At 32.1% G+C, this 71,552-nt stretch overlaps 6 protein-coding genes and 1 long non-coding RNA gene across 13 annotated transcripts in view; 5 read left to right on the forward strand and 2 right to left on the reverse strand.

The window, feature by feature from the left end:
• The window catches only part of LOC105636811 (vacuolar protein sorting-associated protein 2 homolog 2), a 5,355-nt gene extending 3,539 nt beyond the window's left edge, over nt 1-1,816 (forward strand). For all 3 annotated transcript variants that reach the window (XM_012220161.4, XM_012220162.4, XM_020680392.3), the window contains 5 exons: nt 334-405; nt 591-671; nt 761-796; nt 891-949; nt 1,545-1,816. In XM_012220161.4, the coding sequence (XP_012075551.1) occupies nt 334-405; nt 591-671; nt 761-796; nt 891-949; nt 1,545-1,605 (309 nt within the window). In that variant the 3' untranslated portion in view covers nt 1,606-1,816. The remainder of the gene's footprint in view (nt 1-333; nt 406-590; nt 672-760; nt 797-890; nt 950-1,544) is intronic.
• A 6,593-nt stretch (nt 1,817-8,409) lies between these two features.
• On the forward strand, nt 8,410-11,230 carry LOC149493077 (uncharacterized). Its single transcript, XR_016322910.1, has 2 exons — nt 8,410-9,142; nt 11,034-11,230. It is a non-coding gene; the product is annotated as an uncharacterized LOC149493077 (long non-coding RNA).
• Nucleotides 11,231-12,593: 1,363 nt separating this feature from the next.
• On the forward strand, nt 12,594-21,095 carry LSD1 (LSD1 zinc finger family protein). Of its 2 annotated transcripts, none has more exons than XM_012220160.4 (8): nt 12,594-12,956; nt 13,054-13,130; nt 14,511-14,624; nt 17,397-17,507; nt 18,240-18,346; nt 20,494-20,568; nt 20,659-20,730; nt 20,822-21,095. In XM_012220160.4, the coding sequence occupies exons 3-8, from the start codon at nt 14,513-14,515 to the stop codon at nt 20,861-20,863; spliced, it is 519 nt and encodes a 172-aa protein (XP_012075550.1). In that variant the 5' UTR covers nt 12,594-12,956; nt 13,054-13,130; nt 14,511-14,512; the 3' UTR covers nt 20,864-21,095. The 2 variants fall into 2 exon arrangements, with proteins under 2 accessions (XP_012075550.1, XP_012075549.1); XM_012220159.4 differs by having other exon boundaries at nt 12,600-12,956; nt 18,240-18,352.
• Nucleotides 21,096-23,059: 1,964 nt separating this feature from the next.
• Nucleotides 23,060-25,270, forward strand: LOC105636808 (CASP-like protein 1B2). The gene is made up of 3 exons (XM_012220158.4): nt 23,060-23,377; nt 24,113-24,236; nt 24,835-25,270. Exons 1-3 carry the CDS (start codon nt 23,142-23,144, stop codon nt 25,084-25,086), a joined length of 612 nt encoding a protein of 203 aa, XP_012075548.1. The 5' UTR covers nt 23,060-23,141; the 3' UTR covers nt 25,087-25,270.
• An 11,345-nt stretch (nt 25,271-36,615) lies between these two features.
• Nucleotides 36,616-45,239, forward strand: LOC105636807 (lysine-specific demethylase JMJ18). Of its 2 annotated transcripts, XM_012220156.4 has the most exons (12): nt 36,616-36,782; nt 37,349-37,438; nt 38,211-38,282; nt 38,850-38,927; nt 39,038-39,547; nt 39,652-39,882; nt 40,455-40,616; nt 41,207-41,575; nt 41,693-42,746; nt 42,840-42,943; nt 43,609-43,806; nt 44,574-45,239. In XM_012220156.4, the coding sequence occupies exons 2-12, from the start codon at nt 37,397-37,399 to the stop codon at nt 44,928-44,930; spliced, it is 3,177 nt and encodes a 1,058-aa protein (XP_012075546.1). In that variant the 5' UTR covers nt 36,616-36,782; nt 37,349-37,396; the 3' UTR covers nt 44,931-45,239. The 2 variants fall into 2 exon arrangements, with proteins under 2 accessions (XP_012075546.1, XP_089571673.1); XM_089715547.1 differs by lacking the exon at nt 36,616-36,782 and having other exon boundaries at nt 36,990-37,438.
• A 169-nt stretch (nt 45,240-45,408) lies between these two features.
• On the reverse strand, nt 45,409-46,931 carry LOC105636951 (uncharacterized). The gene has a single exon (XM_012220360.3). It carries the CDS (start codon nt 46,887-46,889, stop codon nt 45,759-45,761), a length of 1,131 nt encoding a protein of 376 aa, XP_012075750.1. The 5' UTR covers nt 46,890-46,931; the 3' UTR covers nt 45,409-45,758.
• A 9,794-nt stretch (nt 46,932-56,725) lies between these two features.
• GSNAP (gamma-soluble NSF attachment protein) lies at nt 56,726-64,727 on the reverse strand. Of its 3 annotated transcripts, none has more exons than XM_012220154.4 (9): nt 64,368-64,721; nt 63,576-63,643; nt 63,349-63,433; nt 63,101-63,259; nt 62,060-62,197; nt 60,593-60,671; nt 60,321-60,400; nt 59,101-59,230; nt 56,726-57,037 (listed from the first exon to the last, which is right to left on the reverse strand). In XM_012220154.4, the coding sequence occupies exons 1-9, from the start codon at nt 64,412-64,414 to the stop codon at nt 56,933-56,935; spliced, it is 891 nt and encodes a 296-aa protein (XP_012075544.1). In that variant the 5' UTR covers nt 64,415-64,721; the 3' UTR covers nt 56,726-56,932. The 3 variants fall into 3 exon arrangements, with proteins under 3 accessions (XP_012075544.1, XP_020536089.1, XP_012075545.1); XM_020680430.3 differs by lacking the exon at nt 56,726-57,037 and adding an exon at nt 58,088-58,351 and having other exon boundaries at nt 64,368-64,727; XM_012220155.4 differs by lacking the exon at nt 56,726-57,037 and adding an exon at nt 58,088-58,314 and having other exon boundaries at nt 64,368-64,725.
• Nucleotides 64,728-71,552: the final 6,825 nt, after the last annotated feature.

The raw sequence follows: 71,552 nt of genomic DNA on the forward strand, positions 1-71,552 counted from the left end.
TTTTCTCATTAACTATGCGTCCTGCTTGTTAGATAGACAGTCAATCAAATTCATAATGGTAGAATTTTGGTTGCCTGGTCCAGCACCTTGAAATTCATAAGGAGTGTTAGAAATGATATAGGAAAGTTGAAATTCTGTGTGTGTTATTAAAATCAAAATTTTGTGGAGCTGAGGTGTAAATTGGATTTTGTTGTGCGTCTGATGCAATGTATTCTTCACAATGGTAATGTCATTTACTGAACTCATTGTTTTTATTCTTCAAATGCCTAAAGTTTATTCAAGCATTATTTTACCATCAATCGAATTTTATCATTATCTAACCCATCTTTTCAGCAAATGGCTCCAACAAAACAAGCTAAAGTAATAAAAGAGTTCCAGAAGCAGTCAGCACAAATGGACATGACGGTAATAATCTCTGTATCCATTATATTTCCTTTCCTTAAAATCTCGCCTGCCTACATGGGCTGCTGTATATTTCAAGTTCCAATCACTACCCTATTAGTTAGTTGGAGTACTTGGATGCTACCTGTATTCTATATTGTATGTACTTGGCATATAACATAATATTCCATTCATTGTCCTTTTTGCAGATTGAGATGATGTCAGAATCCATTGATGAAACTTTAGACAAAGATGAGGCTGAAGAAGAAACAGAGGAGCTTACTAACCAGGTGAAAAATTGGTTGCCGCATGTTACTTATTATCTCTAGTTTACCCTAATGATCTTAAATATATCTCTAATTCACATGAAATTTTATAGGTGCTCGATGAAATTGGTGTAGGCATTGCATCTCAGGTATATTTCAATCAATATTTTACCATCTAACAAACTTAATTCTTAAATTCTCTTAATTTCCGGTACAAATCAATCTTGATATTTTTCTTAACAGTTATCTTCAGCTCCAAAGGGTCGAATTGCAGCGAAGAATGCTTCCAATGTAGTTAAAAGGTATCAGAAAATTTAACTAAGGTCTATATGATAGCATTGAGAAAGGTGCGACACTTGTACATAGGAGAAGATCATTATTAAAAAAATATCAAATAAAACATCACTTTAGGAAATCTGTTTTTTGGAATGGCTACTAAAATATTTTAGCTCTTTCTTGGTAAAAACATACCACATGTCATTAGTTATGACAAGAAACATTTCTTTTTCATCATATTTGCCAATGACCATGAAGTTCGGAGATGTGATCCGTGCTGAACATGTGCCAGGATTATTATGCTTGGACTTGAAAGTTTTAGTTAGCAACCATTAGATTTAATTTAACTTCATAATTTCCCCAGCAAAATATTCTAGATCCCTGAATGTTTAAATTCATAGAACAAGCTAGCATAACTAACGGAAGTTGTGCGAAGCTGGTCCCCATGGTGATGGTATTGGCAAACATTGAAATAGTCATCTGTAAAACTTATTGTTAATGAGTCAATATATTCACATTTCTTGATCGGAATATACATTTACTTCTCTTAATTGGTGGAGGATGAGGGTTTAAATATTGAAAAAACAATACAATGATGTGCTTCTTTTTATTTAAATGCAGTTCTGAATCTCCTGATGTTGAGGATCTAGAGAAAAGATTGGCATCCCTGCGACGCATCTGATATAGGAACAAGGTGGTCAGAACTGTTCAGCAGAGTCTCATTCCATGTAAATTTTCTCGCAGAAAGAATTATATGCATGCAAATCAGAATTGTGTATCACTAGGATTGCTGTTCTTATATATGTTCTATAAACTATAAATAACAAGATCTTCTATATCTATCTCCTATAAAAGAAATATTATAAATATATCCATTTCACACTTGGCACTCATAGTCTTGATGAATTTTAGTTTCTGTGTATTTGTGTTCTTGAAATAATCTTATATGTTTCAAAATGTAATCTTTACGGAGCTCCTTTTTCGGTTTGTAATGCACTACTTAGTTACCTAATGACTTGTTCTGATTAAAAGACATTCTGCAACATAAATGGGATTGGGAAAGCTACTTCCGCATTGAAAATTATTGTGGAGTCAATTCTAAGTCGGGATTGATTCCATGTGAACTTGCACATATTCATATCATATATCGACCGTTGGATTAGCATGTTTTGTGGGTCTGATAGTGAAATTATGCATGCATTTACAGTTGCATAGAATCATTTTTCCTTTTATATGGCATTTCGTTTATTTGATTTGAAAGTGCAAGTTGGAGCACAAGTGAGGAGACAAACAAGTTTTGTGTGGGACGAACAAAAGGCCTTTGTTTCTGTGTTTCTTTTTGGAATGGAAAACCCTCTTGGTGGAACGGAATTCAACAAAATTGATGTGAAAAGACATTCAATTTGTTGGATGCTACCAAAAAGTCTTCTTTGACACAAAGAAAAGAATAGAAGCCATATGTGACTTTAAATGCATTCAGATAGTGACCTGGTTCTGAGCTATTCCATAACAGGAGTTTTGCTTTGAGAAGGGACTATGGCGGGGATGAAGCTAGGATACTTATTTTGGAGTGTCAATTATAATGTTTTTAAGGGGGCCAAATATAATGTTTTTTATATTTTGAAGGATCAAAATATAATTTTTCATAAGGAATTTTTTCTGAAAAAAAAAACAAATTTGGAGTGCCCTGGGCGCCCTTCAGTCCCCAAAGGAGCTCCGCCCCCGGACCATTGGATTAGTAGTCCCAGTCTAATGGTGGAGTATCTACCCCTGTGATTTTCTGGTTAGGTACTAATATATTTGTTATCTTTTCTATTTTTCCTGTTTTTAATTTCTGATTCAATAAATTAAAAAATGAGGGGTTATATGGTAACAGTTTTTTTCTTTTGAAAAATATTACATCATCCGTTCCAAAAAGATAATTCTTTTTCTATTTTCACACAGATTAAAAAGTAGTAATTACTATGGTTAAAAGGATAATTTTGTTCATATAACTTTATATTATGTCCATCTTATGTAACACATGAGCAATTAATTATATTGGAATAATTAGTAAGAATTAATAAGAATTATTGAAAATAAAACAAAATTTAATAAGGTTATAATAGACAGTTTTATAATAAAAAAAAAACGGACCATATTTTGGAACAAATAAAAAGGAAAGATGGACTATCTTTTTGAAAAGGAAGAGTAATATTTTTCACTACTGATTAATTTTAAGTCATTTAACTTTATCATGTATTGCTTCTGAAACGACCCGAAAATTTAATTTCGTAGAATTTTCATTTAAAAACTAATTTTTTTTATTTCAACCAATGAAATCATACCAGCTAGTATTTTATTATTGCTAAACTGGACCCATAAACCAATTTGAAAACTCGAAAACCAAGCAAGTCGAGCCGAATCATTGAAATTAGACCAAACCGGTTCGAATCGAACCGGAAGGGTCTAGAAGCTCAAAGATTTTTTTTCTTTCTTTTCCTTTTTTTTTCTTTTTCTTCTTTTCTTTTCTTTTTTTTTTTCTTTTTTTTTTCCTTCTTCTTCCTTGCGCCAGCACCAGCGCGCGACCTCCTCTTCCTCCTCCTCTTCTTCCGACAATCGAAGACCAACGCCGCGCCTCCTCGCCATCGCCTCCACGTCGCAGCGGGTCCCGGCTTCCCTTCCCTTCTCTCTTTCGTCTCTGGTGTACGTAGGAGGTGCAGGAGAACCGCGACATCCTTCGATCGGAAGTTCGCGTCGAGCCTCCTCCTGCCTGATTTTCCAGCGGCGTCGATTCAGTATTGTCGAGGAAGAAGATTCGATCTCTCTTCTTCACTCTCTCCTTCCCGTTCCGGCTGGCGCAGCGAACCAAGAAACTGCGATCACAGCGTAGTGGGTAAAGTCGCATTCAAAACCTTGGTGAGCTCTATATGATCCCTTTTCCTTCAATTATTTAGCTTATTCAATAGCTCATTTGAAGAAAGGGTTGTTAGAATCATGAATGAGAAATGCTAGGTTCCTGAAACACTAGTCACACGACTGGAAGTTGGGAAAAATCTGATTTTTGACTATTAATTGACACTATAACTGCATTTTTCAAGGAAATGTGTAAGTTAGGGTGTGTATGGTAGGTCCTATGAAAGAACTTAGAATGATTGTGATAGGGTAGCAGCCAACCTAGCTATTTGCTTAAAAATTTCTGCTTGATATGAGGCATTTGACATGATAAGTTAAGTTTTGTTGGTAAATGAGTTAACTAGTGTTTATAATATGGATTTTGATCGAGAAACCTTGATTTGCTTAGGTTGGCAGCAGCTATCTTCAATTATTTCTATTGATTTTTTTTTTTTTTTTTTGGTTTGACATGGTACAATTAAGGTTGTAAATCTAATTCTTGCGTGGACTTAGTTAGTTGGTGTGATCCATGATTTTAAGATAGAAAAACTTAATTCCTTTGCGAATTGACAGCTGTTATGAAATTGATCCTTATAAATTTTGACTAATCAAAGCTAAGAATGAGGTTGTAAGTTCAATTTTTGCAAGGTGGGTTAGTTGTTGTGTAATCTATGATTTTAGTATAGAAGAGCTATGAATTTTTGTATTTTGGCAGCAATGACCTTAGTTCTTGCATTGTTTTAGAACAACAAAAATATATAAGTGAGTATATTTTCCAAGTTTCTGTATTGGTTGATATATAAATGCTTATTTTTATTTGATAGACGATTAAAATGGGTTTGTTAGCTATGATCATGTATGGTGAGGAAGATGATTCGTAGATCATTAAATTCAATTATGAGATCCTTGTTAATAATCAAGAAAATAAAAGAGTTTATGAATTATAATTGCATAAGATTATTAAAGGTATATGTATTTGGAATAAGAATTATATGAAATTAACTAACTTAACAGTATAAGATTTGCTTGTATATGTATGTATAAACGATTTCATTTATTCGGTATTTAGCTAAAGTGGCTAATTATATTGATGTGAAGCAGGAATGATTGAAATATGAATGGAACATGTTTGAATTATTAGTTGAATGTTGACATTGTTGTTTCTGAAGGAGGAAGGGAAATTAAATTATTTGATTGCCCGATGGATGGGCTGTGTGTGTAATGGTTGATGGATATAATATTGCTGATATTTAAGCAGGTAGATAATCCCACTTTTAGGGGAGATGCTGCCGAAATTTCGATAGAACTTAGATTAGTTTTAATTAACAATATAATTAATAAGTTTATTTAAATAAATTCTATAAATAAAGTACTCTGATTAATTATTTATTATCATTGTTATTCATTTAAGTATTCGAATATTTATTTATTCATTTTCATTGTTATTGTTTATCATTATTATTATTTGTTGATTTATTATTGTTTGTTGTTAACACTATTACTTATTTATTTGCATTTGATTTTGGATGCCTAATTGTGCATTGCGTTACGATGTTTAATTGATTAATATGTTTGCATTTAATTGCAATACTTGATTAATTGCGTTGTGATATGTTGTGCTTTGTTTGTGTGGAATTGGGATGAAGTGGACCACCATGGGTTTGTGAGGACGGTCTGTGATATGGATCCGGTTATGATATGATACTTGACCGTCGGCCGGGAAAATGGGAGATCGGCGCCCCCTTGTGCACCTGATGATATACATTATATGGAAATTCACAGGATGGCTTCTTGTAGTTGCGCACCTGATAATCTAGATTTGATTGTAGCCCGCAGGGTGGCCTCCTGTTGTGAGCACTTGATGATCTAGATTGGATGGAGACCACCGAGTTGCCTCCTGTTAATATGGAAAAGAGAAGAGAGAATGGAAAAATAATGAGAGGACTGGTCAGTGAGGATTAGACCAGTTGGCCGTATGGGGGATCGGCTCCCTGGTGCACATGTATGAGAGGGCGAGCCATGTGTGAGGACGGCTCGTTGGGGTTTCAGGTGGCGCCACTGACTAATTTCCACTTGCTTGTTTAATTGAAGGTGACATTACTTGTGAGTGCTGGTGATATGCCATTTGTGTGATTGGTCGCGTGAGCACATAACTAGTCGGATGACTAGATTGATATATTTATACATTTGTGTGAATGCATGTGTTGTGCAATAAGTATTACTTCTTAGAAAACTCACATGTCTTGTTTATTTTTCCAGGAAGTAAGTTTTTCTTTAATCCAGTTTAGGCTATGTTTCTTCGGCGCAGGGCAATAGGAAAATTTTCCTGGTTCTATAATTATTTCACTATGTAATTATGCGTATAAAAAGCTATGTATACCAAAGAAGTAGTGACTCCGCAGTTGTAGAATTTACATATATTTAGCTGTAAATTAACATAGACAAAATAATTCTGTAAGCCCATATTAGAATGTGATGTATTGTAAATTCGGCTCGAACTATAGAATGCTGTAGAAGATAAACTTGGGCCGAGAAATAATAAAATATTGAGGTTTATCTTTCATAATAATATGGGCTGAATGTTTAAAATTATATTGAGATAATAAATTTTTAGTGTTTCAGGCTTACTACGGGTCTCGGGGGCCTTAAGCTTACCTGGGCCCTAGTGCCGGTCCGGCCCATGGAATCGGGTCGTGACAGCTTCAAAATTCAACTGAAATTTAATTAAAATAATAGATAAAAAATTTTGTATAAACTTCACACTGAATTGTGATTCAGTAAATCGTTTGTTTAAAATGACCAATTTTCTTGGAATTTTTCAGGAAATATACTTCCAATAAAATTATTTCTTGGAAAGTATAATTTGAATATATTAGATGCACAAATCAATTTCCAAAGAGGTAAATTGTTTTCAAATTGCAAAATAAAATATAACTGTAAGTGTATTTAAATAATAAGATAAATCGATAAACTTATTACATTTTCGTTAGTCATCCCTAAGGACAAAGTATGTATTTTCCTTGTATAATGGAAATTGGACGATCTCTTGACATTTTTTGTAGGGAAAAGAAAAAAGAACATAACACGGGAACATAATTAGCTGATACGAAAACTTATGATTGACTTTAAATGAGTTCTACTATAAATGGATGATCCGTATATGATACGAATTTAAACATGCTATGGATTGACTTGCATAACTCATTTAACCTGTTTAATAAAAAATAAAATGTAAGTTATATATATATATATATATATATATATATATATATATATATATATATATATCAAACGAGTTATTCTGATTATTTATGTCAGGTTCTTGTAATCCCTATGTAACTCATTTAATTATGTTGATTGTATTTTTTTTTTTTTCCATGTACTATCCATTTAATTGGATAATTAAACAAGTTATGTATGTGATGTTCATACTCATATTGATTCTAATTATATCCCGTGTTAAGTGGATTCTTATTGAATCTAATACGCCAACTCATTTTGATATGACAAATTACTTGAGACATCAACTCATGCGGTTGGGGCAAGTTTAAATTTTCTCTTTCAGAAAAAGTATTTAAAATAAGTAAATTTCATAAAGTTTTATGAACCAAAGATTACTATTTGATTATTCATTTATATTATTATATATATTTAAAGGGGTAGGAAAAATATTGTTCTTGTAACAATGGTTTTATATTTCTGAAGCACTTAGATGTATAATAACTTTTAGATATTACTAGTATTTTTTATGATGTGAGTGTCACGTTGACAATACTCGTTATATTTTTATTTTTTATACTCTTTTAATTTTTTATCTATATAATATTAAAGCATAAGTTTTTGTTTAGATTAAAATAAATACAATCAGTTAATTTGTATTAGAATTTGCCGTATAAGCTACTTGCAATGTTATTTTTCATATACTTGATTCTATTTTTATATAATGAAATAGTATCAAAATAAAGTTCAATTCAATCTTTATGCCTAATCCTTCAATCCCTAATTTATAAATATAGATTCTTAAAATCCTGATAGGTGCTCAAAAAAGAAAATTAAGTTATCACTCAATCCTCAACCATTGCCCTCAATCCCAAATCAATATCTATATACAGCTATAATGAAAACAAATTAAAATTTTGTTTTTAGTGGTAGGTAAAAGAAAAGAAATGAGAAGATGATCTGAATTAATAATGGTAATCATTTTAGTTATAGTGACAGTATTACTTACCTAGTTGAAACACCCTGAATTTTTATTTTCAAAACTTTTAAATTTTTATTAAATCAAAAATCGCAAATTTTGGCCGCGTGGGTTGCAATTGTAACATAGTCCCAATTCGAGCCCAAATTTTCGAATTGGGCCTAAGCCCAAAACAATTCATTCGGGAATTTTCGATTTGAGGACAGTTAAAAATTTTCGAGAATAACGTGAAACACCAGGATTAATCTATTATATATATATATATATGAATTAATTATTCTAAATTAAAAATCATTACTATTAATACTTGTATTATTAAGTAAGTGGAGGAAAGGTTGCAAAACATAATAAAAATAATTAAAATAAATCAAACCGGACCTGGAAATTTAATCGATTTATCGAAAACCACACGAATAATAGGAAAAACTCGAAAACCGAACAAATGAGATCAGATCACTAATCGGACCGAACCGGTTCGAATCGAACCGGAATGGCCCAGCCCACTTTCCTTCCTTCCTTTTCTTTTTCCTTTCTTTTCTCTCCTTCTTTTTCCCTTCTTCTTCCTCGCGCGCGCGACAGTCTCTCCTCTCCCTCTCCTTCGCGTTTCCGGCCACCGCTCAACAAGATGAAGGCGGCGATCGGTTCTTCTGGCGATGCTGGTCACGTTTCCAACTTCCCCTCGCTCCGATTGGACCTCCAGCGGTGCGAATCGAGACCATCTCCTCCGACAGTCATACTCTTCGATCTCCGGCGACTTCTCGCCATTTCCGACGGGCTCAAGGTGAACTGAAGGTCTCGATTGACTCCTCTCCTCCACGTGAACAATTCCCCTCCATTGGTACGTGATTTTGCTTGAGTTTTGATGAACCACCATGGATGGCGGCTTGAAGGTGGCTGTGGAGGTCGATCCGGCCAAACGAGCCACTGCCTCATCAAACCGATGGTAGATTTGGACTCCTCGCGAAAATTGGAGTCAGGTGGTGGTGACCTTGCAATTTTCTGGGCGGTTTAGCTTTTCCGGCCACCGTGCACGGCGGCCGGCCGGCGGCGGTCCGGTGACCGGCCGACGGCACTCCGGCGAGGCCCCGAGAGACAGAATCCTCTTCCCTTCGCGCTGATCATGGAATCGTCGCCCGATTCCCAATGGGTACGTTCTAAAACTCAGTTCTCAATTTTTATATATAAAGAATTAATTGAATTATTTAATAGACTAAATTGAATAACAAGAGATTAACTTATTGGATTAACTTGAAAATATATGAACATTTATAGTCTTTTGTAAATAAATTCTCAACCTTTTCTAGTATATTTCATGAATTTTGTGATTTAGTGGGTGATTTGGTGTTATTGAGGTAATTTTTATTTATAGGCTAAGAATTGGATAGATGGCAACAACTTGTGATTAGAGAAATTGTAGTTTTCGGTTTAATTAAGTTCATATATATGAATTTTTAATTACTGTTGAGGCAGCAGCTAGTTTAGTTATTTTGGTTAAATTTTGCTTAATGAGTAGCAAAGGCTATAGTGTATTGAGTTACAAATTCAATTCGTGCTAAGACTTGATTAGCTAGAGTATACCTATTTAGTTATGCTTAATAGATAATTTAAATAGGACGTTTCCTATAATCTTGCTTGGTGAGGATAGTGATTCACGGATTATTAAGTTGTTACATAAGATTCTAGTTAATGTTGGTCAAAGAAATATGAATCATAACTTGTATGATTATTGAAGGTATATATGATTGGATAGTTTAAAGAAGTAGAATGTGGAGATTAAACAAATAACCATTTTCATTTAATTGCGTATTTATTTACTTATTTGTTTAATCTTAGTAAAGCTATGAATATTTTTGTATTAGTAGTAAACTAATTTGTATCGATGTTGAAACCATGGATTAAGTAAAGCTAAGGTTTTGTATAGATGGTTAAATAATTATTTTGTTACTTAGTTGGAGGAAGGGAGAATAAATTGATTGATTGCCCGACGGATGGGCTGTGTGCTTTAATTGATAAAGATATAATGATATTGTGATATGTGAGCAGGTAAATAGTCCAGTTTTTAGGGGAGGTGCTGCCGAAATTTTGACAGAAATTAAACTAAATTTTAATTAACAACATAATTAATAAGTTTATTTAGATTAGTTCTATAATTTGGTACATAATAAATATAGTGCTCTGGTTGTTTATAATCTTTATTATTCATTTAACTATTTACATATTCATTTATTTATTTTATTATTGTTGTTAATTGCTAATACTATTTATTTATTTGCATTGATTTTGGATGTTTAATTGTGCATTGCATTACGATGTCTAATTGAATAATATGTCTGAATTTGAATGCAATGTTTGATTTATTGTGTTGTGATATTGCTGTGCTTTGTTTGTGTGGAATTGGGATGAAGTGGGTCACCATGGGTTTGTGAGACTGTTTCTGTTATACGGATCCTGATTCTGATTTCTGTTATATGGATCCTGATTCTGTTTCTGTTAGCCGGGTAAATGGGAGATCGGCGCCCCCGTGTGCACCTACTGTTACCGTTACTGTTAACCACAGGTTGGCTTCTTTATTGGGCGCACCGGATAATCTAGATTTGATCGCAGCCCGCAGGGTGGCCTCCTGTTGTGAGCGCCTGATGATCTAGATTTGATGGAGACGACCGGGTTGCCTCCTGTTGGTATGGAAAAGAAAAGAGAGAATGGAAAGAAAAATGAGAGGGCTGGTCAAGTGAGGATTAGACCGGTCGGCCAGTATGGGGGATCGGCTCCCTGGTGCACATGTGAGAGGATGAGCCATGCGGGAGGACGGCTCATCGGGGGTTCGGTGACTCCACTGACTAATTTCCACGTGATGTGATTATATGAAGATGTTAATAATTGTGAGTGCTGGTGATATGCCATTTGTGTGACTGGCTGTGTGAGCATATACCTAGTCGGATGACTAGGTTGATATATTTATACAATGGTGTGAATGCTTGTGTTGTGCAATAATTATTATTCATTAATAAACTCACATCTCTTTTGTTTAAATCTTTCAGGAAGTAGCATTTTCTAAATCCCAGCTATAACTCTACTCTTCACTATAAAAAAAAAGAAATTCGCTAATTTTCGTATTGATCAATTAAATAGATAAATGTCCGAAGACTTATATGTATACATCCGTCAATGAACTCCGCAGTTATAGAATTTGTATACTTTTAAGTTGTGTATTATTATAGATGGAATAATTCTGTGAGCCTGTTTTATTAAATATAGTGAAATTTGTAAATGTTTAAAATTATATTGAGATAGCAAATTTGTAGTGTTTCAGGCTTACTACGGGCCTCGGAGGCCTTAAGCCTACCTGGGCCCTAGTGCCGGTCCGGCCCATGGAAATGGGTCGTGACACTAGTGCATTAGAGAAAGGAATATATGAACATATATAAAAATTCTTGAAACCGAAAAAGTGATCCAAAACAGTAATATATAATTATAGTTTTTTTCAATTTCATAAACACTTTTTCTTTCAAGTCAAATATATTTAGGATATAAAAGAAAAAATATCAAGAAAATTAAAAATACTTAATCAGGAGGCCATATATTTATTGCAAGGAGATACAAATTTTATTACTAAATTAAAGTGATAGTGGTTACAAATTAATTCAATAATGAAAAAAAAATAAAAAATAACAAATTTTTATTAAGAATAAAACTCTTTTAAAAATTCAACGTATAACAAGAAATAAATTATATTAAAAAATTATCGATTTGAATTTAAAAAATAACCTTGAAAATGCTATAATTTAATTAAATTTGATTTTGATGGACAAAAAAAAAGCCAAGTAAATAAATGAAAATTACAAAGCAAATCATGCTATGATCCAATATTAGCCCGTTAATGAGTTTATTCAAGTATTTTATTTTTTTATTGTTTGAAGTTGCAAATTTAAAGTAAATAAACAAGTTAATTAAGAAATAAAAAAAGATTGCATAAAAGAGACGTTATATTTTCTCCAAAGAAACTCACAATTTTTCTTACAACCATATAGAAAAAAGAAGATTATACTTTTTTCTTTTTTATTTTATATATATATATATATATATATATATATATATATATATATATATATATATATATATATATATATATATATATGGAAAATGGCTCGGGATACATGTGGTTAAGATGAAAAAAAAAAAAGAAAATTTATATTTTATTATTTGATTGTATATAATTTCTAAAAATTTTTTTTTATAAAATATGAGGATATGTTTTTAGTGAAACTAGAAATCTTAGCGATTTCAATTAAAATGATAAAATGTATGGTACAAATAAATAGAAATGATATTCTTAGACTTTGAGGCATATTTGATCGATTTACAAGCACAAAAAAGAATTTTATTTCTTAAAATCATTTTTATTTTGAATAAATTTAATTCTGGTAAAGATGCCATAATTATTTTTAATTTAACTAATGAAATTTATTTAATTATTTAAAAAGTAATTTAAAATAAAATTGTTCGAGAATGAAACAAAGCGGAGAAGACGAAAGACCAGTAATAATGAAAAATTGAAGCCCCAAATTGCAAAAATGAGTTTGGACTTGGCAACAGAAAAGGGGAACTTTCCGTTTATTTGTTGTTGACAGATTCCATTACCCAATTGCAATCCAAATCCCAAATCCCAAACTATTTTCAGAAACTATTTCAATTTTAATTTCAACTATTATAGCTGTAGAATCGGAATCCTCACATTCCATATATAACAATACGCATACATTATTTATAAACCTCTTCATTTCTCCTTTTCTCTTTGACCCAAAATCAGATAATCCATACAATTTCGGGTCCCAAACCTCCATCTGATCTTCTCGGTTTCGTCGATTCAGTTGATTGTTTCTTCTTGTTTCAGAATTTATTGTATTATATAATACAATTTCTAGTCGCTGTCCTTGCAGCTGTCTTCAGAGTTGAAGAATTGGGTATGCTTTTTTTTTTTTTTTTTTTTTTTTATGTGGATTTGTATTTGTGTAATTGTTGAGTTATTTTTATTTTGTTGATTTTCGTCTGGGTTTGTAGGAGTTTTGACTCTTCCTTTGCGATTTCGATTGTTCCTGTGAAGCTCGTGAGACGGTTCTTCTTTTGAAGCAATTCAGGTTTTTTTTTTTTTTTTCTGTATTGATTTTGCTTTCATTTTGGCTTCCAATTCTTTTTTTTTTTTTTTTTTTTGGTTTTCGATTTATTGTGGTTTATTTCGACTGTGTTTTGCTGAATATTGATGAAATAAATCTTTAGATTACGTTGTCAGTTTTTCTGTCTGGTGGATGTTTGCTTTCTTTGTAATTGTGGAGCTTTTTACTGTCAGGGACATAAGTATTGGGTCGATCATGAATTAGGCTTGGCCATATCTGATAATGGATATTTGTGTTGATGATGGGTTATAATATTTGGAATTATAATTGAGTTCCATTAGGATACACAGATAATTTAGAAAATTGGTAATTTGGCAGCTTCCTTGCATTAATTTTTCCACATTGCTAGCTCCATTATCTTTATGCATTCAAGCTTTCTGTGAATCAAATTCTGACAAGAACGCAGCTGGACATTTATCAGATATGATGGTTGACTCGGATCCCATATGTGCTCGCCATCTTCATTTTTAATGCAGATTGCAAGTTATGAAATTTGTGAAGAAATTTAGGGAATGCAGTGGGCAGCAAATGCATTTCCATTTTCTTCCTCTTTCTTGCAAAAGAAGTGGAAAAAAACCATGAATGTACATTCATGCAATTGGCACTGTTAAAAGTTAGTCTTGGAAGTTATTATGTTGTTCAACTTATGGATGCAGTCATGATGACATTTTGAGTTCTTACCTGAATATGTTACTTTATGCATTGGTGGTGGAGAATTATTTTGTTCTTAATTTATTTCAATAGGTTGAATACATGCCATTTGTTTTACTACCATGCTGATTGCTAATCTATTTTCTGTTTTACAATGCTTTCTCAGCAGTTACTAGATGATTCATTGCTGTTAGTTGACAAAATGTTATTCTCATAATTGCACCAGTCTGACAAAATGTTGATCTGTGTGGTTTTGCATTGCCCCATGCATGCATCTGTGTGTCAGCTAGAACATTTCTTTATTCTGTTTTCTCTGCTCCTGCCAGGCACCTATTAATACAATCATTATTCTTTTATTTGAGTTACATAAGCTTCTTGACCCTCATGGTAGGATTACAGAAGCTCGTTAATTATTCTATTCTAATAGTTCAGTGTTAGAAAATTAGTTTAACATTAACTATTATAAATATACTCATACATCCATCCACACACATGTTTTGAGATTTTGTGAATTGGCAAGTCCTTGACGCTCCTAGATGGATAGATTGATTGGATTAGACTGATTTGGTTTTACATGCATGTGGCTGCATTTCTATAAAATATTCAAAGTAGGGGATGGCTTAAATGTGGGTTCCTGTTTTTGATTAAACTTGTTGGATAAGTTGTAATGTGTAGATTGTTTTCAAATCACAGCTATGCAGAGCCAGCTTCAGTGTAGTGGGTGTAGGAGCATTCTTCTTTATCCAAGAGGTGCAGCAAATGTCTGTTGTGCATTATGTAATACGGTTACCTCTGTCCCTCCTATAGGTACGCTTGTTTCCCACTTCATTTTCATATGGAGCTATTTATGGTTATTTTATACTTAATTAAATTGATAATTCACTTTATAGTTTTCCAACATGCTTGCATTAAGCTTAAAACTTCTACTGAGTTCATTGACATCTCTGTATAAAGAGTACTGTCTAAAATACTGAAAGTAGATTATTGAGATGCCGTAATTAATATTGCTTTTTGTGCCACCAAATTTTTTAGTTCATTTATTTTTCAATTGGTGATTAGCTACATTGGATGGTGTTGTGGATTGATTTCTTGGACTGAGCTTATGTTACAGCATGGTAGACAAGCTTAGATTCTCTTTTCCGAATTATGGAGTATTATATATAAATAGAGAGAATGGCCCAATGTTTTATTGAATTTGGGATGTGAAAATTTCAGATTGCCAGAAGGATAGTTATTTTGGGTTTGGAAAATAAGAATGCCTTGGTATGTACTAACTCAAGGCATGCACTAACTCAACCATAAACAAGCTCAGTAGGCTTTAAGTTTCGTGATTAGTTATTTTTTCTAGTGCCACTCTTGCAAGTCATTTTTTCAGTTTTTCTTTAAACAAGAAACTGACCTTTCATTTTTTTTTCTTTTTTTGTTTCCTGTATTTTGAAGAAAGGTTATATGTTTGATCATCCAAAGTAAGCTTTTAAAGGTGGAATCTGGAAAACTTGTATGTTGAACTTGAGAAAATAAAAATTTCTAGGGATAACGTTTTTCTTTTTATAGATGAATTATGAAACGCCTGGTCCTTTCTATTGTTTCTGTCTTTGAAGTTTTAAGTTCCAGATCTATCTCTGTACTGATGACCACTAAATTGAAGGCTTGTGTTGTAAACTCAAGAAATAAAAATGTAAAAGCTGAATTAAATTGCTTTTTTTGGATATATAAATGATGAAAATCCTGCTTCTTTGTGAGGTTTTAGGTGCTGTCATGCTGATATTGGTAAGCAGAATTGTAATGTGATGACTATTTGTTTACTTTTTGATTACAACTTATAGAGCCCATAGTTAATTTTTGAAACTTTTTACAATAATCAATTTCAAAACAACTATTGAGATTTTGCAACTTCTCTTTGAAGGTCTAAGCTCCAGATATAACTTTGTACAGATGACCACCAAATTGAGTGCTTGTGGAATAAACTCAAGAAATGAAAAAAATGAAAGTCAAATTAACTTCTTATTCTAATTCAAATATAATTTTAAGAAAGGATCTTTCCTTCCATTTTTCAAGAAGGATTTTTCTGGATCTATTTGACACTATAATTCTATACATATACATAACTTTGAATTATTTTTTCTCGATATATGTATGATGAAAATCCTGATTCTGTGAGAGGTTTTAGGTGTCGATATTGGCAATCAGAATTGTGATTAATGACTGTTTCTATATCATTTTGATTACAGCTTGTGAAACCCATGGGTAGTTGTAGAACCTTTTTAGATTAATCAATCTCAAAACAACTATTAAAATCTTGCAACTTGTGTTTTCAGGCCATGGTGATCTGTGCTATTCTTGTTTTGTGAATCCTGTGTATGTGCCAAAAATGATTAAGATGTTAACAAGGTTCACTCAAAAGGAGCCAGTGAATCTGGGACAAATCTCTTATTTTTTTAATAAAACTTCTACTGAGAACTTACATTTGCATCTAAGATTAAGAAGTAAAAGTTTAGTCATTAGCATTATCTTCCTTTACACCTAATTTCAAAATCTATGAGTATGAGGAAATTTTCTATCTCTATTCTTGAAGATTGGAACCTGAAATTAGGATTTTCACATTTGGGCTGCCCTTATTAAGCACCTAGGCAGGCAAGCAATGGTTTCTCAGTTTGCCTAGTTGGTAACGTTTTATATGCTATACCGTTGTTGACAATAAGCTTGAGAAGGGTGGCACTATTTGTTAATCATCATGCCTTTTAGCACATTTACATTGAAGGAAATTTGCATTTAGTAACAACCAGCTATGTCAAAAATTGGAACCAATTCATTTTAACTACTAGATGGTCAATCTTTGGATTTCTGTGTGAAATTAAGACTATTGAATAAGTCTGTAGAACTCGATAGAGTGATTGAACGGATTTAGGATGTTTTGTTCAGCTGCAGGGAACAGTTGATAGCTGATTGAATCCTGCAGCTGGAAAAGAGTTGCTAGGTAAAAAAGAATAAACAGTTTTTGTATGCGAGAGACGCTTAAGCCAATTTTCATTTTGAGCATTCTCTTACCAGCTGCTAGTTGTTGGACAAATTTATGGCCTATTGTTATCTAACAATCGGAAGCTTACCCTTTAGTCTACATAAATACATTACCTGTAACGTGATTAATTTTTTTAATTATGGCAATGATGAACTACTATGTCAACTAAGTTATCGACTTATTATGTGTAATTCTTTAATTAACAATTACATTTATATTTTTATGAAATGAAAACTATATGCATCTGTAGAAAACTTAGTTTCTATTAATTTATGCAACTGCTTAATATATATATATATGTTGGTTGTCAGCTATTAGCTGCCATCCATCAAAAGTACCAACAACTAAACCAAATGGGTCCCTTGGCTCCTATAATAGAAAAGGCTGAATGTTCAAAGCATTAGTTCTTTAAATCTGTTTTTTCTTTTTAAAAAATTTATTTTTGTGGATGGAGTGTCTGGAAACTAAAAAAAGCTTCAATTTATTATGTAGATAATTATAAATTATGAAGTATGAAACTTTATTTGAAGGTCATCTAAGGTTGCATGATACTTCTGCAGGCATGGAAATGGCTCAACTTATATGTGGAGGTTGCCGGACATTGCTTATGTATACACGTGGGGCAACAAGTGTGAGATGCTCTTGCTGCCACACTGTAAACCTTGCACCAGGTATAATATATAATTTGACATGTAAGATCTGTATCATCATCTCTTGGACTGCGGCCAATTTAGCTTGCAGACTTCACTGATTTAATCTGCATCATAACACATCAATTATAACTTGTTGCGTTGTGAAATGATGTGGGCTTATATTTATGTTGATGGAATTTCAATTACCTCTACAGCATAGAAATAAGTTCTCAGAGGATATTTTCCATTCAGTTTGATTAGTCAAAGTGAAAAATATAGAAGAACCAGTTGGAGGTGAATGTATCAGTCATCAAATTAGATAAGTAGCATCCGCTTTCTGAGATGAGAATGTTTATGACGGTCAATCTATTTCTTAAACTTCTCTTTTCCCTTCGTAATAAGAGTGCATTTTCTGGCAATTATAAGAAGAAAATTGAAGCGGAAATGTATGCAATTCAATTGCATCCCACCTTCAATGACCTCTTCCCTGTTTGCATTAAGTCCCCTTTGATGTGGTAAATGAAAGCTGGTTGATTAAATTCACTTGGTCGAATTTATTGAAAGAAACAAGCTTTTGGGAAATGGGCGCCATGCCATTTGATATATCATCTATGCATTTATTATACTGGGTCCATATTTTTCATTCTTGTACCAATGTATTTCTGGATGGCCTGCTTGGGTTTTGTTATAGTTTTCTAAATTTCGTCTCTCATTTCTTTTGGGGTATACTGATCTGTGTTGTCTTGGATTTTCTGGCTATGCATGAGAAAGCATCTGGACAGGTTGCTCACATCAACTGTGGAAACTGCCGGACAATGCTCATGTATCCGTATGGGGCTCCATCGGTCAAGTGTGCTCTCTGCCACTATGTTACTAATGTTAGTGTAAGTACTTTTTTGCATACTTTGTATGTGTTTTTGCTCAAGCTTTCAAATAAACTTCAATTTCACATGTTGATGTGAAGCACAATGTGGTGCATCAAAGTACATGCTTGCTCATAGATACAAGTAGCTTTCTAAAACTGAAGAAGTACAAATTTACATTTAAATTATAAGATAATTGGACTTAAATTGCATGTCTCTCATTTTACAATGTCCATGATTTCCTGTACCTTACTATCCGGTTGAGATATTTGAATCCTTATGTGTGCCTATGTAGGATAAACTAACTGAAGATAATTGACTAAATTCAATTCCTTGCCACCTGTAAATTTGAATTGCTGAAGATATATTCTAGGTTTTTGTTGCTAGGATTGGTGTAGGTATTAGAACTGTGCAGATTTGTCTGAAATCAAGATGTGGCTTATATGCATCACGAAATGCAATTTAAGGTAAATGTAGTCGGTGACATATATTGTCTCATTGATTGCCTGGCCTTTGGCATTTGTTATCTTAAGATCTTTGCCTGTTGGGGCCAAGATTTATTTGGTAAAAGTTGTATCGTGGAGGCAGCATGATGCTTAGAGGATTAATAGACAGCAACTTGCCACTTCTATACTTACAAAACTGACACACAACTAAAGTCACTTATTAAATTTTGATGCATTATTCAAGTGGAATAACCTATATTTATATTGTAAGATTAAATTTCAAGCTGACAGCCATTATACAGTGCATATGGATGATGAACAGAATTAATCTTCAATTGTCGCACACTCATAGGTTTTTGTTGCTATGATGACATAGATAGTTGACTTTTGCATAGATGTCTAAAATCAAGAATTGGTTTGTAAGGCATCATGAATCTAATTTAACAAAAAGATGTCATAAGTGGTCTATCTAGTCCCACTGATTGCCTGGCCTCTGGCTTATTTGAAGTTAAAATCGTTGCACATGGAGGAACAAACTTATTTAGAATGAAGTTGTGTGATGAAGATAACACTACTCTGGAAACTTTATGGGCATCGACTTTTTCTTTGTATTTGCAAATAAAATTTGTAAAATAACAATCAGGCAAGAGTTAAGCAACTGATTGTCACTGTTTATGTCCCTCAGGATCCTCTTAAATCTTGGCCATTGTTAGGTTCACTAAATTTCTTCCCCTCCTTTTCCTTTCCCATTGTCCCATTGCATTTGTATGTGCATTTCTTGGCATTTGTGCCAATTCAACACCTCCTTTATGCTAATGGGTAAAGGAAAAAATAAATTTGCTAGTTAGGAAAAAATTTTCCTTTTCTTTTGTAATTTGGGACATAAAATAAGATGTAAAGAAGTTGCAATGCTTCTTTGCTTGTAACTGACATCATGCTCAACTGTTTTTCAAATTCTCTTTGCTGGTGATACTATAATTTTTAACCTAAGCTTATTTTATGAAATCTTTTCCTTCATTTGACTTTGCAGCGTTGCCTTGTGTGCGTATATCTTTTACAGTTGGTCTTGATTTATTTGGGGTTTGTTTTCAATAGTAAGGATGTTAATGTTATGTCTTCTAACAAATTTGTCATTAACATTCCAATGGACATAACCTCCTTGAATGTTTGTTCAAACTTTTGTTTCAAGTTGTTTGATATAGAATGCAATTTAGAACACTGATCTTGAGTTCATTTCAAAGTTTTCCCTGTGGTAGATGTGAATCTTATGGTGATATCGGCGATATGGATAAGGAGTGTTTAATGTAGCCAGAATGTTTATTAATTTCCTGGAAATCCATCTATAGAGCTCTAGTTTAATATCTGTTTCCAGTTTCACTTTGCTCCTTGTCTCATGCTCTGATTAACTCTTAACACTTTTGCAATACAACTGACCCTCACGTGGCCTGCAATATAAAGTGCCTTGTTTGCTGGGAAATCATTTTCCTTTTCCTGTAAAGTCAACTACTTGGTATCATGTGTGAGTGAATTGGAAGATTCTCTGGTTGCTTTTGTCTTTTGAAAGGGAAAAGAAAGGCTCTTGAGTTCTCTGTTTGTTATTACTTCGGATTGCTTGCTCGAGTCAAGAGAAGCATTTTCAGTTTTCATTGTTATTGTAATTTCACTGATGAGTACTGTTTCTCCTGTTCTCTCTATGCTTTATTATACATGTTGCAGATGGCTAATGTAAGGGTTCCACTTCCGGCAAATAGACCCAATGGTGCAGCCGGAATGATATCATCTACTTCTACAGTGAGTAATCGACCTTTGCTGATCTTGTCCTTGTAGTAGATTTGGGTTGTTACGACTTATGCTTAATATTTCTGTTATTCTTCCTGGCAGCCAATGCCTCATTCTCAAACTCAAACTGTTGTTGTGGAAAACCCTATGTCTGTCGATGAAAGTGGCAAACTGGTAAAATTTAGCTCAAGACTTTCTTTTCTTAATTTACTCTTTTTTTTATGCAAAAATATATACTAATAATGAAAGCACCTGAATTTTGCAGGTTAGCAATGTTGTCGTTGGTGTAACGACAGAAAAAAAATAATGTGGTGAGATTTTGAGATCTTACTGTTCATATGGTAGGAAACAGTCAGATTGGTCGATATGGAAATTGATTGTGCATATTTTTGTTGGATATAGCTATGGTTAAGATTTATTTTATAAAACCATTGCAAATATATTAGCTCTTAAATAGAGAAATTCCAAAGTGGATGTACATTGTGAAGATTAGAACTGGAGTGATTATTGTTCTGGTCCACTTGTATTTGTTTGCTGCATATTTGTTTCTACCAGAGTGATTGTGCTTATTTTTTGAAAACACAATTACATATCTGAAAATGCCATTTTTTTCCAACACAAGTGAGGTTATGATACTTGGAGTTGTGAGCATTTTGTATTCTTAATTTGCGAAACTCTTGTTTGGTTATAAAGAATGAGAATTTGGCACAATTATGTTTAATTTCATAAAACTTTTGGTTTTATAAAATGAAAGAAATATTTTTATTTATACCAAATATTGAGAATATAAAATTTTAAATGAATTTTGGAAAATTTTGTGGAATTTGTAGCTATTAGTAATGTTATGTTCTAACTTTCCAATATGCTGTACTAAAGGAATTAAAAGCAATCCAGCATTGCCTACTAAATTTGCTGCTCTTTTATGACCTTTTAACCAAATTAAATGCACTACTTATCAGAATTGAATCCATTTGGTTTAATTTTCAATTAACAATACCGTTGCTCTCCTATTTGGACAAATTTTTGGGTATTGTTAGGTTTGAATTTTTTTTTATTTTCTTTTTTTTTTTTTGAATAAAAATGTTTTATATAAAATATTGTTAGTTAGATCTATATACTCTGTTTGTTTTTATCTTAATTTCATAATGGTTTGACAATTCTCCAATTAAACTATATATTGTTAAAAAATCTATATCAAAATCAAACTCTTTCTTTTGTTTGCACGACGTATCCATTTAAGGTCGTAAATGTATGGGAGCTCGACTCGATTAAATGAGTTAAGTTCGAGCTTAATATCTATTAAATCAAAATGATGTTGTTTTAATATAAATGTAATTAATTTAAATTTATTAAGCAACGAATTAAGTTCCGAGTTCAATATCTATCAAATTAATATGATATTGTTTAATGTAAATTTAATTAATTTAAACTTAACGAGCTAGTTTGTGAATTTGACTCATCTCAATAAAATTGAATTGCGAGGGTAAGTTTGGTTGATAAAGCTGACTCGAGCTAATAAGCTGAATGAGCTCAAGCAATTTAGCAGCTCTGCTCATTTAGAGTCCTAGTCGGGTAGCTCGGCTCATAAGTGAATCATGCTTTGGCGAAGATGATTATTTTAAGTTCTAACAAGCCTCTACCTTTATGGACAAAATTGGTTTAGAAATATAATTCACTTCCGCTAATATTATTCCACTTATTGAGCCTTCCAATAAATAAAAGAAAAAAATAGCAAAATACATAAATTTGCATCAGAATTTAACTTTGTCAGTGAAATTAAATTTCTATTGAATTTGTCTTTTTTTTTTTTCCAATAATTTTCAATATTTTCAATTATATGCTGCCTATCGGTAGGTAAACAGCTATAGAAACAAATCTGCCGGTATTAACAATGATGCACTTGGAATCGGCCGAACACTTTCAAGATCAAAATCTTAGTATATTTTTTATATAAAAGATAAGATGATGCAGATAAAAACTTGTTACGTTTTTTGCTGTTTTATGGTCAATGTTTTTGGTGTCAAAAAATAAATAAATAATTTACAAGTGTCTAGATTTCTTAATTTTTATTTATTTTATAATTTACAATATTACGGTGCTATTCAGCAAAATTAGCTGTTCTGGTGGTAACATTTAGCTGTTTTAGTAACTTTTCGTGGATGTTAAACGTTGTATGAATTAACTTTTTATAAAACGTTACCTTAATTTTTAAAAGCTAAATCAAATGTTATATTGCAAACACAATCTATCAAATACTTTTATTTTTTAAAATAAAAAAGAATATTTAATTCGAAATTGAAATTTAATTAATCCAAATTAAAAATCAGGTGTGTATAGTGGTCCTATATATAGGACAGGAGACCATTAATTTTCTCAACAGCCAAACCAACAGGAGAAAATGCAGAAGTAGATGGTTAGACCACCAAAAGGAATGGCTTCTTGGACTAAACAAATGATTTTGGTCATCCAGTTTTCCAATCTAACACTATATATATATAAAACACCCATTGCCTAATTAATCAGATTAATTACTAAAACCTAAATTAACCTCTCTCTCTCTCTCTCTCTCTATCTCGAAATCAGATATGGCTTTAGAAAATGGAAATCAAAAGGTTGAAGTTGGGTCCTCTTGCTCAAAGCCAATTAGGAATTATAATTGGGTTTTAATTGTGTTTAGGGTTTTTGCATTTATGGCCACTGCAGCTGCAACAATTGTGATGGGACTTAACAAAGAAACCAAAACAATTGTGGTTGCTACCGTTGGAAGTACTCCATTGACAGCCACTCTTACTGCCAAGTTTCAAGACACTCCAGCTTTTGTGTAAGCATTTCTCACTTTTGCTTCACAAATTCCTCATTTTCTGGTAGTTTAGAATTGAACCCGTGCTTTTAATTTATAATGTTAAGAAAAATAGAAAGTGTTTAGTTTTTTCTATTAAATCTCTGAGTATTTATTAAATTTCTGAAAGACGCGGTTTAAGATTTTAGAAGTTCTCATATCTTAAAATCTCATTTTTCAAAGACTAATGAGTTTCTTAGAGTTAATATTACTGGAGTTGTTTGAACTCTTGAGTCTTTCGTATGAGTTTAATTTCCTCTTTTGAATTAAAAAAAAAAATAATTTTGTATGAGTTAATTTTGGAAATGACTTTAATATTAGTATTAGGTCAAATCAAATTAAATTAATACAAACCAAAGAAATAAATAAATATAAGTTTTTTAACCGTACAAAACCAAACTGATTCGACTCAATTCAATTTTGATTACTTATAAACAAACAGATTTAGACTTATTTTTGGGTTTATCAAAAATGAAATTGAAAAAAAAAATTTCAATGTTCTCTGCCAAAACCAAAACAAAATCAAATAATAATAAGCAAAATATAAAATTGAATTGAACGAAATCAAATTGTTCCAAGTTTAGTAGTCTGGTTTTTCTAAATTCTACTAAGCCCTTGATTTTGGCAACATTGAACAAAAATTTATTGGTTAAAATTTTGTAATATATATATATATATATATAAAATAGTTAATCCTCCTTAAATGTGATGATACAGGTTCTTCGTGATAGCAAATGGAATAGCTACTATCCATAACTTGGTGATGATTGCAGCAGACATATGTGGAAAAAGGTTGGATTACAAAGGACTTCGCCTTGCCATTATTGCTATTTTGGATATGGTAATATAAATATATAAAGCTTTTTTTTTTTTCTCTTAAATTTAATTGCAATATATAATTTCTGTAACAAAAAATTTTGTATTTATTTTTGATTGAAATAAGTATGTTGACTTGCATACTAAGCGTAGTGTAGTGGTAAATGCATATACGATTTGACAATAGATCCAGGTTTAAATCTCCTCTCCATACTGAAAATGAGTAATATACTTTTAAACTAGCTTTTAACCTTAAACATTCTGTTTAACGCTTAACTTATTTTTTTTATTTTTTTTCAAATTGATCAAGTTAAACAGCTATTTTTACTGAACATTTCTAATTTCTAATAGCTAACAAGTAATAGAATAATTAAGACATACTACAACAATTAATAATCACTAAAATGATTAATATTACCGAAGAGACCCTTAAATTAATAAAATCAAGCCACTAACTTTTCTTATCATCTAGTTAAAAAAAAGGATCAATTTGATATTTTAGTTTGAAAATTCATATATAGCAAATAAATTGAGCATTATTATTTTTAATTTTTTGGTCAATTTTATGGATAAATATTCATAAATTAATTAGGTTGAAAATATTGGTATTTGTTTGGACACAGATGACAGTGGCTTTGGTAGCAGGAGGAGTGAATGCAGCAGTTTACATGGCAGAGTTGGGCAAAAATGGAAATTCACATGCAAGGTGGAATAAGATTTGTGATAAATTTGGGAAATTTTGTGACCATGGAGGTGGTGCCATTATTGCTTCCTTTGGTGGTCTTCTTTTCATGTTGATAATTTCAGTCATGTCTATTCTCAAACTTTTAAAGCCCAAATCTAATTGTGCAGTTAGTGCATCATTAGTCCCCTAATCTTCTCTTTTTTCAATACTTGACTGTGATAATGTGTTCCATTTAGGTATTAGTTGCTTAATGATGGTGTTTGGGTTTTGTACCCTAAGAAATTAGGGATTTGTCAAATCCTTTGTGTCCTAAGAAATTTGTAATTTGTCTTTTTGTGTAAATTTTCAATGTATGGAAGAAAAGGTTTTATGTATATACACTATATATATATATATTGATAGTAACAATTAATAAAATGAACCGAGCAATTAATAAAATGGATTGAGCGTTATTCAAACCAATTTAAATAGAGATAACGCTCGGTCAAATAGTCATTTAACTATATAAATAATGTCTAACATTTTGCTCGATATTTATAACCGAGATTATTGCCAGACATTTATTCTTTCGGTTATAATAGAAAAGATACTATAAATGTTTATATCTCATTCCATTAGAAGATATTATGTTCAATAACAATTTTTGAATATTTGTCTTTTATTTCTATCATACACACTTTACCCTAATTTAATCCCATTCAATTACAATAAATTACTAAGGCATTGCCCTAATTGAAAATCATGTCCTTTTTCAAAATTTTGATGTGCATAATTGGATTCCAATTGATTGATACCTAAATTGAATTTTATTGCTTAATTAATTGTGATTAAATTGATTCATATGTTCACAATACGTAATCACATATAATTTCAATTTGAATCACTTATGATGCTACGTAATCATTCGTATTATGCTATCTAATTGAATCTCATATGCCCCAATTGGATCTCATTCCACTAATACTTAATAAAATCTTATTTTTTAAAATTCATTTTCCTTTTTTTTAGAAATTGATTTATATATTTACAAGCAATTATATATAAATATAAATAGAATAGAAAAATCCATAAACTTTAATCATTAATGATAGCCTCTATATTGCGAATGTAAATAATATTTGTTAATTTATTGGTAATTTGATGTTGAGAGAAAAGACTTGCGAATGTAAACACTCGTAGAAAACTGGAGTAATTTTATAAACAAATTTTCTAAAAAAATTAAAAAATAGAGTTTTATATTTAAATTAGTCGGTTTTCTATTTGGAAAACTAGAAAATAATTTTCCAAAATTTAACTATTTCCTTTATAATAAATGATATATTTTCGGACCGTTTTTTTTTTTATAAAATGACATTTTTATAATTAAAGTTATAATATCTATAAATAATCTTTTCTATAAAATTTTTTCATTGAATAAATAAAAATATTTAAATAATGTAGAAAACTATATTATTCTTTAATATATAATTAATTTTATTATTACAAATATATTATATGATTTATCTTTAAAAAATTTTACAAAATGATACAAATTGATATTATTATTATAAGTAATCAATAATAAAAATTCTAAAATTTTTAAAAAAGAAATTTCTAAAATTTATTTTATAGTATTTTATTTTAATTATGAAAGTCATTTTCTGATATTGTCGTCGTCAAAAAATTCAAATTAGAATCATAAGCTCCAAAGATAAGTTTACAAGTGTGTTAGTTCATCTTTTATAGGGCATAAGAAAATTAGTCAAATTATTTCATTTTTTTAATAAAAGAATAATCCGTAAAATCATCAACAGAGTTATTGCCAGTTTTTCAAGATAAAAAATATATAGGGAGTGGTGATATGTCATTTTATATCTTATTGTATTCATTTTCTGCACCTTTTTATCAATTTGTTACTTTTCTTTTATCAAATATAGAAAATTTTTAAACATAAAAATTATTTTATTCTGATTTTTACAAATATTATAATTATAATATACCATACTCGAAATTATATAATTTTAGATAAATTATATATTACATTTAAATTTATTTTAATTATTATAATTTAGAGAGCACATTGAGCTTTATTCTTATAAATTTGAGATAACTTATATAACTTCCGAGTAGGGTGGCCATTTCAGGGTTTTGAAACTGGAATTGCTGGTTCGGAATCGACGAGAATCAGAACCAAAACTGAAATCGAGGGTTTGTAGTTCGGTTTCAGTTTCAACTTTTGAGGAACCATGACTAGCGCTTCCAAGAACCAGTCAGAACTCGGTGATTCTAAGAACCGGTTGGAACTCGGCGGTTTTTTCAATTGATTAGAATCGGCGATTTTTCCAATTGGTCAGGACCAGTGATTTTTCCAACTGGTTGAACCAGCGGTTCCACCCAGTTCCAACAATTTTTTTTTATTTTTTCAAAAATTTTTGTGAAATCCTCAAATTAACCCTTCTAACAATTATATAACAGCTAATTTTAAGGGTATTTGTGGGAAGTTAATATTTTAGAATCAAACATGTTTATAAAAAAAATAAATTAATTTGAAGCCTTTTTCTAATAAAAAAGAAAAAATTCAAGCCTTTTTTTAACAAATAAATTAAATTAAGTCTTTTTATTAATTTTTCCTAAAGTTTTTTTTAAAAAATATTTCATATATGTTTAAATTTTAAATTTTCAACATAAAAAATGTTTTCTAATTTTTGATTTTATAATTACGCGATTTGCCGAAAAATCAATCCGAGAATCTGTCGGAACCATCAATTTTGAATCGTTAAGGAACCGGAATTAGAACCGTAACCGTTCGGTTCCAAATCGTAACCAAAATTGTAAATTTTTGATTCGATTCCGATTCTAAATTTTTTGAATAGAAACAATCGATTCGAAAATCAAAATTGACGATTCTAAAATCGAAATTGACGATTCCGAAACCGTGTGCATCCCTACTTCCGAGTCCTGCGATTCACGTGAGATTCTGAGAGAGCATATAAACTTAGGTTGAGAAAAGACAAACATAACATATGAAAATAAAAATCGAAATAAAAATGAAAATAAAAACAAAAAGTTGACTTATTCAATTGGTCTAAATTCTAGAAGGGGTGGGTTTTGGGTCCAGTCCAAATTGGAAGACACTTGGTAAAAAAGGCATCGGCAAGTTCTGGGCAAATCTATGACCGATAATTGACTTGAAAGCAAAAGTCAATTTGCAAAATCTCAAAATTTTTAACTTGTAGTAATACATTATCTTTGGTTCTATTAAATGTACAAATTAGGAAAGCAACTTTTTTTAACTGAACTAATTTTTAACTGAACTTAATTGAATTGTTTTGACCGGTTTGATTTTGATCATTAACCGAACCGAAGTTAAAGAAAATAAAAATTTAATTAATTGAAATTCGTGATTAACCAATTTTAATCGAAATTATTAATAGCTACTTAATTAAAATAAAAATAAAAATATTTTTAATTTTATTATTTACTTAATTAAAACGATGTAGTTTTGAGAGTTTGTTAACTTGATTAATTTGGTTAAGTTAGCTTTTAACCGAACCTTTAACTGATCACCAAAAAATTTTAAATTTATTTAATCGAACTTTTAATCGAATATTTATTCACCAAATCGATCGAATTGACTGAATTGGCCGAATTGACCGAACTGAATGCTCAGCCCTATTGGAGAAGGGGATTCAAACATAGATCTATTATCAGGTCGTACATGCACTTATCGTTAGGTTATGCCTTAGTGTGCAGGATAGCAACCAACTAATCGGAATGTTGATATTTAATATATAAAATATTTAAATTCAATTAAATTTTATTGGTTAAAAAAAAGACAATTTAATTTAATTAATTATATTAATATTCTATTTAATCTAAATTCTATTGAGTAAGGATAAATTGAAAGAAAATAAGAAATTCTTAACAGTGCACAAACAAATTATAAAACAATTCCTAGTTGAGAAGTTTTATACTTGATGGAATATATATATTTATCAAGGGCTAACCACAATTTGTGTATGAGACATAATTATATTTTATGGACTAAATAGTATATTTTACACAGAATTATGATAAAATTAGGAGATCTCATTTATAATACTCGGCTAATACTCAATTAATGGCTAATCACTCAAAATACATGTTCAACTGGTATTTCAAAATACATGTTCAATAAGGATTCCAACTATAATTCTAATCAAGATATTTCTATCTCTATATAAAGAGGATCAAACCTTCTATTTATTGTATTAATTTTAATTATTCTATAATGTTACCAGTATTATTCTTTAATTGTAATTCAATTTCAAATTCTCTAAATTTTATTTTATATTTATGTACAAAATGTTATAATTTTCAGTCTAATCATCGCTTTATATATTCAATCTTTAGCTTGTGCCTGCTCATATAAGTTGGTTTAAGGCTTCTTATTCCACTAAAGCAAAAACACTTTTTTACTCTTTCATATATAGTAGGATGTTTATTTTATTTAATTACTATTGTTTGTTTTTATAGAAAATCATTATTTTTTATAAAAAAAAATCATTATTATTATTTTTATTGTTGAGTGAATTTTTTATAATTTTATAACAAAATTAAATTTTATAAATTTTATTTGGTTTCTGGATTTATGAATATTTTTTATTTCAATTTTGTAGAAAAAAACATGAATACAAAAGAAATTCAAACGTATTAAATATTTTATTAATTATCAATTATGTTCAAATATTTTCTAATGAGAATAAAAATAATAATGAACATAATTTTTTGGTAAATAATAAAAATTATAAATTAAATAATAAGTACATATTACTAGGAGCAGCATGTGCAACACAAGTTCTTAAATACTAGTACACACAGAATCAGTAGATATTCATAATATAACTTCCGTGAATTAAATAATGAGTACCTACATTTAGAAGCAATGCACAAGTGAATATTACGTGGGTTGTTTTCGAGTGCCACAAATTACACTTTAAGCTTATTTGGTGCAACACATGTTTTTAAAAAATAGTGTGTATATACCCACACAATCAAAAAGTATTCCTGAGCCAATATTCATGTATTAGAATTAAATTTACTAGTCATGTTTGGTAATACCATCTATTGTATTCATTGTTAATTAAATATTAGAGGATAATATTTCATAATGTACCCTCTCAAGAGCTCTGTTCGTAAAGGTTTTTAGTGGTTTAACTGAGTTAAAACATTATGTCTATTACTTATTATGTTCAGTGACATAGCTTTTACACTAATATTTAATATTTTGTATAAAAGAAAATGAATACAGAAGCAAATCAAATTGTATTAAATATTTTATTTAATTATCACATGTTTTTATAATTTTATGTATATTCTATTAATTATTATGTTTAATTACTTTTTACTGAGAATTAAAATAATATTGAGCATCATTCCTGGTAAATAATAAAAAACTACAAATTAAATAACGAGTATGCATAATTAGAAGCAATACACGTTCTTAAATACTAGTATATATACGCACACAATAAGAAGTATTTATGAGGCAATATCCATGAATTAAATAATTAATACCTACAATTAGAAGCAATACATGCAACACGCATTCAACAGTCGTGTGTATATATACATACAAAATTAAGAAGTATTCATGAGCTAACATTCATATATTTAAATTACATCGACTTGTTTTTTTTAGTAATATCAACTGTTGTATTAACTGTTAATTAAATGTTAGAGGATAATATTTCATAATGCACCCTTTTAAGGTCATCATTTTCTAAGACATTTGGTCAGTCAGTTAACCGTTTATCAAATTTGTATTTACCGAGTGATTATTTACCATTTATCAACTGATTTATATATTTATCAATATTTAAAAAATTTGCTGATTTATGGATAGACTTTTACAGTTTACCGATCAATTTACTGAAATTGATGAAAGGGTTGATGTTTTTTGTTAAAAGAAAATTAAAATGACGTTGTTGTGAGTAAATTATTAAATCCCGAATTTTGACTTGTTAAGGTACTTTGGAAAGCCATTTATCATTTCTCTAATTTTGTCTTAATAATTTACTGGCCACCATTTTATCAAACCATTTTACTGAACAACCTCAGTTCGGCTCAGTAAATCGGTAATTACCAAAATTTGTCTACCATTATTGGTTACTAATAATTTTAATGCAGTTTTAAGTATTTTGATTGGGTCAAAATATTATATTTATTATTTATCATATTCAGTAGCAGAACTTTTACATTTACATTAGTATTTAAAATTTTGTATACAAGAACATGAATATAGAAAAAAAATTCAAATTGTATTAAAAAATATTTATTTAATCATCAATTGTATTACGTTCAATTATTTTTACTAAGAATTAAAAATAATAATGAGTATCATTTTTGGTAAAAAATTAAAAATTAAATAATGAGTTACCTCCACAGTTAATAACACGTGCAATGCACATTCTCAAATACTAGACACCCCAGCCCCACAATTAAGAAGAATTCACGAGGCAATATCCATAAATTAAATAATTAATACCTACATTTAGAAGTAATACGCGCAAAGTATGCTTTTCAATAGTAGTGTGTATATACATAGACACTCAAGAAGTATTCACGAGCTAAATTCACATACTAAAATTAAATCTATTAATCATGTTTGGTAATACCAACAATTGTATTAGTTGTTAATTAAACATTAGAGGATAATATTTCATGTTGCACCCTTTTAAGGGCCTTATTTGCTAGGGGTGGATATTTGGTCTTTTACCTAATTTATGTTTATCTATTTACTGAGTCTCCGATTGAGTGTTTACCGTTTATCTACCGATATATATATTTATCAAAGTATAAATTTACAGATGTATTGATTTATTGATGGAGTTTTATTGTTCACCGCTCGATTTACCATTCAAGGGTTGGCTTGTTAAAAAAGAAAAAAAAATGATGTGGTTGTGTGTAAATTAGTAAATAAAAAATTCTGAATGTTTTGGATAGTTTACCGAATCATTCACCACTTATTGAATTTTGTCTAAAAAATTTTACAACCATATACTGTTTCACCAGACCATTTTTACTGAATAACCTCGGTTCAATTTTGTAAATCGATAATTACCAAAGTTTGTCTACTTTTATTGTTTGTTAATACTTTTTAATCCATTGTTTAATATTTTGACTAGATCAAAATATTATGTCTATTATTTATCAAACTTTTATAGTAGTATTTAAAATATTGTAGAAAAGAACATAAGTACGAAAGAAAATCAAATTATACTAAATATTTTATTTAATTATCAATGGTTTTTATAATTTTATTTATAGTTATTAATTATTACGTTCAATTATTTTTACTGAGAATAAAATAAAAATGAGCATAACTTTTGGTAAATGATAAAAAATTATATATTAAATAATGAGTACCTAAAATTAGAAACGATACATGTAATGCACATTCTTAAATATTAGTATACGTACACACAACCCACAATTAAGAAGTATTCATGAGGCAACATCCATGAATTAAATAACTGATACCTACAAGGAATACGTGCAGCACAAGTTCTTCAATAATAGTGTATGTATATATATACACACACAGAATCAATAAGTATTCATGAGCTAACATTTATGTATTAAAATTAAATTTACTTGTCGTTTTCGGTAATATTAGCTGTTGTATTAGCCGTTAATTAAATGTTAAAGGATAATATTTTATAATGCACCGTTTTAAGGGCCTTGTTCGCTATGGGTGGATATTTGGTCGGTTCAGTTAACTGTTCACCGAAGTTGCGTTTACCGATTTATCGATTTAGTATATGACCATTTATCGACAAATTACATATTTTGAATTGAAAATTTATTGATTTATTGATGGAGTTTTATATTTTATTGAACGATTTATTTAATTGGTTGATTTCTCATAAGAAGATTGACTTTTTTTTAAAAAAAAAAAAAAATTTAAAATGACTCCATTTTGAATAAATCAGTAAAGCAAAAATTTTTGAATTTTTTCAATACTTTACGGAATCATTTACCGTGCACCAAATTTTTCTCTAAAAAGGTTACTAACTGCTTACCATTTTACTAAACCATTTTTACCGAATAACTTCAGTTCGACTTAGTAAATCAATAATTACCGAAGTTTGTCCACCGCTATTGCTCGCCAATAATTTTTAATATTTTAATTGGGTCAAAACATTATGTCTATTATTTATCGATGTACAGTGGCATAACTTTTACACTAGTAGTTTAAAATTTTGTAAAAAAGAACATGAATGGATAAGAAAATCAAACTTTTATTTAATTTTCAATTGTTTTGGTAATTTTACTTATATTTTGTTAATTATTATATTCAATTATTTTTTACTGAGAATTAAAATAACAACAGTGAGCATCATTCTTAGCAGATAATAAAAAATTATAAATTAAATAAGGAAAAATAGTTATTTCCTTTCTGATATTTGATCAAATCAACTAATTTGTCCCTGCAGTTTGACAATCTTAATTAATAGTCCCTAAAGTTTACCTCCATTTGACTATTTAGGCCTTCTGTCTATTTTTTTTTTTTCAATTAAAATGTGTGAAAAAGTAAAAGAGAGGTGAGAGAATTAATCTAAAATGACAATAATATCCCTTCAACTTAAGCTATCGTTCTTCCTCTTTTTTCCACAAACAATAGCAGCAACACCTCCTCAGTGAGGAAGCCCACCATAACCGTTAGCCATTCAGTTGAAACTAGTCTCTTTCTCACATCTGCCGGTTCTCCTCTCTTCGTGGTGTTATCATTCAAAGCCAGTCCGAGTTCATGCTTGAGTTGAACAGTTGGGTGATTGATGAGTGCTAGGATTTCGATGGTGATGATGAGGTGGATCACAAGAGTTGAGTGAAATCTGATAATTATAATGATAAAAATGGAAGAAAAAAGATTGTGAGTTCTGTAGAAGAAGTTTATTGGTGTGTTGGATTTTCAAAAACGAATCGGTGAGCTAATAAATTAAACAATAGAAAAACTAATTAAATAAATCTTATTATTTTAAAAAGTCTACAAACTCACTATCATCTTCAATCTTTCGTTGTGCCTTTGTTATCATATCATAAATTTTTCTTGATTCTTCTTTAATCTGTCTTTCTTAATTCTTCTTCTCTTTATCTCTCTTGATTGATCGTTTTTCTTCACAAATTCTCTTATTCTACAATTTTACATTGATATTGGGATCTCTACTTAACACATTCCATGGAGAAAATATTTCATTGTGTTTCTAGTAACTATGCCTCAAACATCACTATGGTTAGATAATTTCATGTTCACTCTTCAAAACTTGGGTGTTAGTTGATATTTGTTTATAGCAAATGTTTTGATTCGAACGTATGGATCTTTTGGTGAATTGTAGTTGACACACAGTATGTTTGATAAAATGCCAAATAGAGACTTAGTTTCTTGAAATTCTTTAAAATGTTACTTAATCGGTGACAGCTAAGGAGAAAGAGATCGAGATGAAGAGAGAGGGGGGTTATTTGCTCTTTTGAGTAGCTAGTATAAACAAGGTTATTTCAGTATTTTTATCATGTCAGAGTATTTTTGTCTTTTTCATAATTTTAATGATAAATTTTGATGAATTGGACGAAGGGATTAAGTAGTCCGATGGAGGCTCATAGACCATTAATTAATATTGTCAAATTATAAAAGCACCTGCAACACAAGTAATAAATCTATATACGCACATACACATAATTAGGAAAGTATTCACGAGCTAACTGTCACGGACAAATTCCGTGACCGTGTTAGGCCGGCATTGAAGAGCGTACCTAGCTGCGTTTCAACTTGCGTGGGTTGGGGCGGCTTAGCGGATTAAGGCGTTGTTCCACCCTAGTGGTACTTACCCCACGCAAAGCCTGCGTGCAGGTGGGGTACGTGCCGCGGGGCACAACTGGTCGGGAGCTGGGCCGCTCCCTTGATGAGCCCATGGCAGGGCTAAACCAGTGTGGCACGGTATGGCAAGGCTTGTCTCGGAGCCAAGCGGGAGGGTTCCCAAGGCGCCGCACGGGCGCAGTGCTGCGCGAGACTCTAGGCCCGTGACAGAGTGGTATCAGAGCAGACTTGCTTCACGTTTCGGAGTCCACTGACTAAAAACGCACTCCAGGGAAGAGTCAAAGGTACCGCCCTGTGTCTTGTCTCCTTGTGGTGTCGAAGCAATGGCGGAGTCCTAAGCACCACATCTCCGGGCGATGTCGAAGCAATGGCACAGTCCTAGGCATCGTTCCTCCATCCGATGTCGAAGCAATGGCGCAGTCTTAGGCATCGGCGGTGTCGAAGCAATGGCGTAGACCTCAGGCACCGAACATGTATATCGGAGCAAGCTTGGCTAGACAGAGCCAGAGAAGTGGGTCGAAGTGGGGCGTAAAGCAAGGACGGTCCAAGGGCGAGTCGACCTCCCTCAGCACGAGGACGTGCCTGATTTTGAGTGGGGGAGGATGTCACGGACAAATTCTGTAACCATGTTAGGCCAGCATTGAAGAGCGTACCTAGCTGCGTTTCAACCTGCGTGGGTTGGGACGGCTTAGCGAATTAAGGCGTTGTTCCACCCTAGTGGTACTTACCCCACGCAAAGCCTGTGTGCAGGCAGGGTATGTGCCGTGGGGTACAACTGGTCGGGAGCTGGGCTGCTCCCTTGATGAGCCCATGGCAGGGCGAAACCAGTGTGGTACGGTATGGCAAGGCTTGCCTCGGAGCCAAGCGGGAGGGCTCCCGGGGCGCCGCACGGGCGCAGTGCTGCGCGAGACTCTAGGCCCGTGACATAACGTTAACATTGAATTAGATAACAAGTACCTGTAATTAGAAGCAATACGTACAACGCACATTCTTCAATAGTAGTGTATATGCATACAATCCATTTCAGTAGTCCCGTTTGCTAATAGTTTTTAATATAGTTTTTTAGTGTTTTGATTAGGTCAAAGATTATTTCTATTATTTATCATGTTCGATGGCATAGCATTTGCATTAATAAATAAAATTAAATGGAAAGAATTATGAAACTATACTCATCTTAACATTTGATGAAATGCTAATAAAATAGTTAATAATTATTAGAACGACTAACAACTGTAAAAACAATTAATTTTACCGAAAAGAGCTAAGGTCAAATATTAATATAAATATTATGTCACTAAATTCTAAATATAACAGCGCGAGTATTTTGACTATAGTAAAAATATTAAACATTATCTTAAAAAGCTATTTAGATGAGAGCTACTGCCAACAATAACAACTAAGTTTTAATTTCAAATTAGTTGCGATTAAATAGTATAAAATCACTAATATCCTTTCCAGATTTGGTCTAATGATTTAGAAATATTATGTCAAATATTTTCAGAGCATCCTCTGATGGTATTGAAATTCTGTAACGTAAGTGAAACAGAAAAAAAAAAAAAAAAAGTGAGTCTTGAAGGTTGATTAGTGAACAGAAATAGAAATGGAGGCAATATATTTGCATATCTGAAACTTTTATTACCTTTCCTTTTAATTATTTCCATTTTCCAATCATTTAATTACATATTTTCAGTTTTTAGTTGGAAATAATAATAATAATAAATAATCAAAGAGCTGCAAAAGGATCCACAAATACGCGCCTAGATCCCGCGCGTGTTTTCACGACACTGGATTGTTTGGTTCCACTGATTTCCGTTAAAACTGCGTGCGTTTGGGCGGGTTCTGTTCTTCTTCTCTTTCCCTTCTTTAACGACTTTTTCTCTCTCTTTCACTCTTAGATCCAACCAACTTCCTATGTCCTTATCCCACTTCTTTCTCTTATTTTTATTTATTTATTTTTTAATTTCTCTCATTTATTTTTTAAAATAAATATTAAATAAAAAGAATACAAAGTGTTTTCCGTACGCGTCTTTCAACCGTCGAATCAGAGCAAGGTATTTTATTTCAACATTCTTTTAATTATTTTAAATTTAATAAAAATAACAATTTATTTTTATTTTATATATGTATAATCTTTCTATCAATTCAATTTGTTTATTTCACCTTCCTTTTGTTCTTTTTTTTTTGCCCCCTTTTCCCAGTCAATTCTATCTTGATTTTTCATTTTTACAGCTTAATTAGGTTAAAGGTGGTCAATATGATTTTCTTTTTGCATTGTTTTCTAATAAATAAAATAAAAATTTAAATGATCTTTTTGACTTGTTGGATTAAATCTATGGAAGTTTGGAATTTTGGGTTTAGATATAATTATATATATACAGACATTTGAATAATTCTTTTTTTTTTTTTCTTTCCCTAATTCATGTAGGGAAAGGGAATTCCTTTCTGGGGAAAGAGAGGAGTGAAAATTGAAGTTTCCTATTTATATTAAAAAAAAGATTCTTATTAGGTTAAGTTTGTGTTGTTGCCATAAAAAAAAGTGCATTTTTTTATTATTGGATTTTGGGAATTTTGGTTTCTGCATTTGATTAGGTTAGGGATCGTTGTGGCTTTCTTGCAGGGCAATAAAAGTTGTTTCCTTTCTTTCTTAATTTCTTATTACAACCCAATGGAACAGTCCAAATCGGATTTACAATCTCATATCAAGGAGGTTAGTTTAGTTTCTGGTTAATTGTAATATAGATATCTGCTCTTTGTTTCCCTGTTATTCTTTTGTTCTTTTGGTTTTAATTCTAATTTCTAATGGTATGACATATTCTCAACTCTGTTTTTGTTTGTATTTTCTGAAATTTGCAGTCTTCCTTTATTTGTATGTTTCTAGGCTAATCTGGTTGATGAGATTGACTATTTCTAGGGTATAATAATTTATAATTGTCTGCATGTCAATTTCTTTTCCCAAACTGTCAGTAATGAAGCCATATTCTTCTGAGCATATTATTGTTGTTTTCAGGGACATAATTTCTCTTTTTAGATTCAGAGGTAGAATTGGGTGTTCATGTTGGGATAGGAAAAAGGGCTTCAGGACTAGTTATGATTTGATGAAGATGTGAGGATATTATAGTGGAGATATTTTATGTTCTTTCTTTTCTTTTTTTTTTTTTTTTTTTTTTTTTTTTTTTTTTTTTCACAAAAGGTCTATTCGAGTTAGTTGAGTTTTGTTGAGCCTATTGAAATTGGTAACTTTCTTATAATGTTACATTTTTGGAACTTAAGAACTCGTGTTAGCAGTTACCAGATTAGAATCTTTTGCTTATTGTTTGTAGCAGAAAGTTGACTTTGTAAATACCACCTGCATTAGTCTTATAACTTGTTGTTTTATGCATTAATTTTTATGCTCAAGTTAATGCTGAAAAGAATAACACCCCAAGCTTTTGAATTTGAATTTCATAGTTTAGGTATCTAAATAAAGGATGTCTTTGCAGGGGAATTCTTTTAAGCCTTCTCCAAAAAGTGACACCACACTGGAGGGCTTGGGGAGCCCACGAAATCGAAAGGTACAGAATGTTAATATAATTTCCAATTTTGTTTCTGTAGGCTGTGCAATAGTTTTCTGTTAAAAAGAATAGCTTAATAATGCCAGAAGAGTGGTGCCTCTTATGATATGATAGCTCCAGAACTTTTAACCCTTTCAGTAATGGATTAAAATGGCATTTTAAGTGTTTGGGTGTGATAAAATTCAAATTATTGAAATTGGTCTTCCATGATATTTGGAGACAAATCTATCTCACATAAATATAATTAAGAGGTGAACTTTTGAGTTTTTACTGTGAATACTTAAAATTGTTGCAGAAGTACTTCATGAAACTCTAGGCTAACCAAAGTACAAAATTGTTTACTGAATTATTCCGAGACTCATGATTTGCCATTTAGATTACTTAAGAATACATAATGGACTAATTTTAGGTCCTCTGAGACGCTGCTCATCTTTAGGCTGCCTTTGGTCAGGGCCAAGCAGGCACTAGAGTTCCTTTTTTTCTTTTTTCTATGTAAATTCCTCCTTTGATATTGGTATTTTAACTCCTAATGCTTTTCTAATTGTGGTTATTCTGGATGTGTTTCAGGTAACAGCCAGATGGGTTCCAGATGAAGCTTGCAGACCCAACATTGATGATGCGCCAGTGTTTTATCCAACTGTCAAGGTATTTATTTGTCAAATTGCAGAGATTTATTGTGAAAGTTCTATAATTGGTGGTAGTTTACCCCTCTTTGTTTTCTGTTTATGACATTTTCTTTATGTTGCATTGTCTAGGAATTTGAGGATACACTTGGTTTCATATCAAAGATACGTGCAGAAGCAGAGCCATTTGGTATATGTCGAATTGTCCCTCCACCTTCGTGGAGGCCACCTTGCCGTCTTAAGGATAAGAATATATGGGAACAGGCTAAATTTTCTACACGAATTCAGCAAGTTGACCTTCTTCAAAACAGGGAGCCCATGAAAAAGAAATTTCGAAGCCGGAAACGGAAAAGGAGAAGACATTCAAAATGGGGAATGACCAGGAGGCGTGCTAATTCTTGTTCAGAAGCAAATGCTGCTTCTGAGACTGATGAAAAGTTTGGCTTCCAATCAGGCTCAGACTTCACACTTGAAGAATTTCAGAAATATGCTGATCATTTCAAGGAGCAATACTTCGGAATGACAGATTCTGTGGAGGATGTGAAGTCTGGTGGGATTGAACACCAGAAATTGGAATCTTCCGTGGAGATTATTGAGGGTGAATACTGGCGGATTGTTGAGCAATCGACAGATGAAGTTGAGGCATGGATATACTTTTCTCTTGTTATGTGTATTTAACTTTCATATTTGTTGTAGTTGTATCTATGGTATATCATATACATTGTTTCTGTTGTATTATTTTGCAGGTATACTATGGAGCTGACTTAGAAACAGGTACTTTTGGAAGTGGGTTTCCTAAGGCTTCATCCATGGTAATTGAAGGTGATTCAGAATCAGATCAGTATGTTGAGTCTGGTTGGAATCTAAACAACTTCCCACGCCTGCCAGGTTCTGTGTTATGTTTTGAGGAAAATGACATCTCAGGAGTTCTAGTGCCATGGCTGTATGTTGGAATGTGCTTCTCATCATTTTGTTGGGTAGGCCATTGGAACTATTATTTTCTAAGTACTATATTGAGTTTTAATTTTACTGAAAATGATAAATGAGTGAATTTTCTTTTAATTAACGTCATTTTTAAAAATTTTGTGGACCAACCAAGAGATCTTCTGTAGATCAGATAAGGCAAACAATAATTTAAATGGAGCTGGCAAATTTAAGAAATTTCTCTAAATAGACAACAGATTGCTTCTAGTTTCATATAAAAGACAGCATAAAAATCTCTTAAAGTATCAAGATGGTCAAAAATAATTTTCCACATGAAGATCTTGATCGAACTTTTTTCAAAAATAAATTAGGTACACAATACTGCATTTAGGACTTCATTTTTTTTTTCTTAATTATATCATAATTCCTTTGGACCAGATATAGTTTTCTTGTTCCTATTAGCCTTTTCATAGTACTTTCTTCTATTCATAATTTATAAAGTGAAACACTTGTATAAATAGTTGACTGTTTTATTTCCTTTTAATAACCTCTGAATTAGACTTTCATTTCCTGAAATTCGCTGAGTCCATAGTTTATTGATACCTTTTGAATTGGTTTTGGACAGCATGTTGAAGACCACCACTTATATTCCCTAAACTATTTACATTTTGGTGATCCAAAGATATGGTATGGAATACCTGGAACCCATGCTTCCAATTTGGAGAAGGTAATGAGAAAGCATTTACCGGATTTGTTTGAAGAACAACCTGATTTACTCCATGAACTGGTAAGAAGCTGATTGCTTTAGTTTTTTACTGTCCTTTTAAACAAAAAATATTTATTAAATTTATAATATAATTGGACCGTTTTCAATTTTCTTACGAAAATTGGAAGCTCCAGAAAGAACGTGTGGCTGGAAAAGTTATGCACTTTCAACTTTGTTAGACTCTCTGGTAATTTATTATAGTCAATTAGATAACATTATTCATTATCTCAAATATGATGCTCACTATTGTCCATTTTTTGCATGCTCTATATTTGTTTGTGTCCCTTAAGAAGCGAACTTGAATATTTCTTCTGTGTCAACTATTACCCCAGCAGTTATTGGTATTGGAGCTCTAGTTGAAGGGAATAGGAAGAGGAATATTAAAAGAGGGAAAAAGAGAAGCAATATGTGTTCCTACTCTTGATATTTTATTTTGCTTTGCAAATGGATGTGTTTGATGGTGTTGAATCTCCATCTTCATTATTGTTTCAATCGTCACTGGTCTTCCTTTATGTGCTTGTCCCATATTTTTGAAAACATTAGGTCTTCTAACATTTTATGTTGATGTCAACCTTGCTTTTGGATTAATTATTGGTTTTATCTTCTTGCAGGTAACTCAGTTATCTCCTTCAGTTCTAAAAGCTGAGGGTGTACCCATTTACCGAATTGTCCAGCACTCTGGGGAGTTTGTTCTTACCTTTCCTAGAGCATACCACTCTGGCTTTAATTGCGGCTTCAACTGTGCCGAAGCAGTGAATGTTGCCCCTGTTGATTGGTTAGCACATGGGCAGCATGCAGTTGAACTCTACAGTAAGCAACATCGTAAGACATCCATATCCCATGACAGGCTACTGCTGGGATCAGCTCAGAAAGCAGTGCAGGCCCTTTGGGAGTTACTACTTCTCAGGAAGGAAAATCCTGCAAATTTGCAGTGGAGAAGCGTCTGTGGAAAGGATGGACTGCTTACCCAGGCTGTGAAGGTACTCTATCTCTATTTCTCCCCAAAATGCACAGAAATGCAGTCAATTGTTCTCTTCAAAAGTTTAATCAAGCACTAGTTAGTGGAATTATTTTCTTAACTTGATTATTTTTAACAGACAAGAGTCCAGATGGAGGAGGAAAGATTACAGCATCTTCCTAGCAATTTAAAATTGCAAAAGATGGAAAAAGAATTTGATTTGGTTAGCGAGAGAGAATGTTTTGCTTGCTTCTATGACTTGCACCTTTCTGCTGCAAGTTGCAAGTGCTCTCCAGAAAGATTTGCGTGTCTTAAACATGCAAACCATTTTTGTTCATGTGAAATAGATGACAGATATGTCCTTCTCCGTTACACTCTGGATGAATTAAACACACTAGTAGAATCACTGGAGGGAAAATTAGATGCTATAAAGGAATGGGCATCTAAAGAATTTAGCTTGGATTCTGATGGTGACAATGGTGCTAATGTATGTCAACTAGATCAGAAGGGCGAGTCACTCCAAACTGGCTCTTCTAAGAAGAGGAAAAGTCCATCTTGCTCCCCAAGAGCAGAAGAAATATCAGACACAAATGTCTCTAGTTCAAATAGTCAAGGTTCTTCAGAAGTAATCGAGTCTGATGGCCATGATAATATCTCTAATACTGAAGCTATGATTCTGAAGAGTGAAGATAAGTTGAAGCAAGACTGTTGCATTGATTTAAATCTTGACTTTACATCTGTTGATCATGGAAGTGAATTTCTCCGTGCACCCAGTAGCTCCAATAGTAAAGTTATCTCAGATGTGGAGACAAATATGTCAGCAGGTAAGAAAGAGAAAGTTAGCAATCCAGACACAGAAAAAGAACAAGATACATCAAGAGTTGGTAGTGATTGTAACTCATTGGAATTGCTTGAATTTTCAAACAAAGATTACATGTCCGATCAAACACTTGTTGGGGATAATTGTGCCAATAAGTTGTTTGGCGTTGATCTTTCATTTCCACATTCACACGCAATGACGCCATCAGAAAGATTCTGCAAAACCAACACTGTCAACATTTCGTATGTTAAACCATCTGTAGCTGAACGAAGCAATTCAGGGAAGATTTTGGGCACTTCTGTTGAACCTCTAAATTTTGGATCTGTCATTTTTGGAAAGCTTTGGTGCAGTAGCCTGGCTATATTCCCAAAAAGTATATTGCTGTGTGATGTTTACTTGATTGAATTTTTCTTTAACCTTTGCTTTTTCTTTCTACATATTGTTTATAATTTGGTTGATGTTACAGGGTTTAAAAGCCGAGTTAAATTCTTCAGTGTGCTAGATCCGAGCAAAATTTGCAACTATATTTCAGAAATAGTGGATGCCGGGTTCTTTGGCCCTCTTTTTAAGGTGTGTTTTTCTCTACACCTCCATAATATAGCATGATTTTCTTTATAGGCTGTAAATGGCTCGGCAGGCTTTGAGTCTTCAACTATGCAATCCTGGTCTCTGACTAAATCTCTATACTATTTGAGATCAGTTCAGGGGCTCTAACTACCACTGCATGCATACATGCTTGATTTTTCTGTACTGCTGATGATTTTATGATGCTTGTTTGATTTGCCAACTGTTGAATATGGTGCTCAGAATTCTTTCATACTCAAATCATTCAGAAAAACAATTGAATTGATAAATGAACAATGGAAATGACAAAAGACAGGCAATTATCAATGAAGTTATACAATTTATAAATAAAAAAATAATTATGCGGCTTTCTTAACATAGCCATATTTTGAGCTAAGGTTGGTTAAGTTGATAAAGGAGCTTAACGAGGCCTTAGTAAACAGAGTTGTGAACAAGTTCAATCAGCTTGATTGAATCAAAGCACTCTGTTTTCTTTTGAGACTATGTTGTTGTTTGTCAGTATTCGCCTTGATTTTGGGTTTGAGTTGGGTTTGCATTCATATATAATGGGTTAGTGCTGTATGCTGTTTATCATTCATGAGAAGGCTGATGCTTAAATGGTTAGATTTGTAACGATGACCTGACTTGCCAAATGGTGCTCCAAATTTCAGGTATCTTTAGAAGAATGCCCCAGTGAAACATTTGCCAATGTTTCAGCAGATAAGTGCTGGGAAATGGTGCTGCGTCGGCTGAATGAGGAAATTATGCGACGGAATATCCTAGGAGAAAGAGGTCTGCCTCCTTTGCAGCCTTTCCAGTGCATTAGTGGCCTTGAAATGTTTGGGTTTTTCTCTTTACCCATTGTCCAGGTAAAGCTACCTCAGTTATTTGTACTCTTAAAATGACATAGTGCTTTTGTTGTAGAGACATTTGAAACAGTCACATCCACATTTTTATATTTTTGTATACACACAAACACTGAGGTCACATGAAACTTTTTGATTGTATAGACCATATATAACCATGTGGAATTAATTTTACTCTCAAAATGATCTTCGAATTAACTACATTCCCAAAAATCATATATGTTTTATCCCATTAACTTCTAAGTTATTTAGAGATTATCTATGAATTTAAGGTAAATTTCAGAAAATTATTAGCTTGCTAAAAGAAAAATGCAAAAACAACTAATTTCCTCTCATACATCATCTTTACTTGTATCTTGGTCTATTCAAGCTGAAAGTACATATTCTGTCCCTTTTTCCAAATTGCACACATGCCAAACTTGATCAAGAACTAGAGGATTAAAACTATAGTCATCTGTTAATTCCTCCCCACCGATGTTTGTTTTCAATTGTTTCAGAACCTATCTACAGAATTTTTGCTCTAGGTACCCTTCTTTTCTCTCTGTCTCTCTCATTCACGCAGCAATGCACATGAGTGTCGGCACACACAAACACAGATAACTGAATGCAAGTTTCATCTACTCGCACACTTAAAGCTGCATGAACCATGCATGACCATTTGATAAATCATACATTTTGAGCTTGCAGCATATTAGGTGGTGTATTGCCATGCACTTTTTATGAATTATAGGATCCAAATTCTAAATTTGGCTCCAAATAATCTTTTTCAGGCTATTGAGGCTCTTGATCCAAATCATCAGTGTGCAGACTACTGGAATAATAGGCAGATGAATTCAAGTACAAGGAGTGAAGCCAAGAAGTCGGCATCTGGACTAAGATGCAATCTCAAGGAATCAGAGGCAGAAATCAGCAATAATGTGATGACTAATAAGGATCCAGCTAATCTAGCTATAGGGAGTCACCATTCAGGTGAAGAAGTGCAGCAAGTGCTTCGAGGACTGCTCAAGAAAGCAAATCCCGAAGAGTTAAAAATAATGCATAGGATATTCTGCAGTGAGGCACAGAGTGCGGAGTGGAAAGTTGCATTCACAACATTGATGGAGGAGATCCACAAAACAAGTAGATAACAAAAGATAACATTAGATCCTACCATTCTTTCTTACCCTAGGGCTGCATTATTTTGTTCCCATCAATCTTTTCTCTTTCAGGGTAGCTATGCTAAATTTTCTCATTTATTAGGCCCATTCTTTCAAAGATTCGTAAGAGGACATTGATCCTGGGCATGAGTTGTAAATAAAAATTTGCAATGTGCCCGCACATTACATAGGCTATAGGATCTTGATTCACTAATGATCATAGAAAGGATAGATTTGTACATTAGGAAATTTTTTTACTGACATTTATGAAAATATATGTTAGTTTCCTTGCAGAGTTCATTTATTGATTTGATTCAGCTCTAATTTTTCTCTCTTTTCTTTTCTCCCACTATTTTATGGATCATGGATGTGTACATAGCAAGAAAATCAGTTCCAAATAGAATTTCATTCAATTGAGATCATATATTCGTTGATTCTAAGCAAGATGCATTAGATAACAAAGAACATATATCAGAATATTGGTTCCAAAAAGAACCCTGAAAAATATCATTCAGAATTCAAAACAATCTCAGCCTTCCACAGTATGATACAATCAAATCTTTCAACTTCTATCAAACCCATTTACAACAATAACAATCAAATCCCTGTCTCCTGAATTTTGACATCAAAGAAAAGGAACCCGATACAAATTTGTCTGAAATTGAAAAAATGACCCAATTGAACCAAAAATATTCACAAAGAGACATCAAAACTCCAAAAGGGTCACCAAAAGAAACAAAATGCCTTAATCCAAGATTGATCTTCAAAATCATCATCTCTGCCTTCTATTATTATGTTTAAAATCAATGGAAAACACGATCAATGGCTAAAAAGACTAAATCTTTGAACCTTTGATGCTAAAACAGCAGAAAAGATCCAGAAAACAGTCCAAACCTCACTGCACAAGCAAGCCGAATTTGTCTCTGATCGGTGATCGCCAATCAAGTCACCTTCCGGCACAAACATTGCTTGCGGTGGCCGAGACAACACTTCCGGCTGTGGAACTTTAGTGTAAGCGTCGCCATAAACAGAGTAATCTAGCAGAGTGGCGATTCCATGAACGGCGATGTTTGCATTGGTGTAGAGATCAGGATGAGAAACAAGAGAACCGTCAAGAGTATAGTTAGAAATGGAACTATTAGTTACGAGTATGGATTTGCCGGGAAGAAGCGTTGGAAGGCGAGAATAAAGCTTGAATTGACCAAGATCGACGAAGGAGAGGCGTTGAGGGACAATATGGTAAGGGAATATGTAAGGATCAATAGTGATAGTGGTGGCGATAGGTGAACGAGAATCATCTGCGGGAATAAAGAGAGTGGCGGAGATAGGGAGAGTCGAGGGATCTGCCACCGAAAGGACGTTGGCCCAAATGTTGAAGTCTCCGGCACCAATTAGGGCATCGATTATGTTGTTGAGTTGTTGGCGGTAGCCATGGTGTATATGCCGTGGCGGCGGTGGTGCAGTGATGACGGTGGTGATGGTGGTCGTGGCGGCGGAGGTGGTGCCGTTGGGAGTAAAAGCTGGTGAAGGGGCGGGAGAGCAAATTGCAGCGGTAGTGGAGGTGGAGTTAGGAGTTACGGTGCGAGTAGGAGCTGGCGAAGGTTTAGGAACAAGAATTGGGGCGGCAGTGGTGTTTAGAGATCTTGCAGAAGTAGGGGTCGGTGAAGGTGAGGAAGCGAGTGTTGCGGTGGTAGTGGTTGTGGTATTTGGAGATCTTGTGGAAGCAGGGGTTGGTGACGGTGAGGGAGCGAGTGTTGCGGTGGTAGTGGTTGTGGTGTTTGAAGATCTTGTGGAAGTAGGGATCGGTGAAGGTGAGGGAGCGTGTTTTGCGGTGGTACTGTAGATATTTAAGTTGGGAGTAACGGCGGGTGAAGGTATGGGAGTGAGGGTCATGGCTGTGTTAAGGAAGAAAACGGTGAAGAGAAGAAGAAAGAGCAGATAATGAGCCATTAGAGAGAAAAGAGGGAGAATGGAGATTTCTTGATTTTGGTTTTCAGTGACTTCTTAGTTTGTTTTGGTTTTGGATCATTAAAAGAGGAAACAGAGAAACAAAAAAAAGGGTAACTAACGCGTAACGAACTTTCCCGCCAAAAAAATGTTGAAGAGAGGGATATTCTTGTAATTACAATAGAATATTAGTGGTATTTTCAAAATTATGATAATGGAATCTATATTACCAGAGTTTTTTCTTTGACCGTCCTCTTTCTTTTGATATTTTCTAGTGAGTTAGATGTAAGTATATATTATCCAAATGAATGTTTTTAATTATTGAGAGTTTATACAAATGAAATTGGTATTGCTAAGTTGCTGCCTGTTTTTTCTCTCTTAATTTTTTTTATCATACTAGGAAAATTGAGAAAATCATAAATAATTTTAAAGCTATCATTCAAGACACTACTTTCTATTTTCTAAAAAAAAAAAATTCATTTTATCCTTAGAATTTGAGTCAAATGTCAATTTATCCATAAATAGACTTTATATTTTAACTAGGAATTTTATTATATAAAAATGTGAAAATTTGTTTTATTTTATTTTTGGTAAAACTGAAGCTTTATAGTCATTTGGTGCAAGTGCAAAGCTTAAGGTTTCATTTTTCCGAAAAATAATTTATTTTTGAAAAATATTTTTTAAGAAAAAGTTTTCCTTAAAACATATATTTCAAATATCTTCTTTTTTTTTTGTAATATTAAAAATTAATTTTAAAATATTAAAATTTTTAACTTATAAAAATATTTATAATTATAATTATATTATTTTAAAATTTTATTTTTAAATAAAAGAAAAAATATATAGAAAATAATAAATTGTAATAATTGCCGATGTGTATTAGTGGTCGATGGTAGTCAGTGGTGATAGGTGGCGGTAACTATCGTAATAAAATATATTTGTAATGTTATAATAAATTTATTAAAGTTTGAAAAATGTTTGCTTCTTTCGAACATGAGAAGTAACTGTTTTTTAAAATGAGTTAATATCTTCTTAATTAAGAAAATATTTTCTATTATTGATTTTTCTATTTTAGGTAAATTGTATATTACAACAAAGTGAGCATTATTTAAAGGGAAAATAATTATTTAGTCCTTTAGGTTTGATATAATTAATCACTTTGTCCTGTAATTTGGTAAAATGATTATAACATCCCTAACGTTTGTTTCTGTTTGACTATATAGCCCTTCTATCCATAAAACGTCGATAATTATTTAGTCCCTGATGTTTGATATAATTAATCACTTCGTCGTGTAATTTGGTAAAATGATTATAACATCCCTAACATTTGTTTCTCTTTGACTATATAGCCCTTCTATCCATAAAACATTGATAATTATTTAGTCCTTGAAATTTGATATAATTAATCACTTCATCCTGTAATTTGGTAAAATGATTATAACATCCCTAACGTTTGCTTCTGTTTGACTATATAGCTCTTTTGTCCATAAAACATTAATTTTTCCGATATTTTTGTATAAAAAAACTAAAATACCCATGTTATGAGCTCATCACACTATTATTCATTTATTTTCATTTTTAGGATCCACACCTGCAATAACCCAACGCAAATTATGGAGATACGTATTTCAACTAAAAATTAAATTAAACAGAGGAACACAACCTTTCTATAAAATATCAGAAAAATAAGATAAAAATAGCAGAAAAACATTCATTTTACTGTCTGAAACTAAAATGGAGATTCAATAAGGAAGTATGGATATTGTTCACCGTTTAGTTGAGGCAAAAGTATTCGTGGTCTCGGAGTAAAATTCATTCATTTTCCTAAAATTTGCTGATTTTCTTTTGCCTTCATAAAATCACAAAAATCATTTGATTTGGAAGAAATCATTTGACCACAGTATTGAAAATCTCTCAATACATTAACTACCATACACATGGCCTAAGGCATTCAAAATCTCCTCTTGATCCAATCTGAAAAATATGGATTCAACCCTGCCAATTTGTGCTACTGTTGACATTATGAGTTAGACTAATGAAATCTTCAAGAAATTTCAAATTCCAACAATTGGATTTCTCACTTCTGGAGGTTCCTCTATGGCTATGGAGTATGCTATTTGGTGTTACGAATCAGCTCTGATACCAGTTGTTGGGCATCAGCTCTGATACCACTCGTTGGGCCCTTTCAACCAATTAAGAGAAAATTAACACAGCGAAATAGTAAACTTGTGACACACAGAAATTACATGGTTCACCCTCAACTGTTTAGGGCTACGTCCACGGGACAAACTCCAAATCATTCTTCTACTAAAAATAGTAGGTACACAAAGAGAGTAATACAAAAATAGTGGAACTTAAAGTGTTTACCAAAAACACTCTATAATAATTTCTCACTATTTTTCTCTCCCCTAATTTTAGGAAACCCATCCTAAAACTAATAACTCTCTTTCGCTACATGTTGTTTCTCTTTCTGCTGTGTGATGAGATGAGCTGAGCCATCTCCTATTTATAGGAGAGGTGATGTGAGAGCCGTGTGTGAGTTACACACGGCTTCTCCATTTAAGTCATAGTTTGGCTGCCAACCTTTGATTCCTTCTAAAAAACATGTGTTTATTTTTTTTCTTTTCAAATTTATTGTGGGTCCCACTTGAGTGGGCACCGCACAACAAATCTCCCCCTGCGCACTCAAGTGGGAACGTTAGCCATCATCATCCCTGCAGCTATAATCTATTAGATCTGCCCACCATCTTGTACCGCCGCTACAACTTTGCGGAACACGCCGTCTGACCTCCTTTTGTTGGGAAGACTTTCGACACAAGGCACCACCTGCAGATCTTTTACCGGTCTTGGTCCTATTGTTACACAGCAACTCTTTGCACGCTTCAGTAATCTTGACTGCCACGACACGGCTATCCCTGCAAATGTGATTGGATATCCTAAAAATCCATTTCACTGCAGTCCAATGTTCCTTTCCAGGATTTCAAAGAAACCGACTCACTACTCCAACTGAGTGAGCAATATCTGGCCGTGTACAAACCATGGCATACATCAAGCTTCCAACTGCTGAAGCATACGACATCTTTTCATTTCTTCCTTCTCTTCATCTGTAGAAGGGCACTGTTTAGAACTCAATTTAAAGTGATTAGTAAGAGGACAACTAATCGCTTTAGCATTCTCCATTCTAAACCTTTGAAGTACTTTCTCAATGTACTTCTCATGTGACAACCATAATTTCTTGGCTCTTCGATCTTCATGCCAAGAATCTGCTTTGCTGGTCCCAAGTCTCTCACGCAAAGACTTACTAGATTTCTGACCAACAATCAACCACATAGAGCAAAAACAATGTAGTCATCAACAGAGAATTTCTTCATAAGAAACACAGTGATCTGAAGTAGTCTTTCTGTAGCCATGCTCCCCCATAACAGACTCAAACTTCTTGTACCACTGTCTCAGTGCCTACTTCAAGCCGTACAAGCTCTTCTTCAGTTTGCAAACACAATCCTCTTTTTCTACAAAACCCTCTGGCTGCTCCATGTATATTTCTTCTTCCAAATCTCCATGTAGGAAGGCCGTCTTTACATCCATTTGCTCGATTTCCAGTTCAAAATTGGCGGCCGTTCCAAGCACTGTCCGAATGGATGTCATTTTCACAACTGGTGAAAAGATCAAAATCAATACCCTTTCTTTGATTGAATCCTTTCACAACCAGTCTAGCTTTGAATCGTGGTTGGGAGCTGTGTTCTTCCTGCTTGATCCTGAACACCCACTTGTTCTTCAAAGCTTTCTTGCCTTTAGGCAACTTCACTAGCTCAAACGTTTCATCCTCATGCAAGGACTTCATTTCATCTTGCATGGCTTCAATCCAGTTCCTCTTGTGTTCATTTTCCATAGCTTCTTCAAAGCTTTCACGTTCTCCCCCATCAGTCGTAAGTACATACTCTTTGATTGGATATCTAGTAGATGGTTGTCAAACTCTACTAGATATTCTTAATGTTTGAGAACCTTCTAGTGCTGGTGGCTAAACATGAACACCATAATCTTCATTTGGTTCATTTAGGAACTTCTGGATTTTCTAACTCTGGCACTTATTCTTGTGGAACATTTTCTTCATCTCCAATTCGTCTGCATTCTATTGGAGGGACTCTCTGTATGTCTGTTGAGTCTTCATCAGATCTATTGACACTCTGCTTTAATATCTTCAATAGTCTGATCTTCAACAAATACAGCATCACGATTTCTTATAATCGTCTTCTGGATTGGGTCATAAAACCTATAGCCAAATTGGTTTTGGCCATAGCCAATGAATACACATTGTCGAGTCTTAACATCAAGCTTAGACCATTCATCCTTCGGGATATGCACGAAGGCTTTGCAACCAAACACCCGCAAATGATCATAGGAAACATCCTTTCCTAACCATACTCTCTCTGGAGTATCATACTGTAGAGGGAAACAAGGTGAACGATAAATTGCTGTGAGTAAAGCTTCACCCCAAAATCTTTTAGACAAATTTGCATGTGAGAGTAAACATCAGACTCTCTCCATCAAAGTTCTATTCATCCTCTCAGCCAAACCATTCACTTGCGGTGTCTTGGGAGGTGTTGTTTGATGTCGAATGACATGCTCTTTGGAGAAAGCATCAGATGGCGCAGTGTATTCTCCACCATTATCTGTCCTGATACACTTCAGCTTCTTGCCTATCTGTCTCTCAACCAGTTTTAGAAGACTTCAATGTGTATACTCAGGTCTTCCTAGAATGGTCATCGATAAATGTCACAAAATATCGATTTCCACCATATGACATCATCAATGGTCCACACAAATCTGAATGAATCAGATCTAATACATTCTTCATTCTAGAAGGAGGGGCAACCTTGAAAGCTACTCCGTTTAGCTTTCCCGCCATACAATCAGGACACTTGTCTAGGTGAACTTCATCCAATCCAGGTAGTACGTTCTTTCTTGCCAGAGTTTTCTTACTCATGTGGCGTAGTAGTTTATGCCATATTCAACTGTACTGTCATTCTCCACTACACTCAAAGTGTCTTGGGAGAGTTTCGCATGCATCACGTACAGCTTTCTGTCTTTAGCTACCACAAATGAACCATTTGTGAGCTTCCACTGACCATTTCTGAAGGTGCTATAGAAACCTTCATCATCAAATCTACCAACCGAGATTTGGACGCATGCTCGAAAACCCATTCCTTATCAGTCTTGTCTTCCGGTTTAGTTGAACTAAACACAGACAAATGCATTTTAATTACCATAAGGAGATCTCTCATTTCTCCATATATGGTAATTCCCGTCATTTAGACTGATCATTTTGCTTGTCCATTTTGACTTGTGCTGAATATCATCACCAACATAAACCGTATACGTGAACAGTAGTATACGTCAATAGTGACCATGAATAGTAACAGTTTACTCGAATAGTAACTGTGCACAAAAATAGTATTATACGTGAATAGTACCTGTATTCGTGAATAGTACTATACGTAATAGTGCTGGGCTTAACAGTGACGGACTCAGCAACAGTAACGCCAATAGTAACTATTCACCATCAACCGCGAGTTACTATTTTACTATTCATCACTAAGTCGATTCTGCAACGTCTTTCCGAGCGGACAACACCAATGGACTCGTCGTAATTTTCTCTTCGTCGTGGTATATTTATTTTCAAAATATATCCACAGATCCGGTACCGCTATCTGACCGGCTGGACCTGCCGAAACCTTCGGCTCTGATACCAATTGTTAGGAGTCAGCTCTGATACCAGTTGTTGGGCATCAGCTCTGATACCACTCGTTGGGCCCTTTCAACCAATTAAGAGAAAATTAACGCAGCGAAATAGTAAACTTGTGACACACAGAAATTACGTGGTTCACCCTCAACTGTTTAGCACTACGTCCACGGGACAAACTCCGAATCATTCTTCTATTAAAAATAGTAGGTACACAAAGAGAGTAATACAAAAATAGTAAAACTCAAAATGTTTCCCAAAAACACTCTATAATAATTTCTCACTATTTTTCTCTCCCCTAATTCTAGGAAAACAATCCTAAAACTAATAACTCTCTTTTCGCTACATATTGTTTCTCTTTCTGCTGTGTGCTGAGATGAGCTGAGCCATCTCCTATTTATAGGAGAGGTGACACGGCTTCTCCATTTAAGTCATAATTTGGCTGCCAATCGTTGATTCCTTCTAAAAAATATGTGTTTATTTTTTTTCTTTTCAAATTTATTGTGGATCCCACGTGAGTGGGCACCGCACAACATTTGGAAGATCCTCGCAGTAGATATCAGACCTAGATAATACGTTTGCTTCTCGGGTTACTCAAAAATATGTGGATCTTAGTATCATGATGATCCTCCAGGTGGAGTTGGTGGTGGCATATTTACTTGAATTGATCTCAAGTATTGTACTTTCGATGATTACGAGGAGTTAAAAAGAGTCTGCGTGCCTTTCTGGTTTTTAATATTTTTTACTTTTGATTTTATTTTTTGGTATTAAAAGATATTGAATATGTTTTAATGCCATATAATTGTCAATTAAAAAAAAATCATATAATTCCTTTAAAAAAATGCCATATAATGATGACATATAAAAGGAAAGGAAGAAAATGATGATGTTGTGGGTAACTATGAATATTTCTTTTCGTGTAAAATTAATAAAAAAGAATATTACTTTTGTTCTGTAATAGTTATCACATTTTGAAATTTTACACTCTTTACGAAGATCATTAAATTTGTCCAAGTTATAATAAATCACTGAATAAATTCATTATATTATCTTTAATTTAATATTATTTTCTAAGAAAACTATTAAATTAAAATTAATAATTATTGGTCATATATAAAGAGCAAATATGAAAAAAAATATTTATTACTTCTTCAAACAAAAAATGTGATAATTATTTTGAAACGAGCGGAGGTAGTATCACTTTTTGCCAGCACGCGGACAATAGAAAAACTTCCACCAGATTTAATAGTCAGAAAATTTTTCTCCCGCTGCCGGCGAAGCCTCTTTTGCGTTTTAGATGCGTTTCTAAATAATTAGGCAGTCTGATCGACGGTCCAGATTTCATCAATGAGCATCTTGACAGATCCATGGAAACCAAAACGAACCGCAAACTGATTATCCGAGAAATAAGCCTACCCCGGAGATATTTTCCCGAGGATATTTATGCCTCCAATTTTGATGAGGAACCCTGCCTAGCCCAAAAGCTCAATAACCCATTAAAAGGAAAATTCAACACCTCAATCTATGGTTCTTGTAATGGCTTACTTTTATGACTCGGTAATAAAGGACTTGCTCTGTGGAACCCATTCACCAGGCAATCTTAGAAGCTACCCGTTTGTGGAGTGGAAAGATGTGTATTTGGATTAGGATACAACTCTGCTAGTAATGACTACAAAGTTGTGACTATTTCCGTGAATTCTGAAGTTTGGGTTCCTGGTTTGAAATCCAATTCTTGGAGAAAGCTTCCGGATTTACCTTATACTCTGATGTCATACGTTCATGTTGAAGGATTTTCGCCAACGGTGCCTTGCACTGCTTATTTATTATATAAACAGATAAGTATAGGAAAATTATTGCTTTTGATCTAGCTAATGAGACATTTTTCCTAGTACCACAACCTGTTCTCAGGTATCTTACCTTTTTGGATGTTTTAGAAGGTTGCCTCTGTATCAGCAATGTCACTTATGTTTTGAATAAGGAATACTCGCAACTGTTTGAGTTGTATGTTAGAGAAAATCATGGAATTAGGTTTACTTGGAGAAAATTATATGCGTATTTGAGATAACAGATTTCTGATTTTGTGCAAACTTTTAACCCAAGACATCATATTCTTCACATTAGTGAAAAGATCAATTAGAGTACACATAGTTGGCCAAAAATACCTTTTCACGGTAGACATTCATGATAGTTAAACATAAAAGACTACCAATATATGCTAATCTAATCAACACAACTTAAACATAAAGTACTTATAAACTTTATGCTGGCATGAATTCCTCAAAATTGATGGTCTACCCTGATTCATGCTCTTTCTTCTCTTTGTCCACTTTGAACCTTAATGCCAATTCATTCAATTCTCTTGACAAGAAAGATTAATTTTACCAATTGTCAGTTGGTCCAGTGGGATAGGGCGTTAAATTCTTAAAACAACATTCAGAGTTTAAATTTAAGCATTGTGAACGGAGAAAGCTGATTTGGGAGGATCGCTCCTATTACAGATCTCTGCAGAACCCGAATTCGAATTAATTGATTGTGTTGGATACCGGGTGATTTAACCAAAAAAAAAAAATCCAAACACAGTTAGCATTACTATATGAAATCTTTAGCACAAAAGTGCCAAAGAGAATCTATATTTTGGATATCCACTTTCAGAGATGTATTCTTGATACCTTACACATTACATATACTAGCCAGTCACATGGAACATCAGTTAACATTCACAATCTTATGCATCCCAACAGAGTATTAAAGCAGTTCAACAAGCATGGGTGGACACAGCAGCGCAAATAGTTGGAGAGGGCCAAACATATAACAAATATAACAATGAATAATGAAAGAGTTATATGGGGAACATTAGAGCGGTTGGTCTTAGTTGGCCGAGCCAGATATTAATTAGGAGAAAACATATATTTGGTTGATTATGGATTAGTCCATGTATAATTGTAAATAGGCTCTCAGTAAATTATATACGAGTCCCTAATAAATTAATATCTTTTTTACCATTTTGCTAATACTTATTTAAAAATAATAATTTTCAATTAAATATTATTTTATAAATTTTAATTTATATTTTTAGTTATATATTACGTTAAAATAAAAAAAACATATTCACCCTAAAATAAAAAAATATATATATCATTTTTCATGTTAAATAACAAAAACATATTCACCCTAAAATAAATAAATAAATAAATAAATATATATATATATATATATATATATATATATATATATATATATATATCATTTTTCATGTTAAATAACAACCGTTATCAAAAATCTTTAGCCGAATACCAACATTTTTTTAGCTAACAGCTATCAACTAGTATAAACAATTAAAACAAAGAAGTTATAAGACATGAATTACATTTGATTTATCTGATTCATATAATTGATAGTTGATTCATATTTAAAAACTAGGTTATTGGTATTAGCTAATAGAATTTTCAATCAGCCATTGATTGCATCAGTTATGTTTTAGAGTTTTTTTTTTTTCACCCGATAGTTTATTTCTATTTGAACTGTTTGGTCTTTACACTGGTGTGAGTAGTAGAAAGTCTCGAGTCAACGAGTGTTACTCCTTATTATGTAGTTGATTGTATTATTTCAACATGTTAGGCCTCCTAAAATAAGAAAAAAAAAAGATACCAATAATTTTTCTTTCAAATTAATACTTTGCCGTAGAATTTTAAGCGGAACGTGCAATCAAATTTGAAAAATATAAGTACAACGAGAATTAGTTCAATGCATACTCTATACTTTATGTAAAAAATTCATACATTCTCAACTTTTATTTTTGACTACACTTTAATTTATAAAATTATTTTCATTAAACACTTTAACTTGTAAAAACTATTCTATTAAGCACTTGGACTTGCAAAAATTAGAAACTTTTGAGATATAATAGGTCCCTCGTAAAAGTACAAGGCGCTACAATTTTTTCCATAGAGTATTAAAGGATAAATTTAAGCATTAAACAAATGAATTTTCATTTTTTATGCATAAGGACTAAAATACAAAATCATGGGACAACTGTATATCAAACTAACCCATAGAGGGATAACTTAATTACGAATACCTTATTGTTTTAAAATTAAAATGTTTGAAAACTTAGCTAATCCAATACATTAAAAATATTGATAAAAGGTATATATTTGTACACAGTCAACACCTCTTAAAACACAGAATGTTAAAAATGGGAGAACAACATTCACAATATCAAATAAAATGAAATTATAATATATGCTTTATACATGCTCTATACCAAAGCCAAAACCCACCAATTTATATAACTACTGCCAATCTTTTATGTGAGGTCATTCTCATCCAATTCTTCTTCTTCCTCTTTTGTAGCATCAGTTTTGAATGCGGTAACGTCCCCCGTTGGAAGTTTTCTTGCAATCTTAATTATCTGCAGCCAAGTTATTTTACGTTAAACAAATGTAATTAAATTATTAGTACTTATAGTTACTAGTCAGTTCAGCCATAGTAACTTAGTTTCATAACAATGGACATCAAGAAAACTTCCCATCAAGGGTAAATCATAACAATGGACATCAAACTTTGTACTTAGTTTCATTTCATTAAGGCTGATTTTTTAATCAATACACTTTGATTTGTGCTTCAATGGGAGGTCACCGAACGGTCACCAAAATGGTAACATATGACGTTAACAATGACATCTTTTACACACACAAAAAAAAAAAGTGATTATAGAGGAATAAAGGATTCATATAGCTGACTCCAACTGTTTTGGAGCTAAGGCTTAATTGTTATAGTTGTAAGATTATAGAGGAATACAAGTAAGAAAAAGAGAAGAAGGTTACAAAATAGAAAGGTAGAGTCGAATTTTTTTTTTTTTTTTTTTTTCCTTTTTAAAACTTATTTCATTTGGATAGGCACCATTCACTAACTAATTTAATGAGTAGTTCCCATGATAGTTTATTAAGAGTAAATTTTTTTAAAATAAATTGTACCCACAAAAATTGTAATAAATATATTTTTTTAGTGCTATACTATTATTTCCGATCACCAGATTCCAATTAAATGACTCCCCATTCAAACAAAAAACCAAAGTTTAGCATCTAAAAAATGATGAATTGAAGTTGTGTGTGACCTTAATAAAATTAAGTGCAAAGTTTGATAAATATACCTTGGGCATTAAATAAAAAAGACAGGTTGGCTGTTTTAATGATCTGCCTTGAAAGGACACCTTATGAAGCAAGACAACAATCATAAGGTGCAAAGTCATGTTCCGAAGGTTCGAGTTCTATCAATTACTCCCTCCATCCACAAACATAAGTCATTTAAGGCTTTTGCAAAATGATTTAAAAAGTAACTAATTCTCCTACATTATAGCAAAATTTCATTAATTTGACTAAATACCTTTTATCTCGTATCATTGATTTAACTAAAGATAGTTTTAGAAAATTGTAGAAATAGGTAATGCATACAATACATATAAGGATAAAATTGGAAAATGTTCATTAATTACTTCTTGATAGTTAATATTCTCAACGATTTATATTTGTAGACAGAGGAAGTATATCATAGATAGCGAAGGCAATAAGGGACTTTTCTCCTATTGTGAAGAGGCACTTTATCAGAGTAATCCCCTTTGGAATGGTGGATGCTCTAGACCTGGCCGAGGGCTGGCTACAAAATGGACTTTCTGGGAGCTGCCCCGGGCTGGAACCACAGTCCCACAGTTCAAAACCAGACCAAACTGGCAAAACAAAAAAAAAAAAAAAAAAAAAAAAAAAAAAGAGGAAAACAGAACTGGCTGGAAGGATACTCTATATATAAGCTAATTGAAAGGAAAACGTCTAACAAAACAGTTCTGCGGAAGAGCATACATGCTTCTGAACCTGAAATCATGTGCAAGTTCATCTAGAAACGGAGGATCTACAGAACAAGAAAGTGTTGTGCAGTACAAAAGCACTCAACTTTTTCAGGTAATGAAGTTGTCAGGTCCTTAATACGGAATTCTCTCTATATGTGTTATGTAACAGAATATCTAAACTACATGAAGACTACCAAGTGGCTACTCCCAGTCAAAAGAAACAGCAGTTAGTGATACAGTTGGTTCCAATGTCTTGCCGGTCTGCTAAATATTCTAAGGGTCTATTTCAATACATGTTTGTATGGATATAGCTTTAAGTGGCTGGCTGTGAGCAATATCGATGATGACTTTCTTCTATAAGAAGCACATTAGCCCCTCCATGGCAAATCAAATGAGTAGCTTATGACATAAAAGCTCTATCACATAAAAAGCAGGGAGATATGGATTCAAAAATGACTTGAAATTATAAAAGTTTGGAGAAGAAGAACTCCCAAGATTAGATATCGTTAAGCATGCACGTGGGATACCACATGGGTGAAGATGCACAAAATTCATTCAAAAAATTATAATTGTTGAGTGGGATCTGCTAATGCAATTTTAATAAAAGGGTCAAAACAAATTAGAAGATTTACCGCATGGTCAAGATGTGAAACAGTGCTAGACTGAGCAAGGCGTTTGATTTCTTCAATATCACCTTCCCTATAAGCAGAAAGTAGTTTAGTAGCACACCTATTCTGGTCGCTGCTCAAAAAGGCATCAATCCTGCAAAAAGCCAAAAGCGGCACGTGAAATCATTAGAAATCTTTTATTTCCAATGAGGGGGAAAAAATGCAATGTAGAAAAAAAAAAAAAGTATTAATTATTATACTCAAAGAAAGAGTTGATCATTCCACACAAGAGTGACAAAAAGGTTCTTTACACATATTTAAGTTAACTTATAGATACAGAGCCACCAAGATAACGGACTTACATGAAAGTATCCTAACATAAAAATTTGAAAATTTTGCACAAGTTAAAGCAACGTAACTATCAAGTGATTATACTTTAACCATCAAGTGATTGTACAAATTTGAACCTCTATGGTAAACTGTTCCGCATTCTCAAGGACCAAGAATGAAGAAGCATCTAGTGTTTCCTCACATTCACACATTTCTTGAGATTCTTTAGAAATATTTACACAGTCAATTTAAACTAGTCCAGCAAAGATGAGAGAAGCAAAAGTAAAGTATTTGCTCTTGGTGCCTTGTTGTTATTTGCTGAGCAATTGCCAAATTGAGTATCATGAAATTTGGTAAAAAGAATGAAATATATTGGTTTCTGCAGCTACAATTTCGCCATGCAACTGTCTGCAAGTTGAATTGCATGATTGCACTTTTAACTTTTGAAAAATAAAAAGGAGCATGTGGCACAGTTAGAGAAATTGGTGGAAGAAGAGAATCACACAGCTCTGCAAATAGTTCTTGAAAGGTAATTGATATGTTGCTACTACTAGGTAGTAAAAGGACTTTATGGAGAAATTTCTCCACACAACTCCTACAACTTCAAAAAACAGTACAAAGCTGCTGCAGATATAAGGATATACACTTAAGAATGATACTATGAGTAGACTTGATTTTAGAAGTTTCTTAGCAATTAGAGAACATGCTTGACATTTATGCAAGACATTTAAGATGTATCATGAAGGTGAATTCAGAAAGCCACAAAGTTTAATTTTGTTTCATTATTTCACACAGTCATTCACTACTTCTTGAGGGCTATGTCGACCCTAGAGGTATCCACTATTGGTAGAAATCAGCAAAAATTTAAACAAATCACTGTTTGCCAAGGGACGCCAAGAGAAAAGTTTACTTACTGTGCACAATCATTGTAGCACTTTTCTGCTTGCTTGAGATCATGAGCATAAAGATAAACTATAATTGCACCAAGATATGCCTGAAATCAACAAAGGAATGGAAGAGATGAAGTCTGATGGATAAACAAATAAACATACAAGTTATGAAAAATTTCAGATACACATGGAAATTAGTGTCATAGTTGAAGTAACTTGTGTGTTTGTCAAATAGAGAAAAAGAATGAAAAATGAAATAGACTAAAAGAAGTAGAAAAACTAAAAAGAGTTCACACTTTGCACTGGCTATTGGTAGCATTGCATTTGTCCGCTGCTAGACCCAATCTCAACAAGATAGCTGCAGCATCTGTATACCTGTATGCATTCACAGCATAATTAACAACCATCCTTATATGTTCATCATAAGAATGTATGCGTTCACCCTCATGAGAACATGACACAATATCATTTATTAAAAGAGCAAACAATAAATCTGCACTGTATACTTGCAGTCAAAATCAACATTTGATGGCAAGTAAATACTGCCAGAAAGATGAATGTTCCATTGCTAGAGAAACCAAAATGGAAAAATAGGGATTAGCACGCACAAAAAGTACGAAGCATTATCAACACCACAACCTCATCAGGGCATGGTTATACAAATGTTATCTTGGTATGTGTACGAGCACCAAGACAGTGGAAATATGAAGCACCAGATTAGGAGAATGAAAATGTCTTGAAGACAATTATTATATTGCAAAGAAATGTATATTTAGGGTTAAAGAAATGACCTCATTTATCTTATCATCAACTACCCAATAACTTCAAAGTTTGAGAAAGTCCTAGTCAATAAAGCCCACTCCTATGGTTGTAACAAGCATCTTTCTTAGCCACTCTAAATCACACGTTCAAGATATGTCTCCATTCATGAATCAAAATAAGGAATGAGGGTAAAAGTGATATCTTCCAAAGTATAACTAAATACTCCATACTGAAAGTAGACTTTTCCCCCATCCATATAGTGAAACCCCAAAAATGTCCCTGTCTTTCCGCCAATTTATCACAAGTAGGGAGTGTAAATGAGTGACTCTACTCATGAGCTACTCGGACTTGACTTGAAAAATAGGTGAATTCAACTCGGATTTAATCAAATCAAGCTCAAACTCAAGTAGCCAAGCAGAGTTCGAATATTATAATAAGTAACTTGAATGGCTCGCGAGCTCAACCAAGCATTTAAATTTTCAATTTATTTTATATACTTTATATAATATTTAAATACTAACTTGCTGAGCTTGAACTCAAGCTTATCTGAGTTTATTCAAACTTTACTTATTTTATCATTTCAGACCTCAAGTTTTCTGACCAAATCAACCTTGAGTTTAGCACTGTATCAAGCTCAACTTGGCTCCGTTGCATCCCTAATCACAAGGGGTATTTTCAATCGCCATTCAATAAAAAGCAAGAGTATTTTTGTAGCAAATATGCTTGTTGGAGTTTAAAGTAGTAGATCATTCGACACAAATTGATGCATGAAAATCAACTAGGTAGCTCATATGTGTGTGAGTGTGTGTGCGCGCGCGCGCATATACATTCTGAGAAAACCACTAGAAGTAAGCATGGAGCATCTATGTGATTATCAATTTTTAATATAGAAAGCAAAATAAAGGAAATGAGGAATCACTTTCAGCACTCAATCAGACCAGTAAAAGTTTAATTTGGTCATCTTAATGTATCCTATTCCCAATGGAAAAAGTAACCCTTACTTCTCAAGCTTTATATAAACACTAATGGCAGCACGGTATAGATCAAACGCCATTTGTTCCTTGCCATCCTCTTCAAGAATAACACAAGCATCAGTATACAGTTGAACAGCAACATCAGGCATAGCATCTTCTAGAGCACTGTGAAATTTAAAGATATACTTTTAATTAGGTTGCAAAGACAATCTGATTTGACAAAGGTGTTAACACTGAGCTTTCTAAAGCCATTTCCAGAGCCAATAGTTTTGCACTACAAGAAGAAAGCACTAAGAATAATATGGCGAAAACATACAATTTACTCAAAATTTGGGATACAAGCACAAACACAACAGATAGACAGGCCTCCATACATGTTGATTTAAGTATATATTGGTAACAGAAATTCTTTTACATAAAAAGTTAGGTAACTGATTACTATTAATAATTTGGGTCATGTTATATAGCACAAATGTAAGGCATGATGTGTTTTTTTGGGTTAAGCAAAAAGGAAGGAAGAGTAAACTCTTTCACCCAGGAGACAACCAAACATATCTACGTGCAGACGTGGATCCATATAAACACATAAGGGGTGGAGGAAGAGGGTGAAGGAGTCCTTGTAAAATTGTGAACCCATGATCCTATCTGCAGATTGCACTAAACATAGAATGCCTAGCAAGTTAATATTATGTGACAAGACATCCCCTAAATTTTATTGGTTAAATTATATATTTAAAGAGCATTTTTTACTGTTACAGTTGATAAGCAAATTGAGACGCAAAATAAAATGCAAGAATGCAATAAATAAGTCCATAGATTTCCCTTTTTAAGCCCTTTGGGCCTAGCACTATACAGCAAACAGGATTGCCCCCACATTGCAGTAGTTTGAACTAAAGCATATAAGACCAGACAGAATCATACATGAAAATTCATAGAGCACTTCAGCTTTATGTTTAACTTTCAAAACAACCTTATCTGCTAGTTCCTAGTATTAATCTTTTGATGTCTCAAATAATGAAGAATGTAAGAACTAAAATTGTACATGACAAGAGCATAAACTGTGTTTACCGTGCAGCCTTCGCTAGAGCATCTGATGCAGGTTGTGATCTCCCACACTCAATATACAGCTCAGATGCCCTTCTATAAAGATCAGCAACTTCATTCCAGTTGCCTAGTTCCTTTGCTAGAGCAGCAGCAGACTCCATATGCTTAGCAGCATCCCAGGGGCTATATACTCATAAAGGATATAACAAGAGGCAAATTCATGTACACTCAAAACAAGAAATACAGTAGTAGCTAAACTGAATTGAGGATACGAGGAGATTATCTCTTGACCCTTGGAAGCCATTTCAAATGCTGCTTTTGCTTTCTCATATTTCTTGGCAACCCTAAAACTGTTAGCTACAGCAGAACCACCATTAGTTAAGAATCCCTCTAAAGGCATGATTCTTATTTAATATTAAATTTTATTAACTGCTAGGATGCCTGCCACTCCATTAAGCTAATAATCTCAAAGTCATCAAATGAACAAGAAATTACTAACCAGCTTGCTCATACAGAAGAGTGGCACTTTTCCAATCAGCACTCCACCTTGTGAGACTCAATTTTGTTCTAAAAAGAAGACAAGTAAAATTTTTAATATGCAATAAAAGAGAAAAAAAGTAGCATCACAAAATAAAGCACTTCCTAATTATATAATAAAAAAGAAAAACATATAATTGAAATAACTCTCACAACCTTCAATAATTTTAAGGAAAAAAAAAGTATGATCACAATTTAAGCACATGGAAGCAATAAAGTCAAGAAAGATGAACTATTATGCCATTGAACTTAAATTTCAGCAATACACATATTCACTAATAGCGATCAACAACTAATCAAGCAGTTCTCTCTCCCTTCTTCATCACATTTGGTTTTATAATTCCAGTGGCATCTTCAATCAAATCAGTTCAAAGTTAATAACATCATAATATTGATCAATTTCAAACTCAAATATCTCAATAAGTAATGAACAATACCTTTCCTACGTACAAATCAGAAACAAAATCATAATTTCAAAACAAAAATCCTAAGCAGAGCAGAAGTTAACACATAATCTACTATGAGTTAACTACCAGAATCAAGCGAAGCTATTACTTACATAAATTTAAAAAAATTGGAAAAATGTCATTCTTACATGCTTTTATTTTCTAAATTTAAAATAAATAAAAAAGAAAATAATGCATTTGCTGTGGCCATTGTCAATCTAACAAAATTGGAATAAATTCACATACAGGATCATTTCTGCTCACAAAAGAGATTCGATCGTTCGTTTACAGAGAGAGAAACGACTTACAGCTTATCGGCCTTGGCAATCAACTTCTCGGGATCGGAAGAAGACATGGCGGTGCAGAAACAGAAACCGGTGCTTCTTTCTTTCTATTGTTTTTGCTCAGAGTGGTAAGCAGGTAGGTGAAAGCCGTAGCGAAGCAAACGCTAACCAAGCAGCGTCACAGAGCTGGATCCGGGTTATGTTTAGATATTACGTACGGTTTGATTTCCGTTTCTGTGATTTACGGTTGATTCTCATCCAACGGTCGTTCTGCTTTGGCACAATGGCACGTACTGTTTCGGAGATTTTCCGTTTTTAAGGACTTAGCGAGTCAAGCCTCTCAGAAGAGCTATTTGAGAGTTGCTTCTAAAAAAGTTTAATGAGGGAAAGCTGAACACGAACCAACTTTATTAAGCTCGTGTATTAAACGAACTACACTAAAATTGGAGTTTGAGCCTTGAAAAAACAAGTCACACTTTCTCTCCGTAACAACCATTCAACGCGGAAATTCACTTATTATTAATTCAGATTTACGTCGAAATTAACTTATTCAGTTAATTTAGATTTACGCCGAATAAATTTAAAATATATTAATAAACCAAGCTCAAAGTTAACATATCCCATTGAATTTTTTTTATTTACAGCTCTAAGAATGTCTCACAAAATAAATATAATTTATTTTATCATTTATAAGAATATTAAAAATAAATATATTTATATTAATATTGTTTAAGGTCTTATCGGTCTTAAAAATTTAAACCAATTAAAAACTCCACGTCCAAACCTCAAACACGATTAAATTCCAAAACTAATCCATTTTCCAAAGTGATGTTTGGTTAAGTTAAGATTAGATGAGACTCAAAGATTAAATCTCATATTCAAATTTAGGATTTTGTATCCATCAAGATTAGATTACTCATAATTAAAATGTGAAAAGCTCTATACAAAGATTAAGATGGTACTAGGTAGTAGTCAAAGTCAAATCAATGCCATGGATGCATGCACAAGATTTGGATTCAAATTATTAGGTTCATATTAGAAATTCCCATGCAATCCATGAACACTAACCACCACCATCCCCACATGATAACTAATTTCTTATTTCTCCATCTATATATACACATAAAAAATATCAATATAGCCATCAAAACCCATTAGCACCATTTTTATTTCTAAAGCTTGATTAATTATCTAATGGCTTTAAAATTTACCTTTGTCCTCCACTTATTGCTTACCCTTGCTTTCTTATCCATTTGCAATTCTCCCTTATGCATATGCTCTCGAATTTTACTTAATCTAAGAAAACTATCAACTATACAAGTTGGAGTTGATCCACCTTTTTTTCTTGAACCAATTTTTCCAGTACCGAAAGACGATGCTCAAACTACATTTCCATCTTTTGAAATGATGGCACCACCGCCTCCGTCACCGCCACCACCGTCACCGCCGCCGCCTCCGCCTCCGCCTCCTCCTCCTCCTCCGCTAATTAGCCCAATTATGGCTAATTCTACTCCTCCAATAACTCTAACGTTTCCTAATTTGCCTTCGATTCCTAATTTTCCTCCTTTTCCGTTCATTCCCACCAGGCCTTCTATTCCTTCCTTTCCTTTGCCTTCAAGCCTCACTTCAGTAAACAACACTGAAGGAGTTAACCCATAAACCTATCATACACATATAGCATGTTCAAGTATATTAATCGAATGTTATGATCATTATATTTTTATTCAATAAATTTTATGTGCGGCCTTATATATATATATGGTGTGAAAATAACTTCATGGAATTATTGTAGTTAATTATTATATAATTGTGAAAAATAATAATAGCAATATTTTCTTTATAAGCAAATATAGTAATTATTGATATTATATGGTGTGCATGAGCATATTGCAATTTCTTTTATTGTGTTACTGGATAGCTTCTATTTACAATGTAGATCACAATTAATTAAAGTTCAAATAAATTAATTAAATTAATATCATTAGGATTGAATTTGTGAAATTACACAGTTTAATTAAAATAAAATAAAATACAGAAACCAGACTAACCATTATATTATTTTTTTTCTTGTAATGAATGTGAAAATTGCTAGGGCATTATAACTTATAAGAGGTTTCATGACCGATAGATCTGGCTAATGTATTTTAAAAATTAATGCGATGAGTGAAAAATTCTGAAATCGAATTGAAATCTTTCTCACATTATTAATTCACCGGTATCTGTAAATATCAACCAAAAACTCATCAAGAATATCAAACATTACGAGGGTAACAACCAACAACCATTTTTCAGCATATTTCAAAAGCCATATATCATGAAAATTGATCAAAAAGTTTTTCTTTTCTAGACTAAGAAACAGCTCATATGCAAGAAAGCAGAGGCAAATCTAGAAAAAAAAAAATTATGGGGTCAACATATAAAAATATAATAAAAAAAGGATTAATTTTGAATTTTAAGATGAGTCAATTGGAAAAAATACATTAATATCAAAAGGGGATTAAGAAAAAAAAAAAAAAAAAAAACGATCAATTGACTCCTTTTTATGCTATACAACTGCCGCTGTCAGTAAATCTGCATTGCTTTAGTTGAGATGCCTACTTAGTTATATAATGGGAAGACTTGTAATTAATAACCGATATTAATTAAAGGAAAAATTACAGCACGATTTTTGTGTTTTGCGAAATACAACTAGTTTATCCCTATCTTTTAGAAAATAGACTAAAATATCCTTATAGTTTACTTCCGTCGTACTATAAGGTCCTTTCATCTAATTTTTCCATGTTTTCCTTTAAGTACCTTATGAAAAGACGAAAATTTCCCTTTTGTTTTAAAAAATATAGAGATGAACTAATTGTATTTTTCAAACCATAGGGACTGCACTATAATTTTTCTAATATAATATTTTAGTATCTCTCCTTTCATTTCTGTGTTTTCTCGTTGACTTCACGAAAAGATGCAAAAATTAGATAAAATGACCTAATAGTGTGACAAAAGCAAAATATAGAGACAAATTAATATATTTAAAAAAAAAACAGAGACAAACTAGTTGTATTTCCCGAACTATAAGGACCGTATTGTAATTTTTGCTTAATTAAATTGTTAAATTTGAGTGGTTTTGTCATAATTTATTTAAGATATATATATATATTCATGATACCCGAAGAAAAAAATTAGATTTAGAGTAGAATTAAAATAACCCACAAAATTGGGGATTTTTTTCCATGATTTGGCAGTATATATTATATTATAATACCAACGTATAAAGAAAAAAAGTGGTCTAATACATAATTTAGTCTTTGGAGTTTAAAAAAAAAAAAAAAAAAAAAACTTTGTGACACCCTAAATTTTAAAATTGATCTTGTGCATTATGAACCTCATTTTAAAAATAATTTTACACCTCGTCGTTCTAGCAACCATAATTTTTTAGGTTTTTGGTTTTTATATGTGAAATATTGATTTAAATGTTTTTTTTATAGAAAATTTGATAATATAGCTTTTGGTACTATAATTTTTATATTTTTCAACTATCCAATAAGTGTTTAATCGATTTTATAAATTGAAGTGTCCAATAAGGATAATCAAAATACTGAATATGTGTAATTTTATAAGTTGAAATGTTAAATAGATTAAACTGAAAATTAAAAGCGACACAAGGTCTTTCGTGAAAAAAATAAAGGGTTGAATTTATGTATTGAGCTAAAAAAGCCAATTATATTGCATGCCATATCATCAATTTTTTTATATTTTTCAATATTTCTAATAACTATATATAGATATATATAAATTAATATTTTATTTAATTATAAAAACATGTATAATTATAAAAACATAAGAAAATTATATTGTTAATAACGATTTAAAATCAATATAAAACAAAGCTAGTAGTAACCTACTAGTAAATATACAGCGATTGACAGATTTAACCTTGTATTTTGAATGAAAGGAAAAAAAAAAAAAAAAAACTATTATTGAACAAAGATCAGTTTACAATATCGATCTCTTGCCATTTCACAACTTATTATGATCTAGAACATGCACAGAAATAAAGAGGACATGCTTCATTTTACAGTACACTATTATTTATTTATTTGAATTTTCAATAAAACTTTTTTTTCCCATTTGACGAGTTAAATAATTAGGTTAAACGTTTTATTCTCGTAAATTCCAATGGTACTTGAAATTGAGACTTTACCACCAGAATTTCACGGCGAAGGAGGTGTGAAGCTGGGGATCATAGGAGCAAATGGAAAAGGTGGCAAAGGCACATTTGGAAATGGAGGAAAGTTAGGTAGTGGAGGAAGATTAGGGATGTCAAATGGAGGTGGAAATGGGAATGGAGGAAGCTGTGGAAATGGAATTCCTGGAATTTGTGGGAACGGAATTCCAGGAATTCCTGGTGGTAATGGTAAAATCTTCATATCTCTTGTAGCAGTGCTCTTCATTTTATCTAAATTCTTCTCCTTTCCAATTTCTTCTTCGGGTTTAAGCTTCATTGAACTCTCAATCAAAAGCCGAGCATCAACAAGATTAGCAACTACACTCAACAAGACTATGAAGCTGCAAACCATCTTGGAGCATTTCTTAGAAGCCTTCATGGCTATGGATAAAGGTTTTTCTTTTTCTTGAGCGAGTCTAAGAGAAATAATTCATGTCCTATTCTCCATTCTTGCATATGGTTATATATAGGGAGTGGGAAATTTTTGCAATAAATAATAGAATTAATTAGTATAACGTATGAATTCCAAAGTTGAGTATTGGGAAGTTTGAATTCTATTTACCCTAATTTGTAGATTGATAACATTTACTCCCTCGTCTCATTTTGCTTGCATGGTTTGACAAGACACGCATATTAAAAATTTAGCCAACAAAAATTATTTTGCCCTCTTTTACCCTTAATCTTACTAAAATATTAATAAAAATCATTTATTTAATGAACAATCGTAAATGTTATTATGGAAAAAATAATTATTTAAATATACCAATTTAAAAATCTTGCAAATATTTTCAAACATTCTAAGAATGAATAACAAGCAAATAAAATGGAACGGAAAGAGAATGAGGTATGTTTAATACTATTGGTTGTTATTTAGAAAAAAAAAATACTAAATTAAAAATTTTGAATAAAAGATATAGTACTTATATTCTAAAATACTTGTTATATTTGAAATTTTATATCCCTTAAAAAATTATTAAATTTGTCCAAATTACAATATATTACCCTTAATTTAATATTAATTCTCTAAGAAAATCATTAAATTGAAGTAATAATTATTAGACATATATAAAAGCTAAATATAAAAAAAATAATTTATTTCTTTTTGAAACTACAAACATAATAAATATTTTGAAATAAATTATTTTTTAAAATATAATAAATATTACATAACGAAAGTAATAAATTATTTAAGATTAGTCGTGCATGTTTTGTCGTTAAGACAGTGTAGTAAGAAATAATCTGTTTTGTAATTAACCGCAAGGAAATAAATGAAACTAAAGGCCTCTAGAGGGTTGTGCCAGCCGCAGTTAGTTAGGCATCGGGAATGGACAGAATTGAAAAGAGTGCCAAATACGTGACAAGTAGAAAAAAATGCCATGCAATTCCCATTTGTTACTCTCATGCTCGACTTTTGCCTTCGGCTGTGTTGAATTTTTTAACTACTACTTCACTGTATAATATTCGTCGGATCTCAAAAAATAATTTATTTTAAAATATTTATCATATTTATAATTTTAAGGGGTAATAAATATTTTTTTTTATGTTTATCCTTTTATACATGATTAATAATTATTATTTTAATTTAACATTTTTTTAGAGAATTAGTATTAAATTAAGAGTAATATAATCAATTTACTCTATAATTTATTGTAACTTAGACAAGTTTAATGGTGTTTTTAAGAAATGTAAAATTCTAAATGTAACAAGTATTATAAAAAAGAGATAATAATTTTTAATGTTTTGACTAAACACTATACAATATTCGGTAATATAACTTTTCAAATAGCTTTTAGATGTTAAAATAACGTTTTATAAAAAGTTAATTTATATAATATTTAATTTTTAATGTTTTATAAAAAGCTATTCAAATAATTAACGATCATAAAACAATTAATTTTATCAAACAGACTCTTTCTCAATTTGCCGTTTAGATAAGTATATATATATATATATATATATACACACCTACGGAGGGAAACATTGCAATTGTCTAAAAAAGAGCTTGGTAAATCTCATAATGATAAACTGTTTCGTTTAACTTAATTGTCAAAAACGAAATAAAAAGATTATTATTTAAAAGTTTTAATGTTAGCTTAATTTCCTACTATATAATAATTATTATTTAAAGCGTTACGGCAATGTCAAATATAGAGGCAATTGAATGACCTCCCTTTTTATTTAAAAAAATGCAATTTAGACATTCTATCATATATTTGTAGAAAATCAACATATTCTAATTATTTTTTTAATTTTTATTAAAATACCAAATATTATTATTAAAGTGAAACGGATAGAGTAATTAATTACTACCCATTCCATAATATTTGTTATATTTGAGAAAATAGTTTGTTCTAAAATACTTGTCACATTTGTGGTTTCAAGAAATACTAAATGTTTTTTTTTTCGTGTTTACTCTTTGTATATGACCAATAATCATTACTTCAATTTAATGATTTTCTTAGAGAATTAGTATTAAATTAAGGGTAATATAGTTAATTTACTTAATAATTTATTGCAACTTAGACAAATTTAATAGTTTTCTTAAAGAACGTAAAATTTCAAATGTGACAAGTATTATAGAACAGAGATAGTAATACTCTTGCTTTTCCAAATAACATATTAAATTTGAACTAAACTTGGTACAATATTAAAATTTAAAAAAAAAGTTTATGTTAAAGGACAATTATTTTAGCACAAACTTATATATTATTTTGATAATAATTAATACTGGTGATTATTTTATCCAAAAATATAAGTCGTATCATGTATTTTAAAAAGTAATAAATGATGTTTTTCTATTGTTACCCTTGTTTATATTAGATACAATAAATACTTTTCATAAGTAACTATTGGTTTTGAGATAAATGATAAATTGGTCAAATTACCTTTGATTTTATTCTAATTTAGGATAATTAATTACTTCCCTAATATTTGTGCAAAAATTTTAAATAACTCATATTTTGGGACATAAGGAGTATTTAAATCATGAGTAT

Source organism: Jatropha curcas, chromosome 10 (genome assembly GCF_041381405.1).
Source record: "Jatropha curcas cultivar XTBG-Jc1 chromosome 10, XTBG_Jcur_1.0, whole genome shotgun sequence".
In the NCBI taxonomy this organism is placed as follows: Eukaryota; Viridiplantae; Streptophyta; class Magnoliopsida; order Malpighiales; family Euphorbiaceae; genus Jatropha; species Jatropha curcas.

Coding starts and splice junctions, on each gene's coding strand:
- GSNAP (XM_020680430.3), bottom strand. CDS start 64,414: ATGTCTTCTTCCGATCCCGAGAAGTTGATTGCCAAGGCCGATAAGCT. Junction 63,260..63,348: donor GGTCAAGAGATAATCTCCTC/GTATCCTCAATT, acceptor ATGAGTATATAG/CCCCTGGGATGCTGCTAAGC. Junction 60,401..60,592: donor CTACCAATAGCCAGTGCAAA/GTGTGAACTCTT, acceptor TGTTGATTTCAG/GCATATCTTGGTGCAATTAT.
- LOC105636807 (XM_012220156.4), top strand. CDS start 37,397: ATGGAACAGTCCAAATCGGATTTACAATCTCATATCAAGGAG. Junction 42,747..42,839: donor CCTGGCTATATTCCCAAAAA/GTATATTGCTGT, acceptor TTGATGTTACAG/GGTTTAAAAGCCGAGTTAAA. Junction 43,807..44,573: donor TCTCTTTACCCATTGTCCAG/GTAAAGCTACCT, acceptor AATCTTTTTCAG/GCTATTGAGGCTCTTGATCC.
- LOC105636808 (XM_012220158.4), top strand. CDS start 23,142: ATGGCTTTAGAAAATGGAAATCAAAAGGTTGAAGTTGGGTCCTCTTGC. Junction 23,378..24,112: donor CAAGACACTCCAGCTTTTGT/GTAAGCATTTCT, acceptor GTGATGATACAG/GTTCTTCGTGATAGCAAATG. Junction 24,237..24,834: donor TTATTGCTATTTTGGATATG/GTAATATAAATA, acceptor GTTTGGACACAG/ATGACAGTGGCTTTGGTAGC.
- LOC105636951 (XM_012220360.3), bottom strand. CDS start 46,889: ATGGCTCATTATCTGCTCTTTCTTCTTCTCTTCACCGTTTTCTTCCTT.
- LSD1 (XM_012220159.4), top strand. CDS start 14,513: ATGCAGAGCCAGCTTCAGTGTAGTGGGTGTAGGAGCATTCTTCTTTAT. Junction 20,569..20,658: donor TGATATCATCTACTTCTACA/GTGAGTAATCGA, acceptor TCTTCCTGGCAG/CCAATGCCTCATTCTCAAAC. Junction 20,731..20,821: donor TCGATGAAAGTGGCAAACTG/GTAAAATTTAGC, acceptor TGAATTTTGCAG/GTTAGCAATGTTGTCGTTGG.